The 72,089-nt window shown below is 36.1% G+C and overlaps 3 protein-coding genes across 4 annotated transcripts; 1 reads left to right on the forward strand and 2 right to left on the reverse strand.

Moving 5' to 3' along the window:
- Positions 1-24,350: 24,350 nt before the first annotated feature.
- LOC107798316 (RING-H2 finger protein ATL46-like) lies at positions 24,351-26,306 on the forward strand. Its single transcript, XM_016621287.2, has one exon. The coding sequence runs from the start codon at positions 24,991-24,993 to the stop codon at positions 26,152-26,154; it is 1,164 nt and encodes a 387-aa protein (XP_016476773.1). The 5' UTR covers positions 24,351-24,990; the 3' UTR covers positions 26,155-26,306.
- A 28,432-nt stretch (positions 26,307-54,738) lies between these two features.
- LOC107801174 (uncharacterized) lies at positions 54,739-59,789 on the reverse strand. The gene is made up of 7 exons (XM_016624457.2): positions 59,162-59,789; positions 58,986-59,066; positions 58,518-58,694; positions 56,505-56,675; positions 56,110-56,328; positions 55,924-56,012; positions 54,739-55,673 (listed from the first exon to the last, which is right to left on the reverse strand). The coding sequence occupies exons 1-7, from the start codon at positions 59,256-59,258 to the stop codon at positions 54,969-54,971; spliced, it is 1,539 nt and encodes a 512-aa protein (XP_016479943.1). The 5' UTR covers positions 59,259-59,789; the 3' UTR covers positions 54,739-54,968.
- Positions 59,790-62,954: 3,165 nt separating this feature from the next.
- LOC107801173 (potassium transporter 8-like) lies at positions 62,955-70,100 on the reverse strand. Of its 2 annotated transcripts, none has more exons than XM_075250518.1 (8): positions 69,420-70,100; positions 68,852-69,335; positions 68,574-68,627; positions 66,343-66,603; positions 66,141-66,193; positions 65,206-65,404; positions 64,820-65,074; positions 62,955-64,212 (listed from the first exon to the last, which is right to left on the reverse strand). In XM_075250518.1, the coding sequence occupies exons 1-8, from the start codon at positions 69,456-69,458 to the stop codon at positions 63,173-63,175; spliced, it is 2,385 nt and encodes a 794-aa protein (XP_075106619.1). In that variant the 5' UTR covers positions 69,459-70,100; the 3' UTR covers positions 62,955-63,172. The 2 variants fall into 2 exon arrangements, with proteins under 2 accessions (XP_075106619.1, XP_075106620.1); XM_075250519.1 differs by having other exon boundaries at positions 65,206-65,329; positions 69,420-70,091.
- Positions 70,101-72,089: the final 1,989 nt, after the last annotated feature.

Genomic DNA, 72,089 nt, shown 5'->3' on the forward strand with positions numbered 1-72,089 from the left:
AAATAGCGTCAAATTAGTGATTTGTGGCAATATTGTTGGTTTGTATGTAATTAGATTAAAGGAACCGGGGGTGCATCTCATGTGGCCCGGCTCCAATTTGGAACATAGTTAAATAGAACTTGTCGTGAACCACTAGTGCGTTACGTATAGCATGACTTGCAATATATTTTAATAACTTTGAATTAACTCTTTAAATAGATAAAGTAAAAAATGTAGTAACTTTAAGTTTTCCTTTTTTTTAAAAAGAAAATATAAAAAAATAATAATAATAATAAAAATGAGACGAGCCTCGCCAAATGAAAACGCACAGATTGCGGGGCCCTCACAAAATATATGTATTAAACACTTAGATTCCGGGACGGGCCGATTAGCAAATTTCACGGCCCGACCCAAAATAATAATGCGCGAGTTGCTTTAAGCGCGCCTTTAATAATTTATCCTCCCTAACTCGGGTGCACATTTATGTGACCCAAATCCAAATCTCAGCGGAGTTGAAATGTGTCTCTAAATCGCGGGTACATTGATTGTAACGTGGTTCGAGATGCATGTCCACGACGTTGCAAATTCCTTTAAAAAATAAGAAGGAGATGAGCCTCGCCGAATAAAAAAATACGAATTGCGGGGCCCTCAGTAAATACTTGTTTTAAATTACTCAGAATTCAGGAGGGCCGTTTAGCGAATTTCATGGCCTTCCCGAAATAATAACGCAATAGTCTCTTTAGGCGCGTGTTTAATAATTTACTTTCTTAAACATGGGTGTGCATTTCATGCGACCCAAATCCAAATCCCAAAACATCAAATAAAATGTGTTCCGGATTATGGGTGCATTTCATGTGACGCAGTCCAAAGACATGTTTTAAATGATGTTCACATTCTTTTAAAATAATAATTATAAAAGCGGTAAAAGGTTAAAATTTGCACATAAGTTCATATTTGTATAAAATCAGATAATCAAGCCGAATATAACAGTTGAGCGACCGTGCTAGAACCACGGAACTCGGGAATGCCTAACACCTTCTCCCGGGTTAACAGAATTCCTTATCCGGATTTCTGGTACGCAGACTGTAATATGGAGTCATTCTTTTCCTCGATTCGGGATTAAAATTGGTGACTTGGGACACCCTAAATCTCCCAAGTGGCGACTCTGAAATAATTAAACCAATCCCGTTTCGATTGTCCTTTAATTGGAAAAACTCCCCCTGCGCCCCTCGGGTGCGGAAAAAGGAGGTGTGACAGCTCTGGCGACTCTGCTGGGGATTTTGACCCAGAACCACTGGTTCAGGGTTAGAAATTCGAGCTTAGATAAATTATTATATTTGGCTTTATCTGATTTTTACATGTTTTGAGCCTAATGTGCTAAATGCTGCTTTTACCGCTTTGATATTATCTGAACTGTATATAAATTGTGCCGAAACCTTTCTCTTCTTACCTCCGGGGATGTGCTTACTGGTTGAGACTCCCTATTCTGTTAGTGTCATACCCTAAATAAAAGAGGCTCGGAAAGTTTCTAAGCCGGCTGGCCTTTTGGTCCCGGAAAGGAGCTCCTTCCTCAGCTCGAGTTGTCCGCTCGGGTACACTGTCTAGAACACCGACCCAGGTTTTGAACATAGAATAACGTGACTTCATGCCGGATCCCTAGTAGGAACGCTTATTTGCATCACGTTGCATTTAACTTAGGGGACTCAACACAGGGGTTGGGTCCGTCTAGGACTAGCAACCTGATATGAAAAGACCATCCTGATGCATCCTATTTGTTTTCCGTGCATTTATTTGTCTCGCGCCCGCATGTTGACCGGTGTTTGAATATTATGAATATTGTGAATTTAAAAAAAAAAGGAAATAGCGGTTAGGGAATTGATTGTTTATTTTTGAAAAAACCCAATACCCAAATACTGTCAAAACTCTGCCGAAATTTTAAGAAAATGAAAAAAAATGTCTTATTAGTTTGTTTTATTAAAAAAAAAAGTCATTGTTCTGTCTTGTTTTTCAAAAAAAAATAGAAAAGGGAAATAGTTTGTTTTGCCAGGAAAATGAAAAATGAAAATGAAAAAGAGTCTTGTTTTAAAATGGTTTTTATTTGTTTATGAAAATGTCAAAAAATAAAAAAATAAAAGAGTCGGGCGTTGAAAGTGGTTTCATTATTTGTTGCATATATATATATATAAATCCAAAAAGTTTTTCTTTGTTTCCAAAATATATATATATATATATCTTTATTTGTTGCAAAAAATATTTGTCTTGCCAAAAAGTCTAGAAAAGTTTTTTAGACCCACAATTTTCAAAACAAAAAAAAATCCAAAAATACTTTCCATTATTGACTTCTTTAGAAAGTCTTTTTAATTATTTAAAAAAACAATAAAAAATATATATAATTAAAAAAAATCCGAAAATATTTTCTTTCTTCTTTTCCATTGAAAAGAAAATTCAAAATTCAAAAAATATTTTCGTAAGCATATCTTTCATTAAAAGTAAAATTCCAAAAATATTTTATTTTTCTTTATAAATCTTTCCTTCAAAAAATAAAATTAGAAAAAAAGGGTTTAGTTTATTTACTTTATTCGGGATAGCCCGAACTACGCGGGTTTGATTCTCACCGGATGTGAGATACGTAGGCAACCATCATCGGGTCCAACCCCACCTTTTGCTAAAAAAGCCAAAAACGAATAAGTAATAAAATAAATAAAAAATGTCATAAATAAGTCGGGTGATGTCCAACTCACCTTTTGCTAAAATAGCCAAAAACAAATTAAAAAAAAAACATGTCAAAATGTCAATTCTGTCATAAAGAAGTCGGGTGACGCTGTTTTGTCAAAACATAGCCGAATGTTCCCGAAAGGGACGCCGGAAGGCTGACTTTGCATAAACAGCCACCTTTGGGTCATTTTTTTTAAGATTTGGTCCAGTTGACCCACACAGCCTTAAAAATCTTCGTCCCCGAGACGTTGAAAGGCCGTGTTTGCAATATTGAGTTTTCTAATTTGAAAAATGATAAAAAGAGTCATAAATAAGTCAGGTGATGTTGTTATGTCATAAATAGTCGAATGTTCCCGAAAGGAACGCCGGAAGGCTGACTTTGCATAAACAGCCACTTTTGGGTCATGTTTAGGATTTTTGGTCTAGTTGACCCACACAACCCTATAAATCTTTGTCCCCGAGGCGCTGAAGGGCCGTGTTTGCAACACCAGATTTTATTGTAATTTGAAAAGAAAAAAACAAAGAGTCAGCGGTCAAGTGAATAGTCAAAATAAGCCGAGCCAGCTTCGGCCGCGTCTTAAACCGTTCTTGCCGAAATAGCCTTAGAGTATCTCTCAGTTGTCGAAAGGTTATTTTCGTAAAAGAACGGACAAGTTTGTAGAAGTGTCATAAAATAATCCTCCCCGGCCTCAAAATTCATATGGAATTTGGAAGGGGCCACGTTTGCAGAAATAACCGTTCGGTTGCATTTGTCGAACGGAGAAAGGAAGCTGGCCATTTGCTTTGGAGTTTGTAAATCTTTTAATTAGAACACGTGGGTTGTTTGATTTTCGAGTTTGTAGGTCATCTTCAAACCTTTGAAACCCAGTTTGTTTTAATATGAAAATAAAAAAAATGTTGAGTATTGTTTATCTTTTATTGGTCCGAACTACGCAAGGTCTGATTCACGCGGGGACGTGATACGTAGGCAATCCACATAAGATTCGACCGCCATTAATAAAGAAAAAGAAAATACAAAATAGAATAAAATACAGGGGTTCCCAAAGTACTTCAAAGGGGCAAATAAGCAAGTCGGGATGACGCATGTTGTTTGAAGCAAAGCATGTTAGAAACGGTTAACCCCCTAGGGGCATTGCATCCTCAATGTGTTGTTATCAAATCTGTTAAACTCTAAACGCTAACAAGTTTGTTGTTTTCCGAATCTCAAACATTTAGTTGTTAAAGAATTCTGGCAACACACCCTTACCAAACTAGATCCAAAGGACCGATAACAACAAGAATGACTACTTCAGAGAATAGTACCGAGGAAGAAAGGCCGATGAGCCAGTTGTTAAAGGAAGCGATGGAAAAGATAGAAAGGATGGGACTAGAGATGAATGCAATGCAGCTAGCTCTAGCCAAAGCACAAAAGAGCCCTGAGCCATTGGGGCACATGCCGGAATACCCTCACTCCGGCCCTTCAACAAGCCTCCCGAATCACCGTTATCATCAGGAGAGAAGCCCCCATGATTCCCAAGCTCCACCACCCCATCAACCTCTCCCAACACCAAATGTTCCCACTTTTGTGGGACCCACATCAGCCACCCTGCAAAGAACGACCAGCAAGCCATTGTTTCAGTCTCCTGATACGCAATACTATCCCTCTGAGCCCACATTTCATGCACCAGAGCCTCATACCTACAACCCGCACTTGGAGGTACCGGCAGAGATTGAAAAGCCGGTTAAAACCCCCGAACAGGATGAGGTATTGAGGAAGTTCAAAAGCCTGGAGCAGTCCTTCAGGAACCTGCACGGATTGGGCAACCAAGTCAGCGTGGCTTACAAAGATCTATGCCATTTCCCGGACGTCCAACTCCCGGCTGGTTTCAAGATGCCTAAGTTCGATTTATATGAAGGGCACGGTGATCCCATGGCACATTTGCGGGGATTCTGTAGCAAAATGAGAGGGGCAGGCGGCAAAGATGAGCTGCTGATAGCTTATTTCGGCCAAAGTCTGAGCGGATCTGCACTAGAATGGTATACCAGGCAGGATTCCAGCAGATGGTACACTTGGGATGATCTGGCGCAGGCTTTCGCAGGTCATTTCCAATACAATCTCGAGATAGTCCCTGACCGTCTCACATTATTGAGGACCGGGAAGAAACCCGGGGAAAGTTTTCGCGAGTTTGGGTTCCGCTGGAGAGAGCAAGCGGCCAGAGTTGATCCTCCCATGAGAGAGGGAGAAATGGTGGACTACTTCTTGCAGACACTGGATCCAACTTACTTTGGTCACTTGGTGACGACGGTTGGGAAATCCTTCAATGAAGTAGTAAAGATAGGGGTCATGATAGAGGAGTCTGAGGTCTGACAAAATCCTGAATTACTCAACGCTCAAGGCAACGACCCAGGCTATTCAGAGCAACACGGGAGGTGCCCTGGGAAGGAGGAAGAAATAAGAAATTGCCACGATTGAGGCAAGCAGTTGGTCCAGGTCTGGTAAACCATACTACAACCAACCCAGACCCCACAGACCGAACTACCCATACAGCCCACCTCAGCACCACTATTCACCTCAAGAACCACACTTCTCCGTGCACCAAGCCCAAACATATACTCGGCCTCCGGTTCGCCCGCAATGGCGCGTGCCGGCTCCCCAGAACACACATACACCACCGCAAAACACATATCCACCGCCAAGAGCCTACAAGAACCCTCTAGGGGCAGGTTTCCGGGGAAATCAGGCTTTCAGAAATGAAAGAATCCAAAGAACATTCACTGAGTTGGGGGAAACCTATACTGTTGTGTTCCACAAATTAAGGCAATTAGGTTTGTTGAGTCCTGTTGAGCCCAGATTGCCAAATCCCCTTCCCAAAAATACGGACCACTCGGTGAGCTGTGAGTATTGTTCGGGGGCTCCCGGACATGATACCGAGAAGTGTTGGAAGTTGAAACATGCAGTACAAAATCTTATTGATGCCAACAAGATTGAGGTTCAGACACCAGAGGCGCCCAACATCAATCAGAACCCGTTGCCGGCACACCTTGAAACCCACACGATTGAGCTAGTGCGCGAAGGAGGGGAGCTAAAGAAACCCCCACAAGCAGTGATGTTGATCCGTGTCGGTTCAAAAGAAATGTTAACCAGTGGAAAAGCGGTGGTATAGTTGGAAAAAGGTGGATGACAAAGCCAGTTATGGTGTTGGAAAAGGGTCCAACGAGGCAGATGTGCAGTTTGTGGGGTTGAAAGCAAAAATCAACAATTGAATGGCTACTCCTCTTCCTATACGAAGGGAGTCTTGGTAGTGGACTCTGATTTTCTTTTTGTTGTCCGGATTATTCCAGGGTTGTAATCCAGATTTTTCTTGTGCTCGCCAAAGTGTGAAACCTTGCTATCCCGTATTTTAATAAAGTGAAAGTTTTTTTTCCTCATTCCTTATTTTGTTTTAATTTTTCTTCTTATTTTTCTCTTCTGAACAGTTCTCTTTATACTGGTTCTAATGACATGGCATGCACGACGGATCTTCAACCTAGTCTAAAAAATCAATCTGATTTCGAACTTATAGTACAAGATTGTGATGAAAAGTCGGAATACGATAAGGATGAAGCCTCCGAAGAAATTAACAGAGAGTTGAGCCAATTTGAAAAAAAAAACATTTTGCTGTCAATCTAGGGGATGTGGATGACATCAGGGAAGCTAAGATAAGCATCCATATGGAACCAAACATCAGGGAAGAACTAATCAAAGCACTTACTGAATTCAAAACATTTTGCATGGTCATACGACGACATGCCGGGTTGAAACACCAATTTAGTGGTTCAAAAATTGCCCACTGACCCGGCATTTCCCCCCGTCAAACAAAATTGAGGAAGTCCAAAACCGACGTAAGTGTGAGGATTAAGGAAGAAGTAACCAAACAGCTGAATGCTAAGGTTATTCGGGTCACTCGATACCCTGATTGGTTGGCTAATGTGGTGTGTGTTGATTATTGCAACCTAAACAGAGCAAGCCCAATGACGCTTTGTGATCAACAAATATCGAAGGAAACTGCGACGACATGGCTATCAATTCTTACGCAGTTAAGAGATATTATGTATGATTGTAATTGTTGTTTGTTTGTATTTAACATTTATCAGAGAATGAAATGACGGAGGCAATTCTTTCTTCTATCCAAACACTTTAACCTTTGCTTCCCCTTTTTGAGCCTTATTTATTCTTTCATACCCCTCTTTTGGAATCAGTAATGAAAATAAAAGAAAAGAAAAAAAAGTAATGATAATAAGAACAAAAGAAAAGTCACAAAAAAGAGAGAAAAAAAACAAAAAAAAAACAAAGGAATTGGGAACTACGTTTGACCTGATTCCTCAAAGAAGGATACGTAGGCGCCTCACGGCTCGGTCATAGTGTAACAAAAAAAAAATCCCCAAGCAAGCAAAACTGGGGCAGAAGTTGATTCCGAGAGTTGTAATGTTTTACCCATCAAAATTATTTTGAACCTCTTGTTACCCCTTTTCTTTTAACCATACACAAAAACCCATATTGATGTCCAAAAAAAAAGACCTCCCGATCAGTATCCGAGAAGTGCTAAATCAACGCAAATGGAAGTCGGGAATAACACTTTAATCCCCAGCAAAGAAGAAGATCATAAGCTGGAAATGAATTGATAGCCGAAAGAATCCCCAGCAGAGAGAGTCATATCGGCAGCACTCCAATCCCCAGCTGGGAAATAAAATGAGAGAGTCTTATCGGTGAAAACCTTCACAGGCACCGTAAGGCGACGAAAGATGAGGAAAATAAAATGAGAGAGTCTTATCGGTAAAAACCTTTACAGACACCATAAGGCGACGAAAGATGAGAGAAATAAAATGAGAGAGTCTTATCGGTGAAAACCTTCATAGGCACCATAAGGCGACGAAAGATGAGAAAGATAAAACGAGGAAGTCTTATTAGCGAAAACCCTTCGAAGGGCACTATAAGGTGAGAAGACAAGATTGGCGGAAAGAATCCGCATTTGGCAAAGAGTTGAGTGCCTGTTTATCCCCAGCAACATGAGGCCGTCCGAAAGGTTGATTGATACAAATAGACTGGGTTGATTAATCCGGAATGCGCGACATGATCGTTGGGATCGGTTATATTATTCAAATAAGTTCTCTTCTTTCCTTTTCCCCAGCATTTGTTCAGGAAGATTTCTTTTGTTTTTCTATTTTTGAAATCATCACTTTTTTAGTTTTTTTTTTGGTTTAAAGACTTTACCTCCCCAGCAGTTTGTTTTTGAAAAGGATTTTCAGAGCTTACTACCAGTTGCCAAATGATGCAAAGCAAAATGCGAATAGGACATGCCAAAGATAAGGCGATAAAGCAAAAAGAAGTTGGTCGCAAGACCAAATGTTGAATGGGACTAGATCCCAAGGGGACTAAATTTCCAAGGGAAGTTGGAGAAAAACAGGAAAACAACAGTTGAGAAAATTGTGGATCTAATTCCAGGAGGGTCCCCAACAGATCATCAAGATGTAGGAGCATCCCTGACAGATTTTCGACCAAGTTCCAAGAGGGTCGGACAACACAGAGTGGGGAAGGAAAAAAAAGAGAGGAAAATTCATTCCCAGCAAAATAATCCCCAACAAGTTTTGATAGCGTAATGAAGCACAGAGCGGGGAAAAGAGAAAGGAAAAAAAACCCATCCCCAGCAGGAGTGGCACGACCACTCACCATGTGTTAAAACTAACAAATTTTCTTTGATTTGAAGCAGGAAAAGGAAATCTTGTTAATGGCGAAAAAACATGCCACAAGGAAAAGCACCAAAACTGGGGCAGAAAATTTTCTGCCATTTGTCGAAAATTTTCTCGGAGGAACGAGGAAATCAATTCAAGTCTTAAGAGATAATAAGACAACATGATTCTAAGAAAAACAGTCGGAGGTAAGACAAATCCAAGTTTTTGAAGATGGGTTCATCCGCCCTCGAATAGGATATTTTGGGTTCATCCACCCTCGAATAGGATATTTCGGGTTCATCCGCCCTCGAATAGGATATTTCGGGTTCATCCGCCCTCGAATAGGATATTTTGGGTTCATCCGCCCTCGAATAGGATATTTTGGGTTCATCCGCCCTCGAATAGGATATTTTGGGTTCATCCGCCCTCGAATAGGATATTTTGGGTTCATCCGCCCTCGAATAGGATATTTTGGGTTCATCCGCCCTCGAATAGGATATTTTGGGTTCATCCGCCCTCGAATAGGATATTTTGGGTTCATCCTCCCTCGAATAGGATATTTTGGGTTCATCCGCCCTCGAATAGGATATTTTGGGTTCATCCGCCCTCGAATAGGATATTTTGGGTTCATCCGCCCTCGAATAGGATATTTTGGGTTCATCCGCCCTCGAATAGGATATTTTGGGTTCATCCTCCCTCGAATAGGATATTTTGGGTTCATCCGCCCTCGAATAGGATATTTTGGGTCATCCGCCCTCGAATAGGATATTTTGGGTTCATCCGCCCTCGAATAGGATATTTTGGGTTCATCCGCCCTCGAATAGGATATTTTGGGTTCATCCGCCCTCGAATAGGATATTTTGGGTTCATCCGCCCTCGAATAGGATATTTTGGGTTCGTCCGCCCTCGAATAGGATATTTTGGGTTCGTCCGCCCTCGAATAGGATATTTTGGGTTCGTCCGCCCTCGAATAGGATATTTTGGGTTCGTCCGCCCTCGAATAGGATATTTTGGGTTCATCCGCCCTCGAATAGGATATTTCGGGTTCATCCGCCCTCGAATAGGATATTTCGGGTTCATCCGCCCTCGAATAGGATATTTCGGGTTCATCCGCCCTCGAATAGGATATTTCGGGTTCATCCGCCCTCGAATAGGATATTTCGGGTTCATCCGCCCTCGAATAGGATATTTCGGGTTCATCCGCCCTCGAATTGGATATTTTGGGTTCATCCGCCCTCGAATAGGATATTTTGGGTTCATCCTCCCTCGAATAGGATATTTTGGGTTCATCCGCCCTCGAATAGGATATTTTGGGTTCATCCGCCTTCGAATAGGATATTTTGGGTTCATCCGCCCTCGAATAGGATATTTTGGGTTCATCCGCCCTCGAATAGGATATTTTGGGTTCATCCGCCCTCGAATAGGATATTTTGGGTTCATCCGCCCTCGAATAGGATATTTTGGGTTCATCCGCCCTCGAATAGGATATTTCGGGTTCATCCGCCCTCGAATAGGATATTTCGGGTTCATCCGCCCTCGAATAGGATATTTTGGGTTCATCCGCCCTCGAATAGGATATTTTGGGTTCATCCGCCCTCGAATAGGATATTTTGGGTTCATCCGCCCTCGAATAGGATATTTTGGGTTCATCCGCCCTCGAATAGGATATTTCGGGTTCATCCGCCCTCGAATAGGATATTTCGGGTTCATCCGCCCTCGAATAGGATATTTCGGGTTCATCCGCCCTCGAATAGGATATTTCGGGTTCATCCGCCCTCGAATAGGATATTTCGGGTTCATCCGCCCTCGAATAGGATATTTCGTTTCAGTCCTTAAATGTTGAAACCAGGCGCCCACCTGTATAACGAGAGGAATACATTTCAGTCTTTACATTTCAAGCATTGAAGTTAGGCGCCCACCTGTATAACAAGGGAATACATCCTAGTCTAGTGTTTAGTTCACTCTCAGCACTGCATCAGTAGTATCAGTGGGCTACGATTTTGCTAACGACTCACAAACCTTCCCAGTGCAAACTGGGTTAGGAAATTTCATTTGTGTTGTTTGTTTTGTTTGTCAGGAGCCTGACTGTAGAGCGGAGGTTGTTGTATGTCGAAGATTGAAGAAGTTAGGGGTCCGCCTGTAGAACAGCGGAACATCGTTCAAAGTCAAGCCGTAACCCATTGGAAGGCAGAAAGCCACAACAAAAATCCCCAACACTCAATCCAAGATAGAAGCAACAAGAATCTCGCCTCAAGAATGCGAGTCAACATCTGAGATGGTCGACAAAAGCTGGACACAACAAAAAGAAAAAAAAAAGAAAAAAAATGAATGAATCCGAAGCACAGAAGTGGAGAACGGATGTGATCTGCTCAAGAACTAGCGCCTACAACTAGCAAGTATCAAGGTTCAAATTCAAAGTCTGTATGAAGCACCATTCAAGACTCAAGACCAAGTTTCAGAAGACTTGAAGATAGGAATCCTTGTAACTAGTAGCTGATAGGCTTAGTTAGTCTTTTTCAGTTTTCGTTTTTTTGTAATGACAGGACCACGGACCGGAACCTCAACGGAACGGCACCTCGATCGGCTCTTCTCCTCGATACACTCTACCATCTCTCCCATTCCCGAACTACACGTGGCCTGATTCCTGTATAACCAAGGATATGTAGGCAGCTTAGATACCAGGGCTCGGTCACATTCCCTCCCTTTCCTTAAGTGTAGTCCGTCCAAGTAATGGTCGGGTCAAAAACACGTCTAGTCGTTCTTTGTCGGAAAACTCTTCGTGTTTTCAGTCAAAGAGGGGCAGTTGTAAGCACGTGATTTTTGACCCTCCCCGGGAATTTTTACGTTCTTAGCTTAAATATTTAATTTAGGACTAATATAGCTATTTTGACTAATTTTACTTTATTTTTCTCGCAAAAGAAAAAATTACAAAAAATATATATATAAATTTTAGTTTATGTATCCCTCATAAACTTGAAAAAATCAAAAATTGCACTTTATTTTTGTACTTTATATAATTTCGAAAATTACAAAAATTATAATTCTATTAAGGTTTTGTAGTCATTTTAATTTGGAAAAAATGCAAAAAATATTACTTTATATTTTATCTTTATATAAAAAACGAAAATTACAAAAAAAACAGTTTTATTAATATTTTTGTAGCTATTTTAAATCTTGAAAAATATTAAGAAAATAATAATATAGTTTTGTTTTAAATTAGTCTTATTTTAGTAGCTATTTTGCTTATATAGGACTAGTTAAGCAACGTCGTGTTCCTATTTTTCGGGTCCGGGCAAAAGAATAATATTCGGGTTCAAACTACCCGGTTTTAGGCCTAATTTTTTGGACCTAGCCCATAATAAACCGAGTCGACGACACGTGGGGAACCCCACCACGCGTGGGGGACATATGCCTTGAACCCCACCACGCGTGGGGCTCATTTTTCTTGGCACACACGGACATTTTGCTGAACAAAAGGAGGACTTTGAAAGGATTTGAAGGGGGAATGTGGAAAAATTTTGGAGGGAACTACTGTTCATCTTTCTTCTTCATAAAGAAGAAAGAAAGAAAAACCTACGGGGAAAAAAACGAACAAACGACCTTAGCAACCAACAGCTCCCTCTCCATCCCGTCACCTTCCCCGGCACCCCCACTGTCGACAACCACCCAACCAGTTGCCTCAAGACCACCGTCGAACCACCAGCTTCCCCTCGTCTGCCCCACCAAAAAAACCCTACGAAAAAAAACCAGCGAAAACCACCATCAAACGATCCTGTCTCCTCCCAAACTCCGTCAACAAACCGCCATTGTTACCCATCCAGCATCGCCACCAGCTTCACTCCTCATCCTTGTAAGCACGTGATTTTTGCCCTATATGAGAATTACTCCCAAAAAATCCAAAAATAAAATGATTTTTCTTTGGTGTGCAATTTTGTGATATTTTGAATAATTATTTGTATTTGTCTGTGCGTGTTTATTTGATAAATTAATAAAAATACAAAAATATGTCGCATTTTGCATGTAGGATTTAATTCTATAGTTGTTAGTAATTAAATTTGTTTTACAAAAATTAAAAAATTACAAAAATAAGCATTGTTTGCATTTTTAGCATTAAATGTCCAAATATACAATTTTATGCTTAATTAATACTTAATTGTGCGTTAATTGTTATTGGGAGTTAATTTGCGCTTTTATAACTTAATTTAATTCTTAATAATAGTTTAAGTATTTTTATAATTTAGTTTTAGAGAAATAAAAGAAGAAAAGAAAGCAAAAATATAAAGAAAGTCGGAATTAGGCCTCTTCTTCAATTTCAAGCCACATGCCCAAAAATTGGCCCAATCTTCCCTACGACCCAGTCCATTTCGAACTGGGTCGACCCAGTCCATAACCCAAAAGAAAAACAAAACAAAAAAAAAAAAAAAAACCCTAAAAATAACCTAAGTCATCCGCCCCCCCTATCATTCTTCTTCTTCTTTTCTTCTTCTTCTCCATCTCCAAAATAGTGAGCTACCATGGCTGCCTTTGACCCCACTCCCTCTCATCCAAACACCATCAACAAACAGTTCGTCATGACCAAACGACCCCAAGAACCATAGCTACTGCTGTCCGCGTAGCTATCTCTGCGTCGTCACTTCATCTTCTTCGTCTTTCGTCAAGCTCGAGCTTGAGCTCGACATCCATGGCTGCCTAGTCGTGGTAGTTTGTTTCCGTCCCCTCCATCATGCTGCTGCTGCTCGTAACCATGGCTACTGTCTCGTCTTCTCCGGCGTCGAGTTTGAAGCTCGACACCCATGATAGTTGCTGCCTTAGTTTCGACCTCCATCGCACATGGTTGCTGCTGTCCGTTCTCTGAAACCATAGCGTCTTCCCCTACTGCTGCGTCGTCCAAACAAGCCGCTACTGCTGCCGCCTATTGCTGCCGATGCGTGTTGCCGCTGCTGCTGCCACTGCTGCCCGCTTTCTTCTTCACCGCTGCTCCATCGCGGCTGACCATGGACGAGCTTGCTCGTCGCTGCTGCGTTTTCTTCATCTTTCACTGATGCTTGTTGCTTCGTCGTCTTCAAGTCCGTTTATGTCCAAGTTTCGTTGGTTTCGTTTAGAGTTCGTTCGATGTTCGTCGTTGGTCATTTACGGTTAGTTGTTCTAAGTTTTATTTCATCCATAATTTGTTTGATATTTTCAGATTTGAAATTAGTATAAGTTTGTTTCATTTTTCTTATTTATTTTTAGATAAAAATGGTTAGTTTAATTATATTGTTGATAGATTTAAATTGAAGATTCAATTAAATTATTTTTTCAGTTTGTTTTATTAATTTTAAGAAGATTTAGTTTTAATATAGAAAAGTGTTAGCTTAAATCGTTTGAATCCGTTGATTGTTGTTAATATAGATTTAATTCGTGTTTCATCTTGTTTGAAGTTCGTTTTTAATTCAGTGATTTAATGTGAAGTTATGTTTTGGTTTTAATTTTTGGATCATGTATATTTGTTATAATTTTGTTGGATTTAATTTAAAAAGATTAATTGATTATTTGAAGATTAGTGATTTGAATATGTTTATTTGTTTTGTTTAAGTTTAATTCGAAGTTGAATAAAGCTTGTTTGTTATTGTTGTTAAAATAGATTCATTCATGTTCCTACTTTGTTTGGATGATCTTGAATCCGAATTTTGTATAGTTTGATTTCTTGTTTACCATTTATGATTATTGCTTGAATTGTTCTCATAATCTTGTTTAAAGTTTAATATAAGAATTGTTTGTTGTAATGTTGTTAGAGTTGATGTTAAGTTCAATATGATTGAATTTAGAAATTTTCATACTTTGTTTGTTGTTGTTGTTGAATCCGAAAATAGGATTGTTTGTTGCTAAAATATTGTTCAATCAAATTTTAGTTGTTCTTTGTTGTTCAATTCGTGTTCATGTGATTTGTTGTTGAAATGTTGTTAAAATCATGTTCATGTGATATTGTTGTTATGATGTTCATCCGTGTTCATATTGTTGTTTGAACATTGTTAGAAATTGATCATATTGTCTATATTTTGGTTAAGTTTGATTAATTGATGTGTTATAGCTGATGGGTAGTTTGGTAAATTTGTAATACGTTCAGGGGTAGTTTGGTAATTTCAGTAAGGTCGGAAGGGGTAGTTTAGGAATTGTACATTTTGAAATTGTTTATTTGAAGCATGGGGGACAAAATGAAATGGGGTGGGTTGTGATATGATTATTTAATATAAAGGGGGGATAAGATTTAAATTAAAGGGGAATCTTGCATTATTTTAAATAAAGCATGGGGGACAAAATATAATGGGGTGGTGTGATATGTTTATTTAATGTAATGGGGATGAGTGGGAAGATAATGGGTTGGGTAGAGAAAAAGTATTGATTTAATTGATTAAAGGATTTATGGGATGGGATATATATATGTGAAGTCTTGAACACAAGGAGGAGAAGAGAAATACACAAAGAGGAAAAAAACGGGAGAGAGAAACAAATCTGAAAATAAGAGAGAGAAAAGGGCTAAACATTTAAGAGATAGAAAATTCCGAAAAATATTTAAGCTTTCAAATATAAAAAAAACTAAAAAAAATATTCTGTTTTCTTTTGTTGTTTGAAATCAGAATTAATTGTTGTTTCATAAAAGCTGGAAGTTTTTTTTTTTTTTGGATTACTACTCCACCGGTCTGTTACTGGGTTGTTACTGTTGCTGGGCTATTGTTGCTGTGTTGTACTGATTTTACTGCTGTTGCTGATTCTCATATTCATTTTCTTTTGCTTCCAATATCAGGTACACAACTGAAAAGCTGTTTATTGTAATCCGAAATATGAAGCGTGAATACATATGAAGAATGAAAATTTGAAGTTTTAATTTCGTTTTTATTTCTTTGTTCCTTTTGTTGATTGTATTTAAACTATTTCATGAATTACTAAATAATAACTGGAATAAGAAAATAATATCATAAGTTAGTCTGTAATAAATCAGTTCGGCAAAATAGGTTAATTCACTAGTTATGAAGGCTTCAAGATTATAGGTTGATCATGAACAAGTAGCTAAATTTAGCTAAGACACAAATTTAAATTAAACATCGTAAATTAGGCATTAAGGCATGACTTGAGCTTAAGCAAGATTAAGAGAACGTTTAAGTCTAATAAACTTTCTAATAAGCTTTAGTAATTATGGTTAAATCTAGTTTCAAATGATTGTGAATAATTAATCTCAATAATTTTATTTTTTTTAAAAAAAAAAATAACAATGCTGAGTTTTAATCTAGCTATATTTGTTTATTTTGAATATTAGTTGTTGAATTTTTATTTTATTTATAATTTCGAAATTAAGAGTGAAATTCCTTTTTTCATCAATATTTGTATTAATCAAGCAATTAGCATGTCATGTCTTCTTAAAATAATAAAAGCTAGTAATAAATTAGGATTTTCTTTCTTTATTTTAGAGACTCATTTTTATAGAAAAATGTAGTCGTTTTAAGATTTGTCCAAATAAATGAGATGAGCCTCGCTTAATGAAATGTATAGATTGCGGGGCCCTCAATAAATGTACATTTAATCGCTTAGAATTAGGGAGGAGCCGTTTTAGCAAATTTCACGGCCCTACCCAAAATAATGATACGCTAGACTCTTTAGGCGCGATTTAATTAATTTTACCTTCTTAAACTCGGATGCGCATTTCATGCGACCCAAATCTAAATCCTAAAACATTGAATAAAAATGTGTTCCGGATTGCGGGTGCATTTCATGTGACGTAATCCAAAGACATGTTTTAAACGATGTTCACAATTTTTAAAAAAATAATAATAATAATAATAAAGTGGTAAAGAGTTAAAATTGGCACATCGGTTCATAATTGTATTAAAATCCGATAAATAAGCCAAATATGACAATTGAGCGACCGTGCAAGAACCACGGAACTCGGGAATGCCTAACACCTTCTCCCGGGTTAACAGAATTCCTTATCCGGATTTCTAGTTCGCGGACTGTAATATGGAGTCATTCTTTTCCTCGATTCGGGATTAAACTGGTGACTTGGGACACCCTAAATCTCCCAAGTGGCGACTCTGAAATAAATAAACAAATCCCGTTTCGATTGTCCTTTAATTGGAAAAAACTCCTTCGCCCTTCGCGGGGTCGGAAATAGGAGGTGTGACAATCCTCCTCGCATCACCATCGCGTCCGAAACACCAAACAAACCCAAACAGGTCGCCACCCCCACTGCGTCGTCACCACTCCCTTACGTTCGTCGACCACTCCTTCTCCTTCTACGTAACCAAAACCCGTCCAACAAAATCCAGCAAACACCACCTCCGTCAACAACCCACCACCAGTCGACCATCCTCCTGTCTAAACTCCCTTCGTCGACCACGAACGAAGCCCAGCTCCTGCTGCGTCGTCACTGCCCAAGGTGACCATCCAGTCGCACCCCCACGTCCAAACGACTGCCTGCAACGTCCAGCCATGAACGACCTTTCCCCCTTGCCATGACTGACCAAGAAAACACACATACGCACAAGCTGAAACCTAACGAAAACGTTCAACAAAACAGCCCAGAAGTTCTGTCCGGGATGAGTTCCGTCGAGGTCGACTTTGGTTCGTCGAGGTCCGGTACGTCGAGGTTGTTGGCGAGTTCGAGATGTTGAAACTCGACGTTGCTGTTAAACGTGAGTATTCATGTTATTTTTGTTATCTCGGTGTGTTCTTTGCTTCCATGTCTTGTCTCGGTAAATTTGAGTAGTAGTAATACATTTGCCGTATTTTAAAGTTTATCTCGTCATGTTAGTTTATCGCTGATTGTATATGTTATGTTCTGTTGTTAATTATATATTTTTGTTTATCACTAATTGTCAGATGTTTGCCATTTATTGTTAGATTATTAGCTTATATTTCATTAAACTAGATTAAGAGGAAAAAGAATGATAGTTTATAAATAGCGTCAAATTAGTGATTTGTGGCAATATTGTTGGTTTGTATGTAATTAGATTAAAGGAACCGGGGGTGCATCTCATGTGGCCCGGCTCCAATTTGGAACATAGTTAAATAGAACTTGTCGTGAACCACTAGTGCGGTACGTATAGCATGGCTTGCAATATATTTTAATAACTTTGAATTAACTCTTTAAATAGATAAAGTAAAAAATGTAGTAACTTTAAGTTTACCTTTTTTAAAAAAGAAAATATAAAAAAAATAATAATAATAAAAATGAGACGAGCCTCGCCAAATGAAAACGCACAGATTGCGGGGCCCTCACAAAATATATGTATTAAACACTTAGATTCCGGGACGGGCTGATTAGCAAATTTCACGGCCCGACCCAAAATAATAATGCGCTAGTTGCTTTAGGCGCGCCTTTAATAATTTATCCTCCCTAACTCGGGTGCACATATATGTGACCCAAATCCAAATCTCAGCGGAGTTGAAATGTGTCTCTAAATCGCGGGTACATTGATTGTAACGTGGTTCGAGATGCATGTCCACGACGTTGCAAATTCCTTTAAAAAATAAGAAGGAGATGAGCCTCGCCGAATAAAAAAATACGAATTGCGGGGCCCTCAGTAAATACTTGTTTTAAATTACTCAGAATTCAGGAGGGCCGTTTAGCGAATTTCACGGCCTTCTCGGAATAATAACGCGATAGTCTCTTTAGGCGCGTGTTTCATAATTTACTTTCTTAAACATGGGTGTGCATTTCATGCGACCCAAATCCAAATCCCAAAACATCAAATAAAATGTGTTCCGGATTATGGGTGCATTTCATGTGACGCAGTCCAAAGACATTTTCACAACGTTGCAATTCCTTGTAAAAAATAATAATAGTAATTATGAAAGCGGTAAAAAGTTAAAATTTGCACATAAGTTCATATTTGTATAAAATCAGATAATCAAGCCGAATATAACAGTTGAGCGACCGTGCTAGAACCACGGAACTCGGAAATGCCTAACACCTTCTCCCGGGTTAACAGAATTCCTTATCCGGATTTCTGGTACGCAGACTGTAATATGGAGTCATTCTTTTCCTCGATTCAGGATTAAAATTGGTGACTTGGGACACCCTAAATCTCCCAAGTGGCGACTCTGAAATAATTAAACTAATCCCGTTTCGATTGTCCTTTAATTGGAAAAAACTCCCCCTGCATCCCCGCGGGTGCGGAAAAAGGAGGTGTGACACCAGGTACACAACTGCAACTTTGGCATATTGTAAGCTGAAATGTGAAAGTATGAATACATATAAAGAATGGAACTTTAAAGTTTTAATTTAGCTTTTTCTTTGTTTCTTTTACTAATTGTATTTAGGCTATTTTATGTATTATTATTCTGTAAATTTCTGTCGCTTTGCATAACCAGGCATCTTGTAGTGATGTATTAAATAATACTTTAATTTAACTTGAATATTAGGTAGTATATATTTATGCATGCTCATTACTGTCAAACTGTTTAATAATTGGAATAAGAGGAAAATAACATGAGTTGGTCTTTAGTGAATCGGCTTGGCAAAACTGATTAAGTTCACTAGCTATGAAGGTTTTAATATTGTCAACATTAAGTTAATCGTAAACATGTAACTAAATTTAGTTAAAGCATGAATTTAAATTAATTTCGTGAATTAGGCATTATGGCATGAATTGAGTTCAAACAAGACGAGTTAATGTTAAATTTAATAAATTTTTGAAATACGCATTAGTAATTAAGATTGATTCTAATTTCCAATAGTTGTAAATAATTAATTTCAACGGTTCAAGTCATCTAACAATGCGAGTTTAATCTGGTTATGGGATAATTAGTTTCTTTTGAATATATTATTTAACGATTCTGTATTGTATTTATAATTTCAATTTTTAGTAATATTCTTTTCCGTTAACATTTGTCTTAACCTAGCATTTAATATGTTACGCTTTTTTAAGCATGTAATTAATTAAGATTTTTTTCTCTTTTATTTTAGAGACGAATTTAATAGAAATGTAGTCATTTTAAGATATCCATAAAATAAAGGAGGCGTGCTTCGCCAAAAATAAATACAAAAATTGCGGGGCCCTCAATAATTATTTATTTAAAAGTACTTAGATTCCGAGATGGGCCGTTTAGCAAATTTCACGGCCCTACCAAAAAATAATAACAACACGTTAGTCTTTAGGCGCGTATTTAATAATGTTATTTTCCTATACTCGGGTGCACATTTATGTGACCCAAATCCAAATCTCAACGGAGTCGAAGTGTGTCGACGACCACGGGTACATTGATGGTGACGTGGTTCAAGATATATTTTCACAAAGTTGCAATTCTCGATAAAAAATAATAATAATAATCAATAAATAAAATAATAATAATAATGATAAAAGCGGTTAAAAGTTAAAATTCGCACATATATTCAACATGTATTATATCAGATAATCAAGCCGAATATGACAGTTGAGCGACCGTGCTAGAACCACGGAACTCGGGAATGCCTAACACCTTCTCCCGGGTTAACAGAATTTCTTATCCGGATTTCTGGTACGCAGACTGTTAAACAGAGTCATTCTTTTCCTCGATTCGGGATTCAACCGGTGTCTTGGGACACCATAAATCTCCCAAGTGACAATTCTGAAATAAAGAAATAAATTCTATTTCGATTGTTCTTTAATTGGAATAAACTCCCTTCCGCGTCTCTGTTGTGGGTGGCGCGGGCGAAAAAAGAGGTGTGACAATGATTTTGAAAATTATGTTCTCGAGAATACTCTCTTGGCTATCTCGCAGATCCGTTGACTTTACGAAGAAACTCTACCAATGTGATGAAGGCGTTTTTGATTGGTTTGGACTTTGGACTCGGGGCATATCATTTGAATAAATTGGAAGACTTAGTTGGCTTTCAATTTGTGTGGACACGCCACATCAATTGAATGTATAACGTGATCTTATTAGCGTTGAATTTGACTCAGCACACTAATAGCCTTTTGGCCAAGCTTCTTTTTGGCCAAAAACAAGTTAAGGCGTTTGACCAAGTGTTTTAGGAAAAATTATACTTTTGAGTAGAAGTAGTAGCAGTTTTTAAAAAGCAGAAAAAATAGCTTCTTATTAGAAGCACTCTTTTGAAAAGCACTTTTAAGAAAAATACCCTTAAAAGCAGAGGCGAGTCCAAAAGTAAAACTTTATGGGATCAAATTTTAAGGTTCATAGCATTGAACTCATCAAACTTCAAGGCCCTTTCGGTAGCTAACACACGAAGTCGTGATGGGTCGATTACCGGCAACGACATCAATAGAAGAAGAAGATTGGAGGCGTCACTAGATCTGGATCTAATGGAGATGCGGAATCCATGGCTTCTTCTCCTTTTTTATATCTCACAACGTCTGAGTGAATTTTGGTTGATACAATGTGATAGTGTATTCTCAGACCTGGACGAATTTTTGTTCGTCTTCATTTTTAGTTTTAATACAATATGTACAGTGTTTTGCTTGGCTAGAAGACACCATCTCCGGCGAACTTTCTTCTCTTATTTGCTATTTAGTCACATATAGTGATACAAATACATTATATTCTGTACAAGTACACCCAAATTTGAATGTATTCTATATTTTTCAAGGCAAATACAATTTGTTTTTTGTATTTTTGCCTGTATTTATGTATTCGGAAGGTTATTTTTTTGTGGCAGATCCTTATATTTTTTGAATCTTTGTTGTTTGAATACAACCGAATTAAATATAGTGAATTAAATATAGTGTAAAAGCAGCTACCTTAACGAGACATAGTCCTAATTGACGAGACGCGAGGCGGAGTTAATGCTAAGTTGGAAGTTTGGAGACAAACACTGAGTCTAAAGATTTCAAGTTGAGTAGGTCAAAAACTGAGTACTTGGAGTGCAAGTTCAGTTGGGGGATGCATGAAGAAGAAGTGGAAGTGAGGATTGGTACTCAGGTCATCCCTAAAAGAGATAGTTTCAAGTATCTTTGGTCGATTATCCAAGACAACGTGGAGATTGACGAGGATGTTACTCATCGTATTGGTGCAGGGTGGATGAGATGGAGGCTCGCATCGGGGGTTTTGTTTGATAAAAATGTGCTACCTGGACTGAAGAGCAAATTCTATAGAGTGGTGGTTAGACCGACTATGTTGTATGCAGCTGAGTGTTGGCCCGTCAAGAAGTCCCATGTCCAAAAGATGAAAGTAGTTGAAATGAGGATGTTGAGATGGATGTGCAGGCATGCTAGGAAAGACAAGATTATGAATGAAGTTATTATGGACAAGGTAGGAGTGGAACCTGTGGAGGACAAATTGCGGGAATCGAGGCTGAGGTGGTTCGGACATGTGAAAATGAGAGACATAGATGCTCCGGTGAGGAGGTGTGAGGGGTTATCCACGACGGGCTGAGGAAGGGAAGGGGTAGGCCTAAGAAGTATTGGGGAGAGGTAATTAGGAAGGACATGTCATTGCTTTAGCTTACCGAGGACATGACCCACGATAGGAATGTGTGGAGGTCGAGGATTCTACATACACACTACCCTCTCCAGACCCCATTTATGGGATCAAGTTGGGGTTTTTTTTTGTTGTTGTTGTTATTGTAAAAGCAACTACTTATGAACAGAATGAATTGAATACAAGTGAATATCACCATTTTTGTGATTTTTTGTTGTTTGAATACAGCCAAATTGAATATAGTGAAATTGAATACAATGTAATATAGTTAAGAATGAGTATAGCCGAATTGAATACAGTGTATACAGCCGAATTGAATAGAGCGGTATACACCCTATTTCTTTTATTTTTTGTTATTTGAATACTGAATTCAATACAGTGAAATTGAATACAATGTAAAATATATAAGAACGAATAAATCCGAATTGAATACATCGACATACATCCTATGGTAAGCAATTAGTAGCCAGAATGTAATTAGCTAAATTATGAAATGAGTAAAAGTAGGTAACAGAAAGGAGGGGATTGCTGTTTTTTATTAGTGAGGACAAGCAAATAGCTACACCCAGCAATAAGCCTCCAAAAATAGTCATTTTTTAAAATTCCCCATTTTAGAAGTTTGGCCAAACAAATCATTTAGAGACTAACTTGTTTGGGCCTTGAGATAAAGTGCACCGAAATGACCTTAGGCCTAGAACTATGAAATAGAGCAAAAATAGCGGGCTAGCTAGCTTGCTTACCGGTAATTGAAAAATAGTCAGTGTTTGTAAAATCATTAAAAAATAGCCACTATTTTGTTATAACACGAAAAGTTCCAGCATAATAAATTGGAGATTGGAGCACCTGGATATGAACTTTCAGCATATTATGCTGGACCAGTATATTATACTGGAACTCCAGTATATTATGCTGGAATATTTTCCAGATTTTGAATAATTTTTTCGTTTAGATTTATCTTTACATAAAAAATAACTAAATTTCGGCTACTTTTAAAATTGTGATTATTTTTCAATTACTACTTATAAATTTGGCTATTTTTGAATTTCACCCTTAAATAGATTACTTCTGGGCAACCAAGTAAACGACTCAAAGACGAAATGAAGTTGGAATTTAGAATTATTATAAGCTTGAATGACCACATATATAATGTGGAAGTAGGTAATTATGAGTTTGACTTTAGGAAACCTAATGTCTGTGTTAGCAACTTATTATGTGAAGTCATAATCATGAAATAACAATTTTGAATCAATTGATGATTCAAGAAGAAGAAAAGCGCATCGTGTGGTGCAATGTGGGGATTATAATGTGCGTATCCCTTTATCAACAACTAACACTTGTTTTCATACATTCTTCACCAAATTAATTGCCTTCTTAATAAAGACAAAGCAATATTCTTATCCTTCAACAAGTGACAGCTAAATAAACCAGTATCATCATTTACACGTATAAAAAAAGCAAAAATTTGACCTTTTTTTGCTACAAATAGCTAATTGGCTAATATTAGTAAAAGAATTAACCCAAATAGCCGTTCACCCAACCGCTTAAACTAAAAATAGCCGATGGAGGTATAATATATAGTTTATATATTATTATACGTGTATAATAAATATAAAATCTATATATATGACTAGAAAAAGTAAACAATATATATAGACGGCTATTTATGTAAAGATCCCATTTTTTCCAGCTTGGCTAGATTTGTCACAATATATGCTAATTATAATGCTTAATACTTTTAAAACCGTTAAACAAATATAAATTTTATATTCTTCCAAGTTGGGAGATTTTATATCAAACGATTATTTATGCATTTAAATCCTTTAAAAAATTTCTCAGATCCAATGCAATATGAAAGGAATCTAATCTTCTTAAACTTGCAAAAAGTACGTTACATTTGCTTAAACTTCAAGAAAGTTAAACCAAAAAAAAATAAAAAAAAATTGAAAGGGTGACGTTTAATTCAAAAATTATGTGCACCTCGGGTTATTAATAAAGGATTTTGAGCTCAAAAATTAAAAAGTATGCCAGTTGGCAATTGTGTAAGAATATCGTCAATACACCTAATTAAAGGAAATATTAGTAATTAAAGGCTAATTCTAGTAGTTAAGACATTGCTATTCGTATCATAATGACATACTTTCATTTAATCGTTTCATCATTAATATTTTCCAATTAAATCTTATTTATTTCCTATTAAATGTGTGAATAAAATCACCAGGCGCGAGTGCAGAGATTTGAAACTTGTATAAGTACATTCCAGTTTATTGCTATTCGAATCATAATAATAATAATATTTCCATTTCAGTTATTTCATCATTAATGTTTCCCAATTAAATCTTATTTATTTCCTATTAAATATGTGAGTTTTTTTGGCAAGTGCATGATTTGAAACCTTTTTTTTTCCTTTTTCTTTCCCCCCTTTTTTTACTCCTTTACTTTTTTCCCCTTTACCTTTAATCTTTTATTTAAGGAATTAAAAAGTGCGACAGTACTGAATATTTCTTTTTGGCATTCTTTACTGTTTCTTTTTTATTTCATCATGGCATTGTTTACTGTTTATTTTGGAGAATAGTGACGATTGTCAGTCCAGCCTTTGGCTTCCAAATAAGTCAATGTCCTTTTCCGGTTCAAAAAACACAACCCCAACTTCTCATTTTTCCTTGTTTATTTATTTATATTTTCTCACACACACACACTCTCTCTGTTCTGTAGTTTTGCTAGAAATTGTTAAACATATAGAAAGAGAGAGAGAGAGTAAGAGAAGAGTTGTAGGCTCAAATATTCAAACTTTTTCCTTATTTCTGCTGTATAAGGTATTTCAAGATCCTCATTAGGTACTAAATCTTTAGGGTTTTGCTGCTACAAGAAGTGATTTTTAATATAAAGGGTTGTTATAAGTATTAATATGTCCTGAATAATGGTGCCTATTAAGTGGGAATCAAGACAGGTAAAGATTCTGCCTTTAGCATTTTCTGCTTGGTTTCATCACTATCTGCTGTTATTTGCACTGTCAGTGAAATAAACCAATTAAAATATTGCTGCCTTAACCACCGCCCCAACTTGCTGCAAGATTGCAACTTTTTGATGTACCCACTATTTTCTTGAATCTGAGGATGAAATTTGTGATTTTGGGTGTTGGATTTTTTGGTTCAGAGATGGTGAAAAGAAGTTGAAAAGTTGGTGGTATTTGGTTTCTTTTTGAATGTGTTGTTAAAGATGATTTGTTCATTTGCTGAAGTTAGGTCACAAAGATGGGTTTCTGGGAGTACCCATTTGAAAAATTCTTGGATTCAACATCAAAAAGATGGTGTTTTTACATACCCCCCACCTCTATTCCCCCCATCTGCTCCTTCATTTGGCTCAAGTTCTAATTTTCACAATGAACCAAACACTTCTAGTTCTTCCAACAAAATTAGTCCAGCTGTTCTTTTTATTATAGTAATATTAGCTGTCCTATTTTTCATATCTGGTTTACTCCATTTGCTAGTTAGATTCCTTATCAAACACCCTTCTTCTTCAGCATCATCTCAGTCTAATGGATACCCTGAAGTTTCTACTTCAGATGCTTTACAAAGACAGTTACAGCAGCTCTTCCATTTACATGATTCTGGTTTGGATCAAGCATTTATTGATGCATTACCTGTCTTTATGTACAAAGAGGTTGTCGGTCCTAAAGAGCCATTTGATTGTGCTGTTTGTTTGTGTGAATTCTCTGACAAGGATAAATTGAGATTGCTTCCTACTTGCAGCCATGCTTTTCATATTAACTGCATTGATACTTGGCTCCTCTCTAACTCAACATGCCCCCTTTGTCGAGGAGCCCTTTACAATCCTGGTTTTCCAATAGAAAATCCAATGTTTGATTTCGATGAGCCAAGAGAAGATGATGGATATTGTGGTAATGTGGATCATGAGTTCTCCACTTCTCATAAAACAATTGAAATAGAAGAAGTTGCAGGTGCTAAAGCGACTTTTCCTGTTCGACTTGGTAAGTTTCGAAAATTGGATAATGGAGCAGGGGAAGGAGAAGGTGTAGGAGAAAGCAGTAGTAGTAATTTGGATGCTAGAAGGTGCTTTTCAATGGGTTCATATCAGTATGTGGTCGGTGATGTTAATCTTAAAGTAGCCTTGAGCAGTGAACGGAAGGCAAACAATATGAATCGAGCCAATTTAGTAGAGAGGGATCCTACTCCATCAATTGATGAAGATAATGAGGGGAAAAAGATAGGTATTGGGACAAAAACAGATAGCTATTCTGTTTCCAAGATTTGGCTATGGTCGAAAAGAGGCAAATTCGCGAGTTCTTCAGACTGTCAAATGGACGATCGACCTCCTTCTAGTATGGACTTGCCATGGCTTAGAAGAACAGAAGGCATGTAGTGAATTCTGATCTCTTCATCTCTTTTGTTTGGTCTTTTTGTTAAATGATAACTTAGAGGTGAGTTTGCCTGTTGTGTAGTATTCTTTTAGAAGCAAATTCAACAAAGCATGCCATACTTGATAATCAGCTTGATTTCAGTCTTGATCCAAAAGTGTGTTCCACAGCTGTTCTTTACTATTATTCATTTGTTTCTTTAAGTCCTGTAAATTTATAGGTCATCTCTTCATTCTATTGGTTCTTGAAATTTTACTCGACACCACGAGTTTTTTGTCGCATCCTAATACTTTCAGCTGCCACAATTTAGCTTAAATGCAATATGGTCCAGTCGCATTCATGATTAACATATTAACCGTGAAGCTCAATGATCAGAGTTAAGGAATAACACTTGTTTCATTTGTCATAAGCTGTGTTAGAAACCACCTGTAACATGCCTAACACTTTGTAACTTAGTACCTTTCCTCAAGCATAAAGCTCACAAATGCTGTGTTCCAAAAGAACAAAAAATTGTTGAAGATACAAGAGACAAGAAACTGCTAGGTTAAAAAATGTTACTTGTCCTTATAAAAAAAAGTTACTTGTCAAGCACAAAGACAAGGAGCTTCCTTTGTTTCTTGAGAAAGTTGGGTGTCTTGTTTTCCTCATAGTTCAAGTTTGAGAGAATACAGTTATCTTGGTTCATTTTTTTTGGTAACCGAGGAATGTACAAGTGCTAGTTGGCGCACTGTTTAATCTCGGCCCACACATCTACCTACCCATACATTACAAGCTGCGCTCTTACCACTAAACCAAAACATAGTTCTAGGGCAGCAATCAACTTTATTCATAGGAAATGAAGGCTGGGATTCTCTTATGTTCGCGAAGCATCCTAAAAATTTGGCTTCCATGGCCTTTATTTTCTGGTCTTATTGACCTATCTTTTACTTTACACTCCTCACTTCAGCAAACTCCACTCTTTCTTTTCTTCTCTTTATCTTTTTCTTTTGGGGTGTTTGTGGGGAAGGGTTGTGTTTGAACACAATCTTTTTGTTTTAGTGGTGGGATCCATGGAAGCATTGCTTTGTTGGAGACCAAATTAAGTGGCATCTGTCATGGGGTCATTTGTCTTCAATAAATATGACTCTTGAAATTAAGCCTTGCTGATTCTCTTAGAAAGAGTGTTAGTGAAACGATTAAGTTACAAGTAGAGATTAGATAGCTTAACCCCTGCTAATTATTGGTGAATTTTCAATACTACTGTAGCCTCATGTGTTGCACTGAAGCTGAAGCGCTTTGATTAGCTGAAAATGTACTTTTCTTTTAATGCAGGAACAATATTAAATTTACTTTTTTTTTTTTTTGAAGTTTAGCTTCTTTTGCCAATGGACTTTAACACATTATAATTTTCCTGTTTCTAGCAATTTTGCATAATTCCTTTTTCTGCATTAATTTTCTTCTTCTTTGTACCTTTCCCTTTTCTTCTTTCTTTCCCTAGATGTAGGGTAAAGGTTGGCACAAAATTTTTAGCAACCACATTACAGCGGCAAGAAGCTCTATGGTGGGAGCTTTCTTTCTATTTTCAAGGATTAGGCTACTAAAAGTAGAAGGGGAACGTTGGGGACTTGGATTAACAGTCAAGTTGTCTTTGTGTGATCTATAAATCACGGGTTCGAGCCCTGAAATCAGTCATTGATGCTTGCATTAAGGTAGACGGCCTACGTCACTCTCCCTTGGGGTGCAGCCCTTTCCGGACCCTTCGTAAACACGGGATGCTTTGTGCTACGTGCTGCCCTTTTTCTTTTTTGCTACTAAAAGTCAAAAGAGTTGGATGGTCCTACAAAAATCCCTTTGTTTCTTTTAATATAGGAGACTCGCCGATAGTTGGCGCACATGTTCAAGACTCCGGATTACCTCTAGTGTCATCGCTTAATTCTTTGTAGTGTTTCAACTCGTGACGTGCGTCTAATCTTCATATCACTGCAACCACTGAACCTGAACCAAAACCCTGTGGCCCATAAAATTCCCTGGTCCTACCATAGTCTAACAAATGATTGTAGGCACAGGTTTTACACATCCTAGAGCAAGGGGTAACTCGCATCTTCACTCAAAAGATGGAATCACGAGTGTAGATTAAAGTACGACAAAAGTCCTTAACAAAGAGTATATGTTGAAATTTTGCACCACATGACGACCCATATAATTGTACAGTGGACCAGGAGAATTTTAGATTTATTCTAGTTTCTTATAGGCTCGGGCGTTAGCTTATTTTTCTGTGTTGACAATGAATTGTGAATGAGGAACCGTATTCTGCAATGACTGGAAACTGACTTACTGGATACCAACCAGTTAAGTGGTCCACACATCACTAATCATAGATGAAACTTCACCTTTCAATCATGACGAAGTCCATTATTGGTTATTAGTATTTTTTATTATCATAGTTCTTTTGTCTCTTGTTAGTTTTCTATATTCGCATGCTAGCGGTACTTTGTTCATATTCTCGTTTGCTGCCTTGGATTTAGTTTTTTAAATATATTATCTTGCTATCGGTACCCCTTTCATATTCTCTATTGTTATCTTCGATTTAGTTTTCTAATTATTTGTCTTGCTATTACTTGTTATCAGAGCTTCTTTCACCTTCTTTAGCCGAGGGTCTATCGGAAACAGTCTCTCTGCCCTTCCAGGGTAGGGGTATGGCTGCGTACATCCTACCCTCCCTAGACCTCACTTGTGGAATTATACTGGGTGGTTGTTGTTGTTCTTTTGTCTCTTGTTTTGGATCTCGCTTCTGGTTCATTTGCTCATGGTATCCTGGCCAGGTTATATATATAATAACAATTATGAAATTCAATTGTTAAATTAATCTTAATAGTCGATGTCATTATTATCAGATAAGGTAACTTTTTCTTCACAAATAATCCCAAGGCACTTGAGACATTGCAGCTGCAACCACCACCCCATAATTAAGGCATATGGCCAATTAATATTGCTACTAGGGTTGGTTGATATGGGTTGAGAATCTTAATTAGATCCTTTTCCCTCTCTCTCAAGAAAATGGGTAAAAGGACAAAAAAAAATAAAAATGGACAGATACAAATGCTCCAACAAAACCAGACGACGAGCAAAAGTCTGCTTTAATGAAGTATCTCGAGGAACCTATGCAATGCAGCCCAATCTAGTCTAAGGAGTAGCGAGACTATGAAAGATGTAGCAAAGGAAAAGAACTTTCACCAGTTTCTTGAATGAGAAACGAATGTTTGGTGAAAAAAGGCGTGACAGATTACTTTGTATACATACCAAAGAGAATGGATGACTAGAAAAGGTTTCCATAGACAAAGAGACAATCTAAACCGAAAGTATACCATATAGCGAGATTACAATTTGGCGGATTGGAGAACCATAGTATTGGGGCCATGGACGATGAAAATGATCAAAGTTGAAACAAAGAATGGCATTGGTAAATGTTGGCGGAGTTCAGCCAGGGGCGAAGCTATGTTGGCCCCTTCGCCGAAAAACTATATTATGTATAAGGTAAAATATTACTTGTTTATTGATTAAAAATAGACTTTGAACACCCTTGCATAGCCCACTGGTAAAGGGTGTTCAAATCTTATTAAATTTTCTGGCTTCGCCACTAAGTCCAGCAATCTGTGCATAAAAGGAAAGGATCTAACTGAATCAGTAGTAGTGATTCATGCAATACCCTTCTCACCATTGTTCCAATGCTACTCTCTTGGTCACTAAATTGTTCTCGTAGAGACACTTATATAATTATCACTTACCCAATTAAGCAGCAAAGAGTGGAAATGAAAAAAATATCTAGTTAATTAAGGGTGACTAAGATATTATACTTCTCCCCAAGGAGACATTGTTATAATTTGTTTGGTCAAGCTTCTCCAAATTTAGAAGCATCTTTTTTTCGAAGTTAAAGTGTTTAGCCAAACTTTTAGAAGTAAAAAATATTTTTCAATAGAAGCAAAAACAATTTTGGAGAAGCGGAAAAAGTAACTTCTCCCCAAAAATACTTTTGAGAAAAATAAACTTAGAAACACGTTTTAAAATCTTGATCAAATACTAATTGCTGCTCAGTGCTTTTCAAATTAATTATTCAAACACAAACTGTTTCGGGTCACCAAAAAGTACTTCTAGAAAAGCACAATAGTATTAGTCTAGTATCCAAGTATGTTGCCTACGGAATATCGCTATAGAAAATACCGATAAATGAGTCGAGATAACTATTTTATAAGGTTTCAGTTTCAATAAAATTGAAAAAATATTCAGAAATTCAACCACAACCAGACAAGCAGAGCTCCAGCCACTTGAAACAAATTATTGTCGACTAGCTAGCGAATTAAACTAAGAAAAAGTTGAGCAACAGGTCAACTGAAAGACAATTCAGAATTTTTTTGCATCATACACTTTTAAAGACAAAAAGGAGCAAAAGCACGATTAAAATAACAACTGAGTAAAATTACACTAACGAGGAAAAGCACTATTGTGAAGGGAATCTAAAACAGAAGGTTTTCATAGAACACATAATTACAATGTGGCGAAGCCAGAAATATTTCTCACGGTGTTTAAATTTGAAAGAAGTAAAAAAAATATTCCAACAAAAATGTTCAATATAGGTTTTATATATCTAAAATCAATATTTTACTTATATATCTGAAATCAATATTTTACTTATATATACAGTGTAACTTTTCGACAAAGGATATCAGTTGGCTTCGCCCATGTCATTACATCATTCCAGTCAACAGAACAGCCAACAAATGCACACCCGTCAATTACTTATCTCGTATATAAAGTAACAGCAAAACTTACTATCCCCGCTGCACTAAGACCCTACTATGCGCGGGATCCGGGGAAGGGCATCGGACTATTTTCACGGTTTCAACCCATAACCTCTTGGTCACATGACAGCAACTTTACTAGTTACGCCAAGGCTCCCTTCCGGCAGTTTATGATACAAAATGTTTTTAAATTAGTAACTATCTTTTTATAGATCTTCCCTGAATCAGTGTCATAACTCTTCATTTAGTAAATATCATTTGATATAGATTATGTTAATCTTCTCTGGACCAGTACAACTCTCACTCTTTAAGTAGCAAATATAGTAATCCTTATATAAGAATTACGTTAACCTTCTCTGGGTTACTCTAATTTAATCAGATTCAATCTCATGCAAAAACATCACACGATACTATACAAAAATCATGTGGCAGTCGGTGGAAATGAAAAAGACAAAAGTGAGAAAACGGAAATCGAAAACAATTTTATAAATTTGTATCCTATGAACTTGTATACAAACAAAGTTGGTTGTATTTTCCTATTAAAGTATTCAATTGAATAATACTGCAGTAACTAACATCAACCAAATAAAACAAATATATGACTAGAAAAATAAAGACAACTATTTGATCACAACAAATCAATCAACCGACCAAGTTTTTATGTCAGAGAATCAAAACCACCTGTTTCATCACCGTCACAAGCGTCCAACAACAGAGTCCACTCATTTTCTCCGCCTCAATTCTCGGTCCGCCGCCGCCGCCGCCGCCGCTCATCAGATTCCACATCATGGCCACTCTCTTTCATAATTCGCCTCAATTTTCCGACGGGATTGGAATTCACAAGAAGGATGGCGGATCCTTACCCAAATCCATTGAAGACTTAGCAGAAACCGGAATCGACGCAAATCTCGACGAGAAATCACGAAACAAACGATCATCTTCCGACTGATCATTTACCCCAGGTCCATCATCGAAATTCAAGGAGTAACTTAACGGGTCGTAATTGAATTTATTCGTTTTGGACCGGTTCTTATTAAACCGGCGAATGAACGTCTTCCATTTCGGACCCGCGACGAGTTCCGACCACTCTCTAACTTTCTTAACGGCGTTTACACCCTTATCCCACCAACGGGGTTCTTCCTTTTGATCGCTCGTTGAGATCCGTTCCCATACGCTACGTCCACACCTTAAAGATGGTAGCCAGAAACAACAACCCCGCTTGGTAAATTCAAGCTCCTGTAATTCTTCGTTCACATCGGGTTCTTTTTGGGAGAATTCCGGGTTGGTTTGACCCGCCATGTCGGAAAATTAACAACAATTGCGACGAATTAAGATAGAATTGAAATTTAAACAGAGAAAGGAGAAGAAAATACCACAGAAATGATGATCTCTACAAACCGCAGCCCCTATAAATTAGGGCTTTGTGGTTTGCAGAGAAAATGTGGATCTTTTCAGAAACCCTAAACATTCTCCATTTCTTCCTCCATTTTTCTCTGTGTATTTGTTGTGATTCTATATATAAGGAGAGAAGAATATCAGATTTTGGGAATGTTGTATAAATTATAAAGGAAAAATCGCAGGTATTAAGGGAAACCGGGAAATGCCGGTGACAAATTATGAGTGGGACGGTGCTGGTGGTGAGGTGCACACAACTGTTAGGTACACAGCTGGAGCCAACCAATTATTGGGCCGAGGTTTTGTTTGTAATCGTGGCAACGTTTGATTGGCGGAACTGCTAATCAACTGTGGGCCTGTGGCGCGCCTCATAAGATAATGTAATTTCGCCTAGCAATTAAGAGGTAGTTTAATTAAAAATCACCTGTTATTGCCGGTAATTTTAGCAAGGCCCTAAAGCCTTCAACGGTCGAAAATCGAAGTCATTTATAGACTTTCTTTACAAAGACAAAAGTTATGAGAAATAATGACCCAATATTGGCAGGAATGTTATAAAATAAAGACTATAAAGTAAAGACAAGTATATAGAGAAATTGATATATTATTCGAATTCAAATTGATGTACATAATGAACTGAAATCTCTTCTATTTATAGAAGAAAGGAAGTGCTCCGTAAGCTGCTACTACAAGCTGCTGTGTAAGCTGCTACTACAAGCTGCAGTGTAAGCTACTATAAGCTGCTGTGTAAGCTGCTACAAGCTGCTGTGTAAGCTGCTGCTATACCAGATATGGATAATCTTCTACTGAGAGCAATATTTATCCATAACGGAGTACTGAATGGATAAGCTTATTATACCCGGTATGGATAATCTTTTACCGGGGGTAATGTTTATCCATAACTGGGTACTGAAAAGATAAGCCTATTATACCCGGTATGGATAATCTTATACTGGGGGTAATGTTTATCCATAACCGGGTACCGAAGTGATAAGCTTCTTCAGGAAGCTTATTTCCAATATAGTACTAAATAGATAAACATATTTACGGTGGAGTCCCATATGGATAAGCTTCTTCAGGAAGCTTATTTACAACGGAGTACTAAATGAACATCCATAATATAATATATTTATAACACTCCCCTTGGATGTTCATTAAAAGATCATGTGTCTCATTAAAACCTCACTAGGAAAAACCACGTGGGAAAAAAATTCTAGTGAAGGAAAAAGAGTACACATATTTAGTAATACGCATTGTTAGGTGCCTCATTAAAAACCTTATAAGGAAAACCCCATGGGAAAAAACCTTAGTAAGGGAAAAAGAGTGCATCGCGTATTTTACTCCCCTGATGAAAACCTTGTTTCAAATATTTGAGTCTCCGCATTCCAATCTTGTATACCATCTTCTCAAAAGTTGAAGTTGGCAAAGATTTAGTGAATAAATCTGCTGGATTATCATTTGAACGGATTTGTTGCACATCAATGTCACCATTTTTCTGAAGATCGTGTGTGTAGAATAATTTTGGTGAAATGTGCTTCGTTCTATCTCCTTTTATAAATCCTCCCTTCAATTGGGCTATGCATGCAGCATTGTCTTCGTATAAAATTGTGGGTCTTTTCTCACATTCCAAACCACATTTTTCTCGAATAAAATGAATTATTGATCTCAACCATACGCATTCCCTACTTGCTTCATGAATAGCTATTATCTCAGCGTGATTTGAAGAAGTAGCAACAATAGATTGCTTTGTGGAGCGCCATGATATGATAGTACCTCCATATGTAAATACGTAGCCGGTTTGAGATCGAGCTTTATGGGGATCAGATAAATAACCTGCATCTGCATAACCAACAAGGTCTGCACTATCTTTGTTAGCATAAAACAAACCCATATCAAGAGTTCCCTTTAAATATCGCAATATATGCTTAATCCCGTTCCAATGTCTCCGTGTAGGAGAAGAACTATATCTTGCTAGTAAATTAACAGAGAATGCTATGTCAGGCCTTGTAGCATTAGCAAGATACATTAGTGCACCAATTGCACTGAGATAGGGTACTTCGGGACCAAGGAGTTCCTCGTCCTCTTCTGGAGGTCGGAACAAATTCTTATTCACTTCAAGTGATCGAACAACCATTGGTGTACTCAATGGGTGCGCTTTGTCCATGTAAAAGCGTTTTAAGACCCTTTCTGTATAGGCAGATTGATGGATAAAGATCCCGTCTGCTAAATGTTCAATTTGCAGACCAAGACAAAGTTTTGTCTTTCCAAGATCTTTCATCTCAAATTCTTTCTTAAGATATTCAATTGCCTTTTGGAGCTCTTCTGGAGTTCCAACAAGATTTATGTCATCAATATAAACAGCAAGTATAACAAATTCTGATGCCATTTTCTTTATAAAAATACATGGACAAATAACATCATTTATGTAACCTTCTTTCAGCAAATATTCACTAAGGCGATTATACCACATGCGCCCAGATTGCTTTAAACCGTACAAAGATCTTTGTAATCTGATTGAATACATTTCCTGAGATTTTGCTTCAGGCATTTTAAATCCTTCAGGAATTTTCATATAAATTTCATTATCAAGTGAACCGTACAGATAAGCTGTAACTACATCCATTAGATGTATTTCAAGCTTTTCATGTAGTGCTAAACTGATGAGATATCGAAATGTTATGGCATCCATAACAGGTGAATATGTTTCATCAAAATCGACTCCAGGTCGTTGTGAGAATCCTTGTGCAACAAGGCGAGCTTTGTATCTTTCAACTTCATTTTTATCATTCCTTTTTCGCACAAAAACCCATTTATGACCAACTGATTTTATACCAGCAGGTGTTTGGACTACTGGTCCAAAGACCTCTCTTTTAGCAAGTGACTTCAATTCCGATTGAATTGCCTCTTGCCATTTTGGCCAATCAAATCTTTGTCGACATTCTTCGACAGATCGAGGTTCAAGATCCTCACTATCTTGCATAATATTAAGTGCAACATTATATGCAAAAATATTATCCACCACTATTTCAAATCGATTTAAATTAATCCCATCACCGTTCGAACTTATTAAAAGTTCCTCACTCACTTGAGCTTTAGGTTCATTGATTTCTTCAGGAATCTCAGAACTAATCAGATTTTGGGTCTCTTCAGGGGATCCCTTCATAGTATCGTTTTGATCATTTGTCGATTTTCTTTTTCGAGGATTTCGATCCTTAGAACCCAAAGGCCTACCACGCTTCAGGCGTGCTTTAGGTTCACTAGCTCTCATGCTAGTAGATGGTCCCATTGGGACATCAATTCGGATAGGCACATTCTCTGCTGGGATATGTGACTTAGTTATCCTTTTCAAATCAGTAAATGCGTCTGGCATTTGATTTGCTATATTCTGTAAATGGATGATCTTCTGGACCTCCTGATTACATATAGGGGTACGGGGATCAAAATGAGATAATGATGAAACTTTCCACACAATTTCTCTTTTGATTTCCTTTTTCTCTCCCCCTAATTGTGGGAAATTTGTTTCATCAAACCGACAATCTGCAAATCGAGCAGTAAATAAATCTTCTGTCAATGGTTCAAGATAGCGAATAATAGAGGGTGATTCAAACCCAACATATATTCCTATCCTTCTCTGTGGTCCCATCTTACTACGTTGTGGTGGTGCTACTGGCACATATACAGCACATCCGAAAATTCGTAGATGGGCAATATTTGGTTCATGACCAAAAACTAATTGTGACGGAGAATATTTATTATAATGTGTCGGTCTAAGACGGATAAGTGATGCTGCATGCAAGATAGCATGGCCCCAAACAGTAGTGGGCAATTTTTTTTTCATAAGTAGTGGTCTTGCTATCAATTGCAAGCGTTTAATAAATGACTCTGCAAGGCCATTTTGAGTATGAACATAAGCTACAGGATGTTCAACTTTTATCCCAACGGATAAACAATAATCATCAAAAGCTTGAGATGAGAATTCTCCAGCATTATCAAGGCGAATAGCCTTTATAGGATAATCTGGGAATTGTGCCCTTAATCGAATTATTTGGGCTAATAGCTTTGCAAACGCCAGGTTGCGAGATGATAGTAGACACACATGAGACCATCTTGAAGATGCATCTATTAGGACCATAAAATATCTAAACAACCCACTTGGTGGGTGAATAGGTCCACATATATCCCCATGTATACGCTCTAAAAAGGCAGGGGATTCAATATCAACCTTCATTGGTGATGGTCTAGTGATCATTTTTCCTTGATAACAAGCATCACAAGAAAATTCGTCATTTGTAAGAATCTTCAGGTTCTTTAATGGATGCCCACTCGAATTTTCAGTAATTCGTCTCATCATTATTGATCCGGGATGGCCCAAACGGCCATGCCAAAGCACAAAAGTATTTGAATCCGTAAACTTCTGGTTTACGATAGAGTGTGCTTCAATTGTACTAATTTTTGAATAGTATAAGCCAGAAGATAAAGTTGGTAACTTTTATACAATGCATTTCTGGCCAGAAATATTCTTTGTAATACAAAGATATTCCCTGTTCATTTCATCTATTGTCTCTACATGATACCCATTTCGGCGGATATCTATAAAACTCAACAAGTTTCTTCGGGACTTGGAGGAGAATAATGCATTGTCTATAATAAGTTTTGTTCCCTTAGACAAAAATATTATGGCTCTTCCGGAGCCTTCAATCAAACTTATATTACCAGAAATTGTTGAAACATTTGCTTTTTCCTTATGCAAATAAGAAAAGTATTTCTGATCGTTGAATATGGCATGTGTTGTTCCACTATCAATAACACACATATCTTCATGATTTGTCTTTGATCCAAACATAATTTGAGGGTTATCCATATTCTTCAAAATAACATAAATAAAATATATTATAGTAAATATCATTATCAAAACATAACTTTTATTTATGTACAATAATTACATAACCATACTATTTATTACAAACAACACAAATTAAAATATTTACATTTCTACAGATTCACTACCGATTACATGACTTATTTCTCCTTCTGGGAGTGCAAAGTAATCAGCTACATCCAAATGCATGAAGTCTAAATTATCTTCAGAAATAAAATTTGCTTCAGCATTTTTCTCTGTCTTCTTCAGGGAGGCTTGATAAAGCTCAACCAAATGCTTTGGCGTACGACAAGTACGTGACCAGTGCCCTTTTCCTCCACATCTATAGCATGCATTTTCTGCATTTGGCGCTTGCACCGCTTCATGCTTTTGTTCCTTCCTTTTCCACTGCTGGTGGTGAGGAGGCTTCTTTGGTGCATTATTATTACCATGATTGGGGTTTCTTCCCCGACCACGGCCATGACCACGACTGGGGCCATGACCTCTTCCACGTTTAGCTTGGTGGAAGTTCGTCTCATTCACTTCAGGGAATGGACAAGAACCAATAGGTCGGCTTTCATGATTTTTAATTAATAGCCCATTATGTTGCTCTGCTATAAGAAGATGTGAGATAAGTTCAGAATACTTTTTAAATCCCATCTCTCGATATTGCTGCTGCAGGAGCATATTCGAGGCATGAAAAGTGGTGAAAGTTTTCTCCAACATATCATGATCAGTAATATTATCACCACATAATTTTAATTGGGAAATAATTCTGAACATAGCAGAATTATACTCACTGATAGATTTAAAATCTTGTAGCCTTAGATGAGTCCAATCATAACGTGCCTGTGGAAGAATGACCATCTTCAGGTGGTCATATCTATCTTTCAAATTATTCCACAGTATGACTGGATCTTTAATAGTGAGATATTCCATTTTCAGGCCCTCATCAAGGTGATGGCGTAGGAATATCATTACTTTGGCACGGTCTTGGTTTGATGCCTGGTTTTTATCCTTGATGGTGTCTGCCAGACCCATCGCATCAAGATGAATTTCAGCATCAAGTACCCAAGACATGTAGCTTTTGCCCGATATATCCAGGGCTACAAATTCATGTTTAGAAAGATTTGACATTATTTAGGAAAAGAAAGTTCTTACCTCAGATACTTTCAAAATATTTGCTCGAGATGGTAGAGCTTCGTGCTGATAACGTGTTATAAAATAAAGACTATAAAGTAAAGACAAGTATATAGAGAAACTGATATATTATTCGAATTCAAACTGATGTACATAATGAACTGAAATCTCTTCTATTTATAGAAGAAAGGAAGCTGCTCCGTAAGCTGCTACTACAAGCTGCTGTGTAAGCTGCTACTACAAGCTGCAGTGTAAGCTACTATAAGCTGCTGTGTAAGCTGCTACTACAAACTGCTGTGTAAGCTGTGCTATACCAGATATGGATAATCTTCTACTGAGAGCAATATTTATCCATAACGGAGTACTGAATGGATAAGCTTATTATACCCGGTATGGATAATCTTTACCGGGGGTAATGTTTATCCATAACTGGGTACTGAAAAGATAAGCCTATTATACCCGGTATGGATAAACTTATACTGGGGGTAATGTTTATCCATAACCGGGTACCGAAGTGATAAGCTTCTTCAGGAAACTTATTTCCAATATAGTACTAAATAGATAAACATATTTACGGTGGAGTCCCATATGGATAAGCTTCTTCAGGAAGCTTATTTACAATGGAGTACTAAATGAACATCCATAATATAATATATTTATAACAAGGACAAAGATTCATTCACATGCACAACATAGATAACATTCGATATAGAGAAATTTTCCTAAAACATTACAGTTAAAGAGTGTAATTACGAAACGGAACTATAGTTTGCCTAATTATCATTTATTAACCGAATATAACTTATGTTATAGACGCGCAACGAATATAACTTATGTTAATTGTATTCGTTGTGCGAACAAATACAACCAAGACGAAACACAAAAATATAGAAAAATAGAATATTAACTGAGCTACGAAAGCTTGTTGCTCTCTTGTTTCAGTTCAAAATAATTGATTTCTTGTTTCAAATCAAAACAATTGATTTCTTGTTTCAGTACTACATGTGGATTTGCTAAAAAATTCAAATATAGCTACGAATGATAATTTTTTGAAAGTATAGTTACGAATGATAAATACACTACTAGAAAACTAGTAAAATCCGTGCACAGAATACCGACTGAAATCGGTCGAAAAGAAAAACCCGATCGAAATAGGTCGGAAAATAAGTAAATTGGTCACACAAGTCAAAGAAAAAATTTCTAACAACGGAAATATTAGTCCCACAATAAAGATATAGAATTCCGACCGATTTCGGTTGGAAACTGGTCAATCTTGACCAAGACCTGGTCATACTTGCATATTATCTACCAAAATAATTTTTAATTAAAAATTTTCAAATATCCGAACGAAATTGGTCGGTATATTTGAAATTATTCTTTCGCCCAAGGCAATTGGTTTATTAATATAACAAAAATTATATTATATTATATATATATATATTCACCAATTGAAATAAGGTTTAATTAAATTTTTTCGACCGAATTCAGTCGAAAATTTAATTTTAAAATTTTTGAAATATTAATTTAATGAAAATACCGACCGAAGTCGGTCTATTTTAGTCAATTTATATAAATAGCTTTTAAATAAATAATATTTAATACTTAATTGATATAGATATATGTGTGTGTTTTTAAATTACTTTTATACACACACAAACACACACATCATCTTGAATGTTTTGTTCTCGATCACCTTATTAGTACTTTGCTCGGATACTTCATCAGTGGTTCAATTGAAAATTCAATTATATTCAATTAAATCTTACTATAACACATTTAAAAATAAAGTGTATAGTTCTTTCTATATTAATATTTTAGTTTTAGTAACAACTAAATATAATTGGATCTGTATCCAATTATATTAAGTTGTATCCAATTATATTAAGTTGTATCCAATTATATTAAGTTGTATTAATACAATTTAATTCAATTGTAGTAAGTTTTAATCGAATATAATTGAATTTTCAATTGATCCACCGATGAAGTATCTAAGCAAAGTACTAATAAGGTGATCGAGAAAAAAACATTCAAGACTGTGCCGACTGTACACATCTTGGAGCATCTAGTCACTCATTATACCAGAGCATCTCGTCACTTAAACTCCAAGATTTGTTTTCTTATTTAGTCACGTCGATCAAGCATTCGAGTATGAACAGTTTAGAATAAATCATCAACGCTAGTCATATGTATGTAAGTGTAAATTATCGAGTTTAATTGATATAGTCGTTGTATCCAACATGCTATGATATAACACACACACACGCATAATTATATTAAATTATATCAAGTTATATTAAGCTGTATTAATACAATTTAATTCAATTATGGTAAGTTTTAATCGAATATAGTTTAGTGGAGATGGTGATAATATTTTGCTAATATATATAGTTTTGATAGTTGTTATTGTTGTTGTTGTTATTGTTCTTGTTGTTGTTGGTTGAATGGAAGAAGTGTAGTGCTACCATTATTGGTTATTGGCAGGTGGTGCAACTATAAAACAACTGTTTTCTGGCAAAAAAAATACCCAGAATGTAACACACCAAAATATTTTATAATATTTGTATTCTTGATTGGACATTTTTATAACGAAGAAATATTTTACTTTGCATTTCCTAAATGTGAAATGGTCAATATATGAAAATTTCTTACTTTAGGTTGTGTTAATATTGGCAATGAAGTTTCATGATGTTGCTATATGTAACACTTAATATTATTTTGACTAGTTGTTATTAAATATAATATATAATTAAGTTTTGGTTTCCAACCTTTTGTATTTATCTAAGAATATTTAGTAGTTGAGTAACCATTTTATTTCTACTCTTCAAGACAAAGAATCCATCTCTCTCTTTCTATCTATCCCTCATTCTCTCTATCTCTCTCTATATCTCTCCTCCGTAGAAATTTGAAAATCTGAAGTTTCATGAAAAAAATCATGGATTTCTACTAAATCAACAAACAAATTTCGTTTTTGGTGAAGATCAAGTTGCTCCTCTTGGTAAGTTTCTAAACTCGTTTTTATACTAGACACCTACTAGAATTTTCTATATATCTTTTTGGTATCAGAGCCAAGTTTGTGATTTTAGGATTTGTTTTGTTGTGATAGTACCTAGTAGTTTTTGTTATTTCCTTTCTTGAAAATGACTTGGAGTTTATAAATTTTTGCATACTTGTTTAATTTAATTTATTGTATTCTGTGTGCATATGCATCATGTACATGTCCCTAATGCAGTGTGATCTTATCTATATATATATATATATATATATATATGTCACACTTATGTTATTTGGAGGCTTGTTGGATTTTAAAGACCAAAATCTTGTAACTTGAATTTGTAGCCTATTTTATTGTATTATGGTGTTTTAATAACTCAAGTCTTGTAATATGCTGAATTTACACTTTGTCTTGTAAATATGTAGAAAAGGAGAAAACTAGTTTTTTTTTACCCGATAGTTTGAAATTTATGTACAATACAAACTTGTAGTGATTTTGAATGATTGTATAAATATGTTAGGAAGTTGCTTTAATCTGTTGATTAATCAAGAAGGGTTATATCACCATATGTTAATATTTTGACATTGTATTTCATTTAAAATAAAATTATGGTGTATTTTCAAAAAAAAAATATATTTCTAAAATAAAATTATGGTGTATTTTCAAAAAATATATATATATTGCACTTTGAACCTTTTCGCATGGGCCTACTTCCGCTACTAAAATTATTCTGAATATTTTTATTAATATCTCTTTTAATATTTTGTAAGTAGGAAATTAGATTTGTTTCCTAAGTAGTACCCTTCCAAAGGGGTTGTTACACAGAAAACCGACCAACTTCGGTCAGAAATGTTCATATTAATTCCAAGAAAATCAAATTAACGGCCGACTTCGGTCAGAATTTATGATTTTAAAATTTAATTATTTAAATAATACCGACCGATTTCGGTCGGAATTAACAATTTTAAATAAAAATGTATAATTTTATATTTTGACAATACTGACCGATTTCAATCGGAATTGAATAATTTTTTAAAAATGAATAATTAAATTTCCGACCAATTCGGTTGGTAATTTAAAAATAATTTTAAAAATATTTTTAACAATACTGACCGAGGTCGGTCCGTAAAATTAATTTGTGTCAGACATTTGGTTAAACTGTGTTGACAGTTACCGACCGACTTCGGTCGCTCCCCGTTTGCGATCATTATTTTATCGACCAATTGAAATGAGTCGGAAATCGATCGATTTTTATTGGATTCCGACCGATTTCGGTCGGTTTTTGTGGACGCTTTTTGGCAGTTTTTAGTAGTGATACAATATATATATTTACTATGTCGCATAATTTTCCTTCTACATTCTCATCGCAATTTATCACTAATCATAATATATAATATACCTAATATAGACGTTTGTGTAGATAACGTTTCTATATAATGGCAGTTTTAGAATGCTATTAAAATAAAAACTTGCTGTACTGTGATTCAGATTATAGCATCTTAAAAACCGAATTGTTTTTTTCAGATACAAATTATTTGACTTTTTTCTCTCCAATTGATTAATAATTTCATCATCTTAATTTAAAATTGCAAATATTTTATTATTGATTACGTATAACGATGTGAAAAGAATATAGGTCAAGGTATGAAATTGCTCTTACATTAAAGTCATGTTGACGCCCTAGAATAAACGCATATAAGTAAAACTAAATAAAACTACTCATGAAATTTCAAGCATCACCGATTGATTGCCAAAATGAGTTGAAGGAAAGAACAATTGTTGAACTAATAAAGATGTGTGCTTATGTTTTGTAGTGCTCTATATAAAATTCTTGAAATTCGTCATTTGCACCTAATTGAAATTATTTAAAGATGAACCAACCTCTATATAAAACTCTTGACTTCTTTATTTTCACCTAAAGATATTGTATTTATTAGGAGTACTATAAACTAATAGGAGTACTAATTTAGTTAACTTTGAGGAAACACAAAAAAGAGAATAAGTCTGTCTTGACTTATTCAGTAGAATAAAGTTCTAAGCTTTATATATTCCACCAAACTCGGTGTGCAGATAGTAGCATAGCATAGCTGGAGAAAGCTATCATAGGCCTGGAGCCTTTGGGGATTAGAGGGATTTTCTTTTCTTAATTATTTGGTGTTTAATATCTGTATTGGGCTCGATTAAATTCTGATGGCGATGGATAATTTCACATAAAAAGTAAAATACATCCTAGACGACTTTATACCCAAGATTAAGCTTGTGTTTGGACATAAATAAAGAAAACCAGCTTTGGGAAAAAATCATTCCTTTGCCGGGCGCTAGTCAAAATAGTAAAAACGTGCACAAACCGGGGAAGCTTAAGCGCAAATGAAAGAGCAGGGTGAGGGAAGCCACTAAATTGAGGGCTTCGCTCGCTCGCTTTAAAGCTCGTTTAGTAGACAGCGAGTGGAGTGCATAAGCCCCTTTAGAGATAGGGGATTTAATTGAAACTTGAAAAAAGAGTTTTTGAAATTGTGTTGAAAAATAAATTTTAAAAGTTAAAGTTGTGTTTGGACATATTGGAAATTAAACCAAGATTAATTAATTAGTATTCTTATATCGTCTAGGATTTAGTATTTACTAGTTTATTTAATTCATGTCTAGTTATGTTTTTCTTTACCAATTTCATATTGGAATAGATTTTGTTAGTCTAGTCAAATTTGATTTATAGTATTATAAATAGGGATGCTACTATATAATTTCAATTATGGAGAAGTAGCTAAGATGTAGAGAGATTCAAGAGTTTTTGAGTTCTAATAAAGCTACCTACCACGTTCTCTCTCTAGTTTGATAATTTTCTTCTATATAGCCTTTTGTCACGTCCTTAAACATAAACTAAGCGTACGTGTGACACTTGATAACTCGCTTATGATCTTGCATAACTTTCCCACATTCTTGCTAGCAACATCCTAGATGATGTCATTTCGCGGCCCCATTATGCGATCGCATACCCATTTCGCGGGCCGCATATTGATCACATATTCGCCTTTGAGATTTGTATGTGGGAGTTCTGCGGCGCATTATGCGGCTACAGAATAGGTTTGCAGATCGCAGACTAGTCGCACACCGAGGCAGAAAAATGCCAGGAGTTGAGGCAAATTATGCGGCCCATTTGCGGACCACAGAAGCATTATGCGATCGCATAGATCTGTATCGAGGCTCTTATTTTCTTATTTTTAAATCCGACCCTATTCCGTTAAAACACCCATTTTAGACCATTTTGAACACATCTTCTGATATTTCTAAAGTGAGAGAGAGAGAGAGAGAGAGAGAGAGAGAGAGAGTCCTAGAGGGAGGGTCTAATCTTCATCAAATTGTTCTTCAATTATCACTTAAAACCTTGAAGATATTCAAGTGAGGCATCTAAGTCTTCATCGTAAGAGGTAAGACTTCATCACCCTAGCTCTTAATTCCAAACATAGCTATAATGGGCCATTAGTGTGATGATTCATGGGGATGAAGGAGATTACTTGCATGCATGTGTTCTTAGAAGATGTGGGGAGTTATAAATCAAAAATAGAGAAGAATGAGGAATGGATTGGTGTAATCTTCCATAAAATGATCATAAAACCTTAATGAACACATAATGTTTGATAAAATGCTCAAGTGAGCTAGGATTATGATCATTTTCCTAATTACGGGTTCAATTGTGCTACATTACTAAAATAGATTGAAGTTGCGAACATTCCGGAACATTGTAGGAATTAAGGAAAGCTCAATTGAGGTATGTATGGCTAAACCCCCTTCTTCTTAGAATCAAACTCCTGGTATTTGTGTAATTGGTGTAAGTCCCTAAATTGATCATACTAGAATTGTTTTCCCTAATGTGCTGTGTTGAAAGATTTACGTTCAATAATTGTTCTAAATATTTACCCTATCATCATGCTATTTGGAATGTGTTTAAAATGTGAAATATGTGTTGAGAAAGGGTCAGAAATTCACGTCAAGAATCGAATAAAGTCTGCTATGCTAATTTATATGAAAAGCCTCCGTGTGATTAGGATTTTCCAAGCTTTCCCCTTATGTGTGCAATGTCTTATATGATAGGCCTTATTGATGTGGATGATAATGTTATTTGAATGTATAAAAAGGAAAACGCGAATTGTAAGATACGGTCAAGTGCCAATGACGACATTAATAAATGAGGCTACTCGCGCCATGTAAAGAAATATCAGAAGAAAATATGAATCGAGATGAACGATTGAAAAGATGATGTCTCAAGTGAGATGACCTAGCCGATCGAGCCGTAGTCGGATACCATGTCGCACACATGGTGGTAATTGTGTTGGATTGATTAAAATTATGAATATGGTTGATGTCTCAAATGAGATGACCTAACCGGTCGGGTCGAGATCGGAGTCCGTGTAGGAACACGATGGCATTGTGGATTATGGCACATGGCACTAAGATTATAAACCTAATAAGATGAAAAATTGAATCGGGAACTATATGATCCTTACTTGATGTTTTCATATTTGTTTGAAGCTTTTATTGTCCATCGTGACTGCTTTCTCTTTGTTTCGTTCTTCAATCTATTAAGATTGGTGTTTAGCTTTACATACTAGTACTATTCGACAGTACTAACGTCCCTTTTGTTGGGGGCGCTATTGTGGGGTCCATCCCATAAATCAAGGAAGAAAATTTTCTTCCTTGATTAGCAACCCATGTTTCCCTTCTGCATTTGTCAAATATGGCAGGCGTGCAGAAGAAAAATGTCAAACGTAGTAGGTGAGGTTCTACCTATAAAGGAGAGATTCGGCTCTCATTTTTGACACACCAATCTCAGAGGAAAAATATATCTGAGAGTTAGAAAGAAAGAGTGAGGTTTCACAGACAGGGTATAAGAAAATAGTGTGTAAGAAAAATAGAGAGTGGGAGATATTGTAGTAAAGTGGGAATATCAAAAGAGGGTTATTTCTTATGAGTGTTGTAGTGGTCTTTTGAGTATTTTACTCGGACCTACAAAGTGTAAAATTCCTTGCTATAGTGATATCAGTTGCTCTTCTTAGGGTCGTGGTTTTTTCTCTTATTCAAAAGGGTTTTCCACGTAAAAATCTTGGTGTCGTTGTTACTCTTTTATTCTTGTTAATTACAGTATCTCGGTGCTACATTCTTATTCTGCTTTTATTACCATGAATATTATTTTTGTAGGGGGTTTATTCCCAACAACTAGTATCAGAGCACAGGTTATACTCATTCATTAAAATACTATTCACTACCGATAGTACTATACTCGGTAAAAATAAAAATGTCTGGAGTAAAGTACGAGGTAGCAAAATTCAACGGAGATAATGGTTTCTCAACATGGCAAAGAAGGATGAGGGATCTGCTCATCCAACAAAGATTACACAAGGTACTAGATGCTGATGCCAAAAAGCCTGATACTATGAAAGCTGAGGATTGGGCTGACTTGGATGAAAGAGTTGCTAGTGCAATCAGGTTGCACTTATCAGATGATGTGATAAATAACATCATTGATGAAGACACTACACGTGGAATTTGGACAAGGTTGGAAAGCCTATACATGTCCAAAACGCTGACAAATAAATTGTACCTAAAGAAGCAGTTATACGCCCTACACATGGGTGAAAGTACGAATTTTTTGTCATATTTAAATGTGTTTAACGGACTAATCACACAGCTTGCCAACCTCGGAGTGAAAATCTAGGAAGAAGATAAAGACTTCTTGCTATTGAACTCGTTGCCATCTTCGTACGATAATTTGGCAACAACCATCGTGTACGGTAAGACTACTATTTAGTTGAAAGATGTCACATCGGCTCTTTTACTCAATGAAAAGATGAGAAAGAAGCCTGAAAATTAAGGACAGACTCTCATCACAGAAGGTAGAGGCAGGAGTTATCAAAGGAATTCGAGCAACTATGGTAGATCCGGAGCTCGTGGAAAGTCAAAGAACCGATCCAAATCAAGAGCCAGAAATTGATACAACTGCGATCAACCAGGTCACTTCAAAAAAGATTGCCCAAATCCAAGGAAGGACAAAGGTGAAACTAGTGGCCAGAAGAATGACGACAACACAGCCGCCATGATGCAAAATAATGATAATGTTGTCCTCTTTATAAAGGAGGAAAAAGAATGCATGCACCTGTCAGGTCTAGAGTCGGAATGGGTGGTTGACACATCAGCATCTTACCATGCCATACCGGTAAGATATCTTTTTTTTGCAGATATGTAGCAGGTGATTTCTGCACAGTGAGAATGGGTAACACAAGTTATTCAACGATTGCGGGGATTGGTGACATTTGTATCAAGACAAATGTCGGGTGCAAATTGGTTCTAAAGGATGTGCGGCATGTACCTGATTTGCGGATGAACTTGATCTCGGAAATTGCTTTAGACCGAGATGGATACGAGAACTATTTTGCAAATCAAAAGTGGAGACTCACTAAGGGATCATTGTGATTGCAAAGGGAGTTGCTCGTAGCACGTTGTACAGGACAGATGCAGAAATATGCCAAGGTGAATTGAACGCGACGCAATATGAGATTTCTGCAGATTTGTGGCACAAAAGAATGGGTCATATGTGCGAGAAGGGATTGCATATTCTTGCCAAGAAATCACTCATTCCTTATACTAAAGGTACAACGGTAAAACCTTGTGACTACTATTTATTTGGTAAGTAGCATAGAGTCTCATTTCAGACATCGTCTGAAAGAAAATTGAATATACTTGATTTAGTATATTCTGATGTTTGTGGCTCAATGAAAATTGCATCAATGGGCGACAACAAATATTTTGTTACTTTTATTGATGATGTTTCACGAAAATTATGGGTTTATATTTTGAAAACCAAAGATCAGGTGTTTCAAGTTTTTCAAAAGTTTTATGCTCTAGTAGAAAGGGAAATGAGTCGAAAGCTAAAGCGTCTCTGAAGTAACAAAGGAGGTGAGTACACTTCAAGGAAATTTGAAGAGTATTGTTTAAGTCATGGGATCAGACATGAAAAGACAGTTCCTGGAACCCCACAACACAATGGTGTAGCCGAGAGGATCAACCGCACCTTTATGGAGAAGGTGAGAAGCTTGCTTAGAATGGCTAAACTGCCTAAGTCATTTTGGGGTAAAGCAGTTCAGACAGCCTGTTACCTGATCAATAGGAGCCCATCAGTTCCGTTGGCGTTTGACATCCCAGAGAGAGTTTGGACCAACAAGGAGGTGTCCTACTCGCATTTGAAGGTGTTCGATTGCAGAGATTTTGCACATGTACCAAAAGAGCAGAGAACAAAGCTGGATGATAAATTTGTTCCTTACATATTTATCGAATATGGAGATGAAGAGTTCGGGTATAGATTGTGGGATCTTGTAAAGAAGAAGGTCATCCGAAGCAGAGATGTAGTCTTCCGAGAAAGTGAAGTTGGAACTGCTGCTGATATGTCAGAAAAGATGAAGTATGGTATAATTCCTAACCTTGTTACTATTCCTTCTACTTCTAACAATCCCACAAGTGTAGAAAGTACGACCGACGAGGTTTCCAAGCAGGGGGAGCAACCTGGTGAGGTTATTGAGCAGGGGGAGAAACTTGATGAAGGTATCGAGGAAGCGGAGCACCCCACTCAGGAAGAAGAACAACCTCAAAATCTGAGGAGATCAGAGAGGCAAAGGGTAGAGTCATGCATGCACCCTTCCTCAGAGTATGTCCTCATCAGTGATGAGGGGGAGCCAGAAAGTCTTAAGGAGGTGTTGTCCCATCCAGAAAAGAACAAGTGGATGAAATCCATGCAAGAAGAGATGGAATCTCTACAGAAAAATGGCACGTACAAGCTGGTTGAACTTCCAAAGGGTAAAACACCATCAAATGCAAATGAGTCTTTAAACTCAAGAAAGATGGAAATGACAAGCTGATCAGATACAAAGCTCGATTGGTGGTTAAAGGCTTCGAACAGAAGAAAGGTATTAATTTTGACTAAATTTCCTCACCTGTTGTCAAAATGACTTCTATTCGAACAATTTTGAGCTTAGCAGCTAGCCTAGATCTTGAAGTGGAGCAGTTGGATGTGAAAACTGCATTTCTTCATGGAGATTTGGAAGAGAAGATTTATATAGAGCAGCCAGAAGGATTTGAAGTAGATGGAAAGAAACACATGGTGTGTAAATTGAATAAGAGTCTTTATGGATTGAAGCAGGCACCAAGGCAGTGGTATATGAAGTTTGACTCATTTATGAAAAGTCAAACATACCTAAAGACCTATTCTGATCCATGTGTATACTTCAAAAGATTTTCTGAGAATAACTTTATTATATTGTTGTTGTATGTGAATGACATGTTAATTGTAGGAAAAGACAAGGGGCTGATCGCAAAGTTGAAGAGAGATTTGTCCAAGTCATTTGATATAAAGGACTTTGGCCCAGCACAACAAATTCTAAGGATGAAGATAGTTCGAGAGAGAACAAGTAGAAAGTTGTGGCTATCTCAAAAGAAGTACATTGAACGTGTACTAGAATGCTTTAACATGAAGAATGCTAAGCCAGTCAGCACACATCTTGCTAGTCATCTAAAGTTGAGCAAAAGGATGTGTCCTACAACAGATGAGGAGAAAAGGGAACATGGCTAGAGTTCCTTATTCTTCAGCAGTCGGAAGCTTGATGTATGCAATGGTATGCACTAGACCTAATATTGCTCACGCAGTTGGTGTTGTCAGCAGGTTTCTTAAAAATCCTAGAAAAGAACATTGGGAAGCAGTCAAGTGGATACTTAAGTACCTAAGAGGTACCACAGGAGATTGTTTGTGCTTTGGAGTATCGGATCCAATCTTGAAGGGCTATACAGATGCTGATATGGCAGGTGACATTGATAACAGAAAATCCACTACTGGATATTTGTTTACATTTTCAGGGGGAGCTATATCATGGCAGTCAAGATTGCCGAAGTGTGTCGCACTCTATACAACTGAAGCGGAGTATATTGCCACTACTAAAGCTGGCAAAGAGATGGTATGACTCAAACGGTTCCTTCAAGAGCTTGGATTGCATCAGAAGGAGTATGTCGTCTATTGTGACAGTCAAAGTGCAATAGACCTGAGCAAAAACACCATGTATCTTGCAAGGACGAAGCATATCGATGTGAGATATCATTGAATTCGAGAAAGGATAGAAGATGGGTCTATGTAGATAAAGAAGATCCATACAAGTGAGAATCCTTCGGATATGCTAACCAAAGTGGTACCAAGAGACAAGTTTGAGCTATGCAAAGAACTTGTCAGCATACACTCAAACTAGAACCTCTGATATTACCTCCTTTAGGTGAATGGGACTGGAGGGGAGGTTTGTGGGGTCCATCCCATAAATCAAGGAAGAAATCTTCCTTCGTTGATTAGTGGCCCATGTTTCCCTTCTACATTTGTCAAATATGGCAGGCGTGCAGAAGAAAAATGTCAAGCTTAGTAGATGAGGTTCTACATATAAAAGGAGAGCTTCGACTTTCATTTTTGACACACCAAGCTCAGAGGAAAAATATATCTGAGAGTTAGAAATAAAGAGTGAGATTTCACAGACATGGTATAAGAAAATAGTTTGTGAGAAAAATAGAGAGTGAGTTATATTGTAGTGAGGTGGGAATATCAAAAGAGGATTATTTCTTTTGAGTGTTGTAGTGGCCTTTTGAGTATTTTACTCTGACCTACAAAGTGTAAAATTCCTTGCTATAGTGATATCAGTTGCTCTTCTCAGGGCCATGGGTTTTTACCTTATTCAAAAGGGTTTTCCACGTAAAAATCTTGGTGTTGTTGTTACTCTTTTATTCTTGTTAATTACTATATCTCGGTGCTACGTTCTTATTCTGCTTCAATTACTGTGAATATTATTTTTGTAGGGGGTTTATTCCCAAAAGTTATATCTTTTAATAGATGTAGGTGGTTCCATAGCCGACAGTGTAGATCGCAGCTAGTAGTGCATTGTCATCATCTTCCCAGCAGACTTGGTGAGTCCCATTTCTTCCTGGGGTCATGTAGTACATCTTTTGTTTATATGCTTACCACGTTTTGAGGTATAGCCGGGGTCTTGTTGCCGGCATTATCATAATTGTCTTTGTATCTCTAGAGGCTCCGTAGACATTCATGTGGGTTGTATATGGGTATTGGAAGGGTCAGTGTATTATGTTGTAATTTGAACCCTTGTTCCTTCAAATTGTAAAGTGTATGAAATTTTGAAAACTCATCAATGATGTAACAAATGAATCGATTTGAAAATGTTTACAAAATCTTCCAACTGTGTAATTAATAATAACCTATTCTCTTGATCATAATGAGTTGGGTAGAAAGTGTCTAATAGGCTTGTTCAGTCGGGTTCACTCGGTTGAGCGCCGGTCGCGCCTCCCGAGGTTAGAGCGTGACATAAAATACTACCCTCAAGATCGCTTAGGGAATGTTAGATAAGAAAGACAAGAGAAATTTGTCAAATGAAGCTTTTTATTGTAGAGAACTTGATTGTTTTGCTTGATGATTTTACAAATGAATAGCCCCCTTTATCTACTAGTCTCCTAGGGGCTAGTGAGTAGATAATAATTATTGCACAAGGCCCTTATTATTTATAAGTAAGTCCCTTCTTTAGAATTTTCTATATAACTAGAATCTTCTAAGGATTTTCCTAGCAATTCTGTAGGGTTCTAAGGTCTCGCATAAGAAATCTCCATATTTCTCCAGAACTTTTCCACATATGCTAGTTTATTTCATATATAAGCTTTCCATTTGGCAAAAAATATTTGCCAAGTGGCACCTATCTGGCATGATGATATGGCGGGCCATGACACTTAGTTGAATTTTTTCCTATGCCTAAATTGTTCTTCGGGGACATGCATTTTATTAGAAAAAAAGTAGAAGTTGTGAAAGAAATATTTTCACCAAAAAATGACCTAAACTAATTTTTGGGAGCTTGACAATTTTATGAATTTTTTCCCCCAAAATATGATCATAGTTCATAAACAAACAATGTTTACAATTTTATTTTATTTCATTTTTAAAAAGATGAAGCTAAAATCTATGGCCAAACGGGAGCTAAAAGTCAAGATTTTTAGTTAAAGCTAAATGAATATTTACTGCTCTAGCACAATTCTTATCGGCAATTAGATGATAGTTAGACAGACGCAACTAATTAGAGGCTAAAACTGGGAATATGGAATCTAGCGGACGGTGTATATGTTAGCACTACATAAGTTTTTTGCTGTTCTTTTTAGGCGATTCTTCACAGTTAGACAGCGAGACCTACGTACCCTTATTATAAAGCACTCGTTAGTCGTTCCTTCTGTTTGTGATTGTGATTATGATCATGTTTATATGTTACAAACCGGGTGTTATTGACATAATTTAGGAGGTATTATATGAAATGTCCAATCCAATCATCTTCGACAACATATTGTTATGACTGTCAATCATAGAAGCTCGTCACAGAAAAAATTTCTGAGAGTTCGATTTCCCACCTTGTAATTCCTATTCTATTTTTCCTTCCCCGCCTCTATATACTGTTATGAGATCATAATTACTATATTTGTTATAACTTTTCACATAAAATTGTGTTCTGCGTCAAAATTATTGGGTTTAGATGTATTTAACGGTAGATCCGTCCCGAACACATTAAGAGTTGTATAAGCATAGATCTAAAGTGGCCAATATCGTTATGGGCTGAACTGTTACAAAAAGAACTCAACTAAGCTCTAATATCTCAAGTTTCTTGTCATTTCATTTCTCTTAAAATTTATATTAAAAATGACAACATAGTGAATGATATACAAGTCACATTTGACCAACTCACTCGTTGAACCTTGCACGTCAATCAAGGGGATTATTGGTTTGGTCATAGTTGTTTCTATTAAGCTGGGAATAATTAGTGGTGAGCATGTGTGGTATTCTTCATTGGTAACACAATCCAAAATTGCATGGCAAAACGTAGTTAAACAAATAATTTCTTGTGCCTAGCTAAGATTTCCTATTTGATTAAAATTCAAACAGAGTTTTTCTAGTTATTATCATCCTTCTAGTAATTTCACATTTATTATTAAAAAAATTAATGCAAAGTAGAAGCTCAAAAAAATATTAATTAATGGAACTTAATTGGTAAAGTGCTAAATTTTTTAAAGCATATTTGAACTTATCTTGCGGGTCATTGCTTAACACCCCCTCACGTGTCGGCTAGATTCTTTTTGATGAGCCAAGTACATGTAAATCCTTTTTGATATTGGGTGGCGGTGACCGGTGAGTCTATTTTAACACAAATATTGAAGTATATGACCATCTCATCTAAAAGCTTAAGTTATTAGTAAGAACACGCTTTTATTTACTTAATTATATCTTCTAATACTTATAAACCCAATGAAATCATTCTTTCAAACCTCTCTCCATATAGATAGGTATATCCGTGGATAGAGATAAAGATAGTGATCCATCTAGATCTTGATTCACTATTTCCATATTTTTTCTTGATTCTAATTGATTGCCTTTTTTTTGACGACAAGTTTTAAGATTCGTGTTTGTTTTTCTTCAAATCCCCAATCCGCTCTTGCTCGTCGCTACTAATAGGGTCTCCATGGGCCAATAAGACGGTGTCTAGGATGACAGCCAACTATTTCCAACATAAATACAATAGAATTGAAATGCTGTCACTAGAACGGACCACACAAATAACATCTTTCTAGCCGAACTTGGCAAAGTCATTATCAATGAATTCCCGAGCAATTCTCAACCCACATATGCGATTCATTCCCATAAGGTTGTGCATCTTTACCGTGGTTGTTGCCAACGGGGATCCCCCATTCCGAAAGGTTACTAGGTCGGCCGTTTGGTCCAAAGTTGTATACCACTGCTATAGTGCCGATAGATTCACTACTTCAGCGCCGTTATCAGACATTGTAGGCTGGTCCGCTATAAAGCCTACCGTCCAGAAAGTCCTTAAGAACGAGAAAGCCGACTAAAAGGCTATTCCATAACCGACCGATGGACCAACGCCTTCGTATGTATATCACCCGAATTTCTTGGTTCACGGCGTCGAGTATTTGCACTTTAGATCTCATGTAGAACAGACATTGAAATGTTGTATTTACCCGCTAACTGACACAAGGCACCTCTCTAACTAACATACGATACAATTTCACTTCACGACACGGCCAAAAAAAGAAAGAGGTGAATTGTGTGAACCGTCTCATCTAAAAAACTTAGATATCAGAGAGGGAACACTTTGATTTAGTTAATTATGTATTAACAACTAGTACGTCGCTTTTATTTACTTAATTATATCTTCTAACACTTATAAACCCAATGAAATCATTCTTTCAAACCGAACTTCCACCTCCTATTACTTTTGAAAACGTTTCAGTCAGGCTACCATATGTAAAATTGGTCCCATTTTCTTGGCTAAGATCATAATGCACTCCATCTAAGTAAATTTAATTTGTACTACTAGAAGAAAAATTATATTTCCAATGAGATACATGACAAAAAGATTCACTATAAGAGCATGATACATTGAAATCCACACAATTCATCTCACTTCTGTTGTGCTACTTTCTATTATCATATTAATTCCCTATGAAAGATTACAAGAAAATGAAATCCAGACATAGTCCAAATTGATGTCTACTCTATAGTCTAGCTATTTCCATTTGCATTAAGTATTTTATTCAATATCCGAAAGAGTAACCCGTGCTGTAGTTGAACCTGGATCGGATGTTGTGATTATTATAAGCAGGGTCCCCATAATCAACTGCCTTTATCACCATTGTTTCACGTCGTCCATCCTGTTCTTGAACTGCTCCAAACACAATCTCGTTTGATTCACAGCTTTGCTCGTAGTATGTTTGAGGACTAGGCGACTGGTGCTTCTCGTGATGCTGATATACTTGTGGCAGAAACTGTTGTTGATGTTGATGTTGCTGAAAATTACCGTGCCCATGTGCATTCCCATTCCATCCACCATAATGGGATTGACTTTGTCTCATATGTCGTGCTTTCTCCGGCTCTTTGTTCATTAATGGATAGGTTTTACGGGGTGTAGGATCTCTCGTGTCTAGGGGCGGGGCTTCATCTTCATCTCGAATTACATAGCTTTCCTGCATTGGCCATGCACTTGATTGTTTGTGAGGGTAATGATAATGCTGCTGGACATGATGGGGGTAAGGCTTCTTTCTAAAACCTGAGAACATTCCTCCGAATATTTCACCCACAGTTGAACCTGTGTTCAGAACAAGCCTTCCCAGCGATAGAAACAAGTTTTCCTCTGGTTTATCGTATTCATCTTCTGACGGAATTAAGGGAGGCCTCACTGACTTCATATTTCTCTGATACGGTGCATGTTGCACGCCCCTAACAGGAGTCCGTAGATCGTTCTGCCAATCAAAAGGAAATGCATAAAAATATCATTCTGCCAATCAAAAAGGAAATGCATGATGTTCTGCACTAATTCATCCATTCTGTTAAGCTATATGTGTAGTGAGTTTGGCCTTGACATAGATAACGAAAATTTCTTAGATTCCTAAAATATTTATGGTCATTTATGCATATTCCTGCCTTTGTTTTATCCATCCTTTTTGTACCAATTCCTATGAAAGGAATTAATCAAGGTCATTAGTTGCTTACGCTGTTCGATGAAAATAGCGCTCCAATTCTACGTTGTAATAAAGCCAGCATGTAACCGAAAAATCCAGCAGCACAAAGCAGTGCCAAACCTGCAAGGATGAAAATATACTTTCTTCTGAACTTTTTTTTGTAATTAGTGGTGAATTAATTGATAACTGGAAAGAATTAGAAAGTTTGGAATTTTACCAAGATGGAGATTGTTGTCGTCAAACTGGTTGTGTGAACAGTCATCATCATTGAGATGAATTTCTCTAATTGCCCTGTTTCCTCTGTCTATAACTAAAAGTGAACAGCTACTTCCAACATAAACCACATCGAAGTCGTCGGAAAACTTTGCATCTTCACTTGGCCCATCAATATGACCTCCACCTCGTGCCGACTTCCCTCCAGCAATAGTTACAACTCCTGATATACAGAAAATATGCTTGAGTCATGCACATTACTCGATTTAATTTTTTAGTTTTCTCTTATCGAACTAGTATTACTGTGTGATTTTTACTAAATTACATGCATGTCACATTTAGATTTCAGAGTAGAAAGCCTCAATCAAGACAAAGGTGAGGCAGACATCGAAAATTTACCAGCATCACTAATTTTTCTGATAGCCATATTTATGGTATCTGCAACATATATATTTCCTTGATCATCCATGGTAAGTCCTTTAGGATGGTCCATCCTTGCTTCTCGTAGCCTCCCATCTATATGCCCCGAGTATCCTTCAGGAGATCCGGCAACCAATTTTGGACGGCTATCTACAGTTCAAACGTCCACTCAATCAACAAGTCAAATTTGATTAAAGTATATATAACATTACATCACTCATTCGAAGTGCATGTCTGCATGTAAAATACACATCCCGTTTATCCAAAGGAAGGAAATGAAAAGCGAGTAAAGCTGGACTATAGAGCATAATAGAATTTTACAAGTGACAGTGATGAAACATACCACTCTTGCCCCAACAAATTAAAAGTTAGCTCATTTTGATTGGATTAAAGAAAAGGATCAAAAGAGAAATTATGGAAGCAAGTGAAGGAGTTGATTACAAGAGAAAATGAAGGCAACTTAAATATGTGTTTGGTATGACAGGAAATGATTTTTCAGGAAAATAATTTCCTAGAGGAAATGACTTCCACCATACCAAAACACAATCTAAGAGTTCAAACAGTGGAGACCATCAAGACCCTGCCTGCTTTAAGAAGTAGTACCATGCTTTACCAGGGCAGAGCTACAATATTAGCTACGGGTTCGAACCTAACAGCTTTTGCTTAAATCCTGTATTTGTAGTGGAAAATTCATTAAATATGTAATAATATTTAATTATGAACCAAGTAACTAAAACGAGTTATGAGTTCGATGATAAGTTCATAACCCGTAATCCTGACTCCGCCTATGTACTTGACAACTTTTGTGCTAAAAGCATTTGAAGATATATTGTAATTCTCATTACAGGGCCACCCAGGATGATTCAATGTTTGTAATGTCTTAGGGAAATGACTATTCCATAACATCTTGAACTCAAACAGTCTATGTTCCTGCTGAAAGAAAAGGCTAAAGCCTAAAGTAATAGGCAGGTAATGAATAGTACAGAGGCATGCCTAAATTCTTTCCCCACAAGACTCACAACCTTTTATCTTGGATTGAAAAAGATGGAGGACCCAATAAAAATGGTCGTCTCACTCAGTCCCAGAAAAGAATAAAGCAGAGAAGTTAGCCTAGCACTCACTCAAGGAACTTTGTCCTTAAAGAAAAGCAGAAGCTAACAAATTTAGAAAAAAGATGGAATGCTTCTAGATTCAAGTTAGCTATAATTAATAAAAGATATTGCGAAACTCCAAAAGTATAGTCTTCATTTAAATAAAAGCAAATATGAAACCCAAACATAAAAGTACATTGTAATAAAAATTCAGATTCGCAGAGAGCTTGTTAATGAATCATTTAGAATAAGAGAATATTTTGAAAACGACAAGATAGAGAGGAATATTAAGTCCTTGAATATGTCAATACAACCGTAATGAACAAATAAAGAGAGTGATAGTATTGTATATATCAGTAGTGATAACATAATTAACCAAATAAAAGTATGTGATTTTTAACAGCTTAAGCATTTAAATGAGATAGTGACACACTTCAACATGATATCAGAGCAGGCAGAAGTCTTGTTCAAGTGTCATCCACGTGCTTGGCCATGAAAAAGAATTAAACGGCGTGTGTTAAAAACAGGGGCGGAGCCAACATATATGTTACGGGTTCAGCCGAACCTAGTAATTTAGGTCCAAACCTTCTATTTGTCTTAAGAAATCCATTGAATATATACAAATTCTTAATTTAGAACCCAGTATCTTAAAAGAACTAGAATACCGAACCCAATAACTTTAAATCCTAGCTCCATCTTGGAACTTGAAAAAATAATTATATATAGAAAAGTATGTTCTCTGTAACAACTTAACCTTACAGGGAAGTAGAACAAGTGTCATTTGTTAAACAAGTTCCTTTATTGTTTGAGTTACACTCACTAGACTAACTAGTAGAAGGGGTCTTTAATGAAGAATTATAGAAGTGCAGAACCAAATGAAACGCTCTAAATAGCAACTTACATCGAGACAATGGTGTTGAAACCCTGTAAATATTACTATTCTCAGAGTCCAAAATGAGAACCTCTCCAGTTGAAGAAACTTCTACTGAGTAAGGTTCAATTCCAAGCTTGCTTCCATCAAACACAGTTTCAACAATATATCCACTCTCAAACTTGACCATCGAACGGCTGGAAACAGCTGATTAATCAAACAAACCCCATCATTTCCACCAACAATCAAAAAGCACAACTAACAGGGCAGCCCGGTGCATTAAGCTCTCGCTATGTGCGGAGTCCGTGGAAGGCCGGACCACAACGGTCTATCGCAGCAGTCTTACCTTACATTCCTGCAAAGAGCCTGTTTCCAAGGCTTGAATCTGTGGCTTTTGGTCACATGGCAGCAACTTTACCCGTTACGCCAAGGATCCCCTTCCACAATTCACTAACAATTGAAAGGAAAAAAAACATGGGAAATATACCAAGAATGTACCTGTTTTTGCAGGCGATTTTAGTGACCACAACCACTTAAATAGCACAGAAGCAACATTTGTGACAACCCCACCAACAATCTCTGCATATACATGAAAAAGACTCAGACTTTATTAAACAAAACAAAGATTTGAGATTAAGGGGTCATTGAGTTAAGCAAATGAAACATGCACTAACTTGCAGCAGGAGTGGCTGAGGTTGAGGCTGAGGCAGATGAAAATTCAAGAAGTAGAAGAAAGATTATGAGAGATAAGATGATAAAATTCCTTCTCATGGTTCTTGAAATGGTCAGTTAAGTTGAAATAACACGAACATTTTAATTATAGGCAAAAATACTGGTAGACAAAAAGCTCACAAACAATGTCTCCTTAGACTTTATACATGGTAATCAGAATATATAAAACTTATTACTTTAGTGAAAGGACAGAGCAGACATATATACAGTGAAACAGAGAGTATTATATTAAGGAAGCTAAAAACTTGAAGTTAACTCTATTCAAAAATTGGGTTAAAAGAAAGATAGGAATCAAATGCTTCTACTTTTCCTTGTTAATTTTTCTTTAATAAACAGTAAATAGAGTGGATTTCAGGACCAGAGTGAGATTTTTGAGTTGAGATTTAAGATGGGGTGGCAGGTGGGCGCATGACTGACAAAGAGATGAATTCTCTGAAATACCCTTGGGCAGTCAGGTACTGTAATCGAGATTGATAAGGTTAATGCTGACATTTTCGTCTAGAAAGTTATCTTCCCTAGACAAACAACAGCAACATATGTCAGAGAACCGATGAATCACAACTCATGCGTGCGTCTGCTAAGCCGGTTGTTCTGTTTCTTTAACTTGTTTTTTATTTTATTTTTCAGATTTCACTTACCGCTTTTTGGATGGTTGTTTATGTATTATATTATTACTTTAAATATAATATTTATTTTAATTGTTACTCAAACAAGTTAGTTATATATATACACAAGTGTAAGAATTATTATGTTAACAAGTTTTTTTTTTTTAATGAAGTTGGTGTTCGGACGGCTTGCGCACTTGACTAACTTGTCTATGTGAATACCTTGTCTAAGGTATTTTTTTAATTCTACATGTGTATTGCTAAAAAAATTGTAGCGAATAACTTTGTCTATCATGACTTAGACAAATAAGAAAATATAACATAGCGCTTTTATCTCCACGGAAAATTGAATCAGAGATCTAATGATTCTCCACTCACTTCTTTGATTATTAGGCTAATCCTAAGAGCGTTTTAATTATATATCTTATTTTTCAAATTAGTACTTTACCTAATATAAATAATTACTTATAATTATCTTTCAAGAGTAGATTTTAAGAACTTTTGTGTATAAAAGTTAGAATTCAATTGGTAAATAGTAGCGGGGAAAGATTAATAAGAAGGTGCAATTATGCACGTGCAATTTTTAACTAACTATACTAATCTTATTGTAACAACCAAACTGCAAAATCAATCTCAAGAATAATGTTTGTTTTCTTCTCTTTTCGTTTCTCGCGTTTTTCTTCCTTTTTCTTTTTCTCTTTTTGTTTGTTTCTCTAATTGTCTTTGAGAAGATTGTATAAAAGTTGTAATCCCATTGGGGTTAGGTAATTTGAGACTAAAAAAATATGGTATACTTGTCCTTTTTCCTAATCATCACGTTTTGTCAAGAAAGAATAAGCAAGCTTGGCATGTCGACTCAACTTTTAGTCATTTCTTAATGTTGAGTTTGATGTTCCAAGATGCAATGCGTCCTCTCTACTCAACTAAAAAATTCACATTTATCCAAAAATTCTACATGTTACAGCATAATTACATAAGACTTTAAGTTTGATGAACTAACAATAGGAAAAATATCAACACAATCATAAGGTAAAAATGGTAACATATAAATCCTTAACATTAATAGTAACATGGTAAAAATAATAACTAACATGCTATCATAGATTAAAGTGGTGTATATAATTTATAATCAACGTGATGGAAAAAATAGTCTTTTGGGCTTAGTACACTAAGAAAGAGTGTTAGCTAATAAGTTGGCTCATTAGACGGTCTAACCCTAAGTTTTAATGCAGTCTACATAAACACCACTATAAATGTTGGGAGACTGACTTGTTCATAAGGGAGGGTTGCTAGGGTTGGTACGTAGTTATCTGTATCCAAGAGGAATAATTAGGTTATGGAAACAAAGAAGTTCATCCGCGCAGCGCCTCCATAAAGCAAGTAAAGCAACCGGTTTAGGCCCCATATTTGTGGGGCCCCATTTTTTATCGCACCTAATAGACTCAGAGACGGATTCAGAACAGTGATTCACCGAAGCGACGAGACCTTGAAAGCTGCTTTTTCAAGTGTCAGTAGCGGATTTTAAGCTTATGGGTTCCTACAACAATCTCAAGTTAATCTAAATGATAATTGGATCAACGAACTGGGTTCCAAGTTAAATATTCTTATATTTTTAATAAATTTTTTAATACAAATACAGAGTTTATGCAAAAGTTACTGGGTTCACGGGAACCCGTATCCTTTTCTCTGGATCCGCCCCTGAATAGACTATGTATAAGTTTAAAAAAGAGTTCTGTAAAGTAAAAAAAATTTATTTCTTTCTAACAAATATAGAGAAGAAGGATTTGCAACTGCTATAATTTCTACTAAGGAAATTGCACTTAAAATGGATATCGAACCTGAATTTTGTAAGAAACGTGTGCTATATAGGAAGTAACAATTTGATGCAAATATTAATAATGAAATCCCAAAATCTTTCGAAGAGTCCTTTAGAGTTAATTACTTTTATACATAATAGACAAGGTTATTTTTTCACGTCACAATAGATTTGAACAATTCGAAGCATATGAAAATATTTTTAGTTTTCTATTTGACAATAAAAATTAAGATCACTAGATGTTGGAAATTTGAAAAACTATTGCCTTAATCTTGAATGTTCCTTAAAGCATAATAGTCAATTCGATATTGATGGTTTAGATTTATTTTCTGAATTAAAAATATTAAGAAAAATAGTACAATTAGAAGATAACAGTTTAATTGATACACTTAATCAAATAAAAAGATTTAATTCTTTTCCAAATGCCTAAATTGCTTATGGAATAATGCTCATAACTCAAGTTACCGTTGCTTCAGCGGGAAAAAGTTTTCAAACTTAAAATTGATAAAATCTTATATAAGAACAACAATATCACAAGAAAGGTTAAGTGGATTCCTTATATTGTCAATTGAGAAATACTAAGAAAATTAAATAACTATGTATCTAAAAAATACTAAAAAAAAAATAGACTTCAAATCAATTTAAAAAAAATTAAAAAGTTAAGGTCCCTCATAAATTTTGGCTTTAGGCCACAAAATTCGTCGGGCCACCCCTGGATACAAGTTGTTGTTGTTGTAAATACGCTTGTGTAAAGAAAAAACCTGTAAGTCTTGTACTATTTATACTGTATCGTTTTGATGTATACAATGTTTGGATAGATTGTCTTGTTTGTTGTTGTTCCATGATGTCATGCACCAATAATATATGAAAAATAAACTTGTAATATTATAAAATAAAATAAAAAGTAAGGTGATAAAATAGATTTATTTAATAATAAGTAAGGGCAAGATGAGAGAAAAAAATTAGATAACGACGCGATCACACCAAATCTCATTCCATAAAGTGGTACTTTTTATCGTTACGTAGCGACGGATTTAACAATATGATACAACAAAATTTAAGTAACAAATCAAACAAGCATTGTATTTAAAATAACAATACAACCATCCAAACAAGTTGTACTATACGACGATACATTATAAAACGATACATAACAACTATCCAAACAAGCTGAAACTAGCGTATACATGTTTTACTACATCCGTAAGTCTCCTAAACTAGCGTATACATGTTTTAATACACAACGCGAAAAGTAATCATCTTTCACAGAGTATATGTGTACCTGATAAATGTAGTTGTATAAGCAAGACAGTAGACAAATTGTTAACCTCATATTTTCAGCTCTTTATTCAATACATGCAGCTCTAAGCTCAGTATTCAGTATACTTTTTCGTGGTATTGCATTGTACAAAGCAAAATTCATGTACCAGCACAACATTTACAGTTTTCACATTTGAAATACAAAAGTAAGAATGAAGAAAAAAAAGCATATGCTACAGTTCTATCCTTTAAATAGAAAAGGAAAGAACAAATTATACATGGTAAATCATTCCAACCTCCAAAGTTGAAGCACGAGGGAAGCTCAATGCATATGTTGGCCCGCGACAATTCCTTCTCAAAAAGTCATATCCTATGTCAACCACCAGTTTTTTTATCAAACTTGAACCTCTCTTTGCTCTTACATAACAATGTCCAAGGATAAACGCCATGCCTGCTTCCCGCGCTTCCATCAGTTCTTGCAACTCTGCACGAACGCTTAAATCCATTTGTGGACTCTCTGGCACCAGAAATCTCACTCTCTTTCTTGGTACTTCTGGGGAACTGATCTCAATCATTTCTGTATCTTTAGTGTCTATGTCCTCGCACATTGTTACTCCATCAACATGTGTTGAAGTTGTTCCAATAACTGTCAGTTTCTCGTTGTCGTCTATACCTTCAGCAGCTTCAAAACTCTGTGCTGGTCCCTCTGAGCGGATGAATTCAGCTATGCTACAAACTAGATCTTTTTCAAACTCTACGTCGTCCATGTGAATATCTCGATAACCATATCGTGCTATACATCTGTAGACGCGGTACTCTTTTGGTCCAATTCTTCCCACCAAGAACCTTTCTTCAGGTCTCACGTGAGGTACTGGTACGGACTTGACACAAAGGAAAACAAGAACCTGGTGGAAAGCAGGTAGGTTGGTGACGAAATGTGAGAAAATTGCTGGAATTCCTGAAACAAGCTCGGTGTGGATGAGGCCAATGCCACGGACCCGTGTAATACCCAGGTTGGGACTCAAGGTGAGCAGCCAGTTGATGGGAATTTTGTTTTCAACATCAAACTCGTACTTTTTCAGGGTGCCATAATGCCAACTGTACATGACGACTAGAAATATCAAAGAGAGAACAATCGGTACCCAGGCCCCTTCGAGGAACTTGATTAGGGAAGCTGAAAAGTAGAGGGCTTCAATGGAACCAAAGAAGAATATAAAGCAAATGGCAAGTAACACGTTTTTGTGCCAGCAGAGGACAATGACTAGAGACATAAAGCACGTAGTGACCAGCATAACAGTTATAACTGCCAGACCTGCAAGAGAAAAAGGTTGCACTGTAACAAATACGCGTAGTGATTTCAAACAAAATTTAGTCCTACACTTTCTCAGCCTTTTGGCTAAGATCGAGGGAATTTCAATAAATTCAGTTTACATTTAAAACTGTTCAATTGCCTGATGCACAAAATGATAACTGCAAGTTGCGATTATCTGGTGAATATTTATTTTGGTACACCTAAAGTTCAATTGTAGTCTGTCTATAACATTTTCTATGAGGTTGAGAGTTAATTAACTTCCTCTCAGTATCAGAAATAACACGTGCACATTTGGAAGATCGTCTTTTTACATTATGTGGCTTGCAACTTATCCTTGCATTTTTCCCTATTAATAGTAAAGTATAACTAATCAAGAGGTTATATTATTATAATAAACTACCAAGATCAATTTGAGATCAGAAAATATCAGGAAAAATGAATTTTCTATTCTACCCACTGATGTGTTAAAAGAGAGTTATGTTCCAATCAGAAAAGAAAAGGAGGAATATGTAATAAAACGTGAAACTTAATCAGGCTTTTATATAACAGACTCAGAATCCTTTAGTGACTTCATGGACAATGCATATTATTTGGCTGTTAATGATACCTGATGCGTTGCTTATGTGTTTCGTGTCACGGAAGCCAATAGTAACTGCCAAGCATAGCAACATCAACGTCCAGTTTATCTCTGGAATGTAAATCTGGCCATGGATTTTGGACGATGTATGTACTATTTTGACCCTTGGGAAGCAACCCAAAGCAGAACATTGCTTGATTATAGAAAACGTCCCAGTGATGATGGCCTGGCTTCCAACCACTGCAGCAAGTATAGCAATAGCCAGAACAGGATACCGCAGTTTTTCTGGGACAATGATGAACATATAAATTAGTTGAAATGTTTAAACTAGATATACATGCTGCATTCAAATGCACGAAGAGAAAAAGGAAAGAAAAAAAGAGAGAATGTAGCGAAGAGAGGAGCAAAGTACTTACCAGGTACTGATACATAGAACCCGATGTGGTAATCACCTTGGATAACATGATGCTTGGAAAGATACGCAGCTTGTCCCATATAAGCAAGAATTAATGATGGGTAAACAACAAACGTAAAAGCTATCTGCAGAGAAGCAGCTCTTATTGGGACTTGGTTGAATTTGCAGTTGCCAACGTAAAGCATTTTAACTCCGTACCTCTACAAGGAACTTTATTCACATTGAACAAAACATCTGCAGATAATCTCAGTTTGACAATAAACACTCCAACACACATTAGCTCAGTATCTTACAAAATGTGTGGTACACATTTGACAGCTCTCATATGAAGCATAGTTCATCTCAGGATACTGCTCTCAAGCATGCCGAGGCAGCTTACTAAGCTAAGATGACTAGATTTGACCAATCTTTTTCGAGAAAGTAAAGCTGGAAAGACTTGAGAACATGAGTGAGTCAGTCCAAGGAAATTTTGGAAAATTTGAAGTGATCAAAAGCATCTAGATGTTATCCGACTTAGATTAGGAGAGCAGAGATTTGCAGGTATGACTACCTAGCATACATCTATTCAAGTTTTGCTAATTCCTCAGTCACCTTGCAATAAATTAAATGTTGTGCACCAGTTTGTCTATCAATGCTCCTCATTGCAGTATTTAACACAAGTTCAAGAAACTGATACAAAACCATTCAGTGCCAATATTTCTGGAATGGGCAAAAGGGAAAGAGTGCCAAACATACGAGGACAGAAGGAGTAATATGAAAGATGGGTCAAATAATTAAGAGTAGTAACTTTAAGTCACAGCTGAATGCTAATTCATTGTGTTCATTTAACCTAGTAAATACCAGTTACATGCTTGATTGAACAGTCTCTATCTGAAAAGTTAGTCTTACAATAATAAGCTTCAAGAGTTGCATAACAAAATTACTTGAGTTATTTACCTGAATAGACAGCTGGGAAAAGTGTCCAAGATCAGCAAACATAGCTTCTGAACCTGAAAGTTGGACAAGCAAAGAGAGTATAAAATTAACTAGGAAGAAAGAAGGCCCATCCACTGTTAAAAGAATAGGTCATATGCCAAGAAATGTCAAATTCCCACCAAAAATATCAAGAGAACAAATTTCACATAAAGGAATGCCGTACCTGTTATACATAATAAAATCCCACCCAGGGACATCCATCCTCCTCTTTGGGTCTTCTTTAAGAATTTGTACATGTAGTATGGAGATAATGCTTGATAAACATGAGGGTTCCAGTGGAAGATGTTGTACAGCCCAATTGCACTAATGCAAAAAAGCCATGTAATCACAATAGGTGCAAATAGAAATCCTATTCGATGTGTCCCATAGTGCTGGAGAAAAAATAAGAACACAAGTATCACACAAGCAACTGGAACTTCTACATCTGCAGGGTAAAGAAATAATTCAGCACATTATTCATTAGTTCCACAGTTGTTGTTTCTTGTTTCAACAAAAAAATAAGGATCTCGTGTTAATATGATATGAGGACAATACTAACTAATGACATCATCTTAACAGGCAAAACTAGAATTCAGCAATTATAGAAACAAAATAAGTTAGCTTCTGACTTGCATAATTTCAAAAGTTAACCAGAAAAATCATGTAAACTCCGAACAAGTTAAGAAAACATCACAATTGTATCAGATATTACAGAGAACTACCTGCTGTTTCACTTCGCAAGTAAATTATTAAAGGCAAGGAAACAGGCAGACTTTTCACCTTTGGTTCGCTCATGGACTATTGATTTTCTGTAAATCATTTAACTATCATAGAGGAATATAAGTAACCTCAGAAGGATGTAGTATGACAGAAAGTTGGAATTTCATCCATACAATTGAATGGAACTATTCTGGAAATTATATGTCTGGTTTGAACCACATTCTCAGACTACTTCCAATACAGAAATCCATAAGTTATGGGTATGAGTCCATCTTCGAGTAAACTTTTCAACTTACGAGCCATAGGCAATATTTATATGAATATTAAGATTTCTTAGCTTATTTTCCAAACAATTCCATAGATTGGTTAACATTATGCTGTCAAAGGGATATACTCAATCATTTAGGTAAATATTTTCTAGAGGACATTCATTATCATAATCCACAATGGTTAATTGTATCAATAAAGGTTGATGGACTTGATTCAAGCCTTGTGCATGTGAACTTAGCCTGGTATTTAAATGGAGAAAGGTATAGGGGCGGGCACATTATCCCCGAGTTTCGAAGGCTATGGTTGGTCCTATAGGTTGGACCAGAGAGAATTTTCTCGGTCATCAAAAAAAATCTTTTCCTGTGTTAGAATGTCAGAATGGTAGATTGGATAAATTATCCAAACCAGAAGTCAGACGAAAGTATAATGTATATATTGGATAAACTATCTCTAAAAGCTCACAGGTGTAAGAAAACTTGTCTAATGCATTCTCCCAATATATTTTCTTATTTTCTCACATTATATATTATATCTCAGATATGCTTCGTGATACAAGAACAAACAGAGAGGGCACTTGTCTTTAAGGAGCTCCAAGAGACATTCATACTAGTGCCATATTTTCTTCCTTTCTATTTCAACAGAATAACCATTTTATTCATAATTTCCAGTAAGTTAAAACATTATCCACCACCTCTGCTTTACGAAATAAAAAAACTATGTTTCTAAAGTTGAAACCTCACTTTAAAAATTAGGATAACATCAATGTGGTCTATGGAGAAAGCACCTAACTTTATTTCTTTATTGATGTTGATATGACTTTGATTACCATATACATTTTGTCTTAATTTAGTATTAAGGGACCCACAATAATGCATCTTCATTAAATATTGGTAACCTCTCCATGTCACAAATTGCACGACCATTAGAAAAAGTTTCCAGAAAAGTGAACCAACTTATTATATTAAATACTCAAGTCTTGTTACATCTAGCCCAAACACATCTGAATAAAGTAGGCATAAATCAAAATATAATAAGTTAGAGAAATCAAGAAAAACTAAAGATAATCACTTGAGATCAGCCATAAGGAACTGATCTCTATCTACCCCAACAGTTCATTATGAAACTATTTCAAATTATTATCTTCCCCATTTCCCACCCGTAGGATTATACGGTATGTTGTTGTTGTATCTTCTCGCCTCGGCCATAAACACTCACTGGTTCTTTTCATTGATCAGCCGGCTAGGGTATCAGAATATCATCTATTATTATTCTTTGGCATAACAAGGATGAAAATCTATTAACATAATGGAATAAAGCTGTAAAATAAAATAGATATAACTTTTGATTCCTCATCTTATTCAACAAAGGGGTACGGGCAAGGGGCCATAAGGGAACAATAAATCTGCCAAAAAAATTTGGACTCACATTGGTGATGATGCTTTGCCATTGAAAGTTCAAGTCCAGAGACAGCAGAGAATACTGCAGATTCAATGCACCATAAATTAAATAAAATAGGAAAGGATTAATTTATCAGCATCACAACATCTCCAATCTGGCAGATAAACCAAGTCTAACACGGATCATACACAAAGGCGGATTCAGAAACTAAATTCAATGAGTTCAACCTTTATAACACGGATTCAGAACTTGATATATATTGAAACTTCAGTAATTTTTACATATATGCTCCGCGTAGAAAATACCTGAGATTGCAGGGGTAAGGACTCCATCACCAATAACCATACAAGTCCCAATCAAAGCTAAAATGAGCAAAATTTTCTTCAAAAATCTGTGTTTCTCAAGAGTTGATTTCAAGCTCATTCCAATCCTATCAGCTGACAATTTTCTATCATTCTTGTACTCATATAAATCCTCATCAGCCAATTGACCATTAGGCAAAGTACTAACACGGGCATGACGGCACAATAAGGAATACAAAGCAAAAGTCCCACCTTCACCATTATCATCAGCTCGTAATACTATGAACACATATTTAAGCAATGGAATAAGAGTTAATGTCCAAAACACAAATGATAAAACTCCAAATATCTCCTCATTAGACTCTGAATGATGAATATCCTCTGCAAATGTGCTCTTGTATACATATAAAGGTGAAGTACTCAAATCTCCATACACCACACCTAAACTCTGATAAGCTAAGGCTAAAACTGTCCTCCAAGATTCTTTCTGCAACAAAATTGGAATATCAAAAATGACTCAAAAGCTCAATTTTTTCAAACATGGGTAACATAATATTGCCAAAAATCTAACCTTTATTGGATTTTCACGACCCCAACTTTCAATATCCATTACTAGACTAATCAAGAACTTGAAAAAAAGCTCATACTTGGCAAAATCTTGAAATGGCTAGTGGTTGAGCAGCACTGCCTTTAGTTGAAGATATTGCAACAAAAATCCAAGAATTATAAAGCTTTGGCCTTATGAGTGGACTGAGAAATTGAGCGACCCACAGGAAAGAACATTTAAGGGACAGACACAAAACACCATGAGGAAAAAACAAAGATGAAAAAAAAAGGTTGGTGGAAATTGGAGCTAAGCTGTTTTTTGTTAAATAGAAAAATGATGACAAAAATATAGGAGCACACCTTTTGGTTCACCTTAAATAATGACACTAATCCCTGTAAGAAAGGGCATTATCACATACCTAAAACAAAATTATGGAATAGAAAATTTTCAACTTTATATGACAAGAACCCAAATATATACGTGCAGATGCACTAAAACAAGAAATGTGTGAGGTTTTGTTTCTTGGCTGGAGGTTCTGGTAATGGAGTAGTGGAATATTTTGAGTGGGTGGGGTGGGTATGAAATTCACCAGTAACACGTAAGCTACAGAGGCAACTGAGTTTTGGGGTGGGGGGTGGGGGTGGGGGTGGGGGTAAGGGGAGTGAGTTTTTGTCAGTGAATGAATGTATTGACTGCAGGCCACCAACTTAGCTGATATTCTGACATATCGCAGTCCCCATTGAAAGCAACGGTTTATTTGCACCACAAGCGTTTTAATGGAATAGTAAATGTTAAGTCCTCTTAATTAAAGATTTCGGTTAATGAAATACTCCTTTCGGTCCATAATAACTTATCAATTTATTTTTTTATTTTGGTCCAAAATAAGTATTTATTTATATAATCAAGAAAAAATTTAATTTATTTTTCTAAAATTACCTGTATGTATATATCCTAAAAATCATTTACTCCTCATATTTGAGAAGATGAGTGTTATTATAACATGATGCAACATTTAATGAAAGGTAGTTTAATCGCACTAACTATTTTCGTCTAGAATTTAAAATTTCCTTAATGAGTGTGCCCAAAGTAAATTGGTCACTTATTATGAACCAGAGGAAGTAGTAAAATCTAACTCTCTCTGTTTTAATTAAATATTTCGAGTTCCAGTCCTCATACTAAAATTAGCAAATCAGAATCTTTTTACTTAAATTTCAAATTCAAACTGTAGTAATTAAAAAAATTAATCGAAATGACGGTCAATTTAATTTTTTAAACTAAAAATAGTCGATAGATATATAATATGTGTATGACTATATATAATTTATGAACACTAACTAGAAAAAGTAAACAATAAATCTGGCCGACTATATTTGTAATAATATAGAGAGTTTTTAGTGGGCATACAATGTACGAATTTAATTAGTGCAGTTAGTAATTTTGAATCAAGGATGCATGAAAAAAAAAACATTTGATAAATGGACCAGTGATTCAGTAACCAACAGAGACAGAGAGTTGGCTCGAATGGTAACAGTTACAAGAAAGAATGTGCTAAACTTGAGAAAAAGTAAAAGTAAAAACAAAGAGAGACCCATAGGAAAGAACAATGTACAGAAAAAATAGACAATGGGGAGGGACAAAGCAAAGAGATAACAGAAGTGATCGGTTTTTGTCGGGCCAATATGTACAAAATACAATATATTCAAACTTCCAACCACCTTAGTTTTTTTTTCTTTTTCTTTTCTAAAATGAAATAGTACCAAAAGAATCTCAATGTTCATGACACTACACTTCTTTATGGGGAAAAAATTGAATGAAGTAAAAGTCTTAGGGGCGTTCATACCAACCCGAAAAATCGAACCAAACCGAAAATCAAACTATATCGATCAAAAAATCGATACTTTTTGGTTTGATTTATTTTTTATTTTGAATTTTAAAAACCGATCAAATTTGGTTTGGTTTTGGTTTTAATCAAAAAATAATCGAAAAAACCGAGCCTCAAATTTTGAATACACCCAAATTTATTATTATTATTATTATTATTATTATTATTATTATTATTATTATTATTATTATTATATATTATTGTATATGTTAATCATTTGCACTTTTAATTGCCTTTATATTGTAGTTTGATTGGTAGTTTTCTTTTGCTAAGTATAAGAATTCATTTTATGTTAAAACTAATCTATTTTTAATTGAGTCCTTAAATTATTCATTCAATTATCATCAATATATCTTGGTAAATGATAGATTTCTCAAAAGGCAATTGATTTGATAGTGTTATGTTGAAAATGTAGTCGACGGAATATGTGTTTGGTGGTGTATGTCTCATATTTAAGAAAAAACCCGATAAATAACCGAAAAAACAAAAAACCGACATAAACCGAATGATAAAAAACCGACTTAATTGGTGTGATTTGGTTCTAATATTTGAAAAATCGACTTACTTAATTTGATTTCTTTTTAAGGAAAAATCGATCCAAACCGAATCATGAACACCCCTAAGTAAAACATTGTTCTTTTAAATATAAGGATTAGTAGCTTCTTCTATCTATGGGTAAATTATCTGCTAGCTAGGCGTAAAATCATATTGAGGAATGTTATATTAAAAGACTTATAATTTTTCCAAATCAATGCTAAGGACAAAAGACAGTAAAAGCGAAAAACTCATATAGGCAATACTATAATATAATT

The sequence above is a fragment of the Nicotiana tabacum genome, chromosome 3, assembly GCF_000715075.1.
Source record: "Nicotiana tabacum cultivar K326 chromosome 3, ASM71507v2, whole genome shotgun sequence".
Taxonomy (NCBI): domain Eukaryota; kingdom Viridiplantae; phylum Streptophyta; class Magnoliopsida; order Solanales; family Solanaceae; genus Nicotiana; species Nicotiana tabacum.

Excerpts from the sequence above, each read along its gene's own strand:
- LOC107798316 (XM_016621287.2), top strand. The coding sequence starts at position 24,991 with ATGATTTGTTCATTTGCTGAAGTTAGGTCACAAAGATGGGTTTCTGGG.
- LOC107801174 (XM_016624457.2), bottom strand. The coding sequence starts at position 59,258 with ATGAGAAGGAATTTTATCATCTTATCTCTCATAATCTTTCTTCTACTT. Across the intron at positions 56,676-58,517 it reads TTCAACACCATTGTCTCGAT|ATAGCCGTCCAAAATTGGTT; the intron begins GTAAGTTGCTAT and ends TTTGAACTGTAG. Across the intron at positions 55,674-55,923 it reads CGCTATTTTCATCGAACAGC|AACGATCTACGGACTCCTGT; the intron begins GTAAGCAACTAA and ends TTTGATTGGCAG.
- LOC107801173 (XM_075250518.1), bottom strand. The coding sequence starts at position 69,458 with ATGGATATTGAAAGTTGGGGTCGTGAAAATCCAATAAAG. Across the intron at positions 69,336-69,419 it reads GTCGTGAAAATCCAATAAAG|AAAGAATCTTGGAGGACAGT; the intron begins GTTAGATTTTTG and ends ATTTTGTTGCAG. Across the intron at positions 66,604-68,573 it reads GGCAAAGCATCATCACCAAT|ATGTAGAAGTTCCAGTTGCT; the intron begins GTGAGTCCAAAT and ends TTTACCCTGCAG.